Consider the following 69,826-nt stretch of genomic DNA (forward strand, 5'->3'; position numbering starts at 1 on the left):
TTAAGATACATAACCTTTAAACAAGAAAAAGGGAAAAAAGAAACTTATAAACAGTAAAAGAGATGTGACAAGAGTACGGCGAACATTTCTAAGTTACACAAACTTGAGACGTTGTACTAATTAATATTAAGTCTATTAGGGAGGTCGGGGGACCTCTGGGTACCCCAGCCCGAACTAGAGTCACCGTGCGGGTACATCATTGCACGTAACACGGGTATAGACATCGGATAGGGGGCGCGGGTTGTGGTCACTGAAGAAAGGAGAGGAGATGAAGAGTTATGTTTGTCTATGGAGAGGAGAGAGGGAGGGGTAGGTTCAGGGGTATTGCAGTGTCGTTTGAAACGATTAACGACGGGTTCAGGTATTGTTGAGGAGTTGTAGGGTGGTGATTGGATGGTAAGCGGTTTTCGGTGGTTTACACCCCAGCCTTCCTTAATTAGTTTATCCGCCCTCTCCCTACTCTCGTCTTGCGTATAGTGGCCCCTCATGTGACCAGCATAACTTTGAGACGTTTCAAACACCTTTCTACATCTAACACAAGGTCCGTACTCACGTTTTTTAGGCTCTGCTCTACTGGGCCAGCAAAACCTTGGGTATGATTTGGTTGTACTCGGGCTGGAGTTGGTGGCCCTTCGGTCAAAGGAAGTCCCCTTATCCTTTTTGAGTCACGCCCCAAAGTCATGTAACCCCAAACCGGTGTTAGATCAACAGGTACATGAGGGGTTTCAGTCCTTCCTCGTACCTCATTGACACTAGTACAAGGTTGACCTAGTTGAAGTTCCAGGTTGACCTCTGGGGCCACTGTGGTCAAGGTTTTTGGCCCAATTAAAAAGTTCGACGTAACAATTTCAGGCATTTGGGGGACAAAGATTTCTGAAGAGATAGATCGTTCATCTGTCGATGGGCTTATAGAACTATGTGTAGCATTTTTATTGCTAATCATAGCCTTGTTATGACTCAGCCTGTTGGAGAATGTAAATATGGCTGAAAAGACAATAGAAAATTTTTACAAGAGAGTATCGGGGTGATTTGTATTGATGTCTTGAGTTGTTGAGTTTGGTTGTTTTTATACTACTATTGCGTGGTGGAGCATTTAATTAGTTTGGTGAATAATTAATCACATTTTTTAATAACAATATTATGTGTAATGGTTAGTTAATAAAAAGTGATGTCACATAGACAATGAAATATTAAAAGCATTCACATTCTTTCCCTTATCCTTATTTTTATAATTATTGTTTGGGTGAGATTTTAAAATTGCTTATTTGCTTCTTAAAAAGAAAAAGCAACTTTTAAAAAGCTCTAATTTAAAGATTTTGGGAGAGCTTTACCAAACATCTTTTGCTTTTTAACAAACAAATATGAAATAAACAAGTTTTAGAAGCTCACCCAAACACTCAACATCTTTACTTTTTTTTTCCTTAATTAAATAATATTTTTATAGCTTTATTATTGCAATTTATGTTTTCTTCACTCACAAATGTTTTCAACAAATATTAAAAAGTTAATGGGGGTGAACAATGTCTCTTAAATATACAGATAAACAGTAAAATTTTATCTCTCCTTTAATCACAACTACTCACAACCACACCCTATAACATGTAGAACTCACTCACAAATATATAAGGGATTGGATGTTAATGCACTAATTAACCAACCCAAAAAACAAGTGTCATAGATGTGGGTTGCTTAGCAAAGTCTTTAATCTTACTAATCAGTGTTTTTATATACTTTAGTTTTTTTTTTATTATTTCAACCCTAGGTTAATAAAATAAACTAACTATAATAAAAACAAAAATACTTAAATAAAAAAACTTACAACTAACTTATGTTTTTTTCCTTTGGACATGTATGCCCTAATTTCATCACCTTCTTTAAATTACTTTCCGATTTCAATTCGAATTCAAATTCATCTCAAATTCTATTGAACAAAGTCGTTGAAAATGCAGTGAAACTAAGTCGAATTCAAATTCATTGCAAATTCTATTGAACAAAGTCGTTTAATTAGAGTTTATAGATTACAGAATATAGATTATAAATTCTAGTATGTTAAACTACAAAATAAAATCCCCTCATACGTTGCAGTGTCGTAATAGGTCGTTCGCAATCATTGGTTTCGGTCGTAAACACTTTTGGCATTAATATGCCGTGCGACAAATTTTTTTGCGAAAATTAATTTGTGTCCATTTTTAGTACGAACTTTACAATCGAAACGTACGAATAGATTCGTGACGAAATATATGCGACGAATTTTGAGATAGAACTTTGTCCATTGATTTTGTGACAAAACAAACAAGGAATCTATATATTCTCCATATTATGCAAATGATCTAAATATAACATTGGGTCAATATACATGTTAGTAAGTAACACTTAACCCATTAAAACCTATCATAATCTTAAAAGAAAGATAACATACACGACTACAATATAAGAAATAAAAATGAAACATTGATTCCAATGTATAATTGGAGAACAGACACGATGAACCGCTAGCTACAACTCTTTAAGAAAGCGCATAACTACAAAGGGTCTGTTTGGTATGACGTAATGGAATAGATGAAGGAATGGAATGAACGTCGGAATAAAATGAACAAAGGAATGAAATGGATCATTACCATTTCATTATCATGTTTGGTTACCATGTAGGAATGGAATGATCATCTCTTTATTATTATTATTGTTAGTAATAATAGTAATTATTATTATTATTATTATTAATTATTAATTATAAATATTCATATTAACTCATTTTTATGATCCGTGCGTTTCAAAAAGATTATTGAACCAGATAAAAACAATCGTAAATATGTTAGATAATGCATGCGTGTTGTAAGCGTTGACTCGTCAAATAATAGTAATAATACTGATAATACAGTAATAAATGTAATATAATAGTAGTTATATTTTCTTATACAAAAAATACGATAATATAGTAATAGTATATTATTATATTCTGTTGTTATTATGAATAATAATAGTAATATTAATAGTAATAATAAAATAAATTTATTATGAATTGTTTATTCCATTCCATGAAGGAACGAAAGAAAACACCTATTACTAAAAGGGGTAAAGTTAAAATACAAATGACAACAAAATTAGAAGTGTGAGAAGGAATTCAGTTCATTGGTCTTAAAATTGAATGGCTGAAATTAATTTAATAAATAAAAATTAATGAAAATGGCATGAAGGTAATAACCCAACTTTGTTGACTTTCTCTCTTCACATGCAAGGCACATGTCAATTCCTCAATCATTTCAAAATATATATCCATAACTTTTTCGTATGACATTATTTTAAAAAAAATCACCATAATAATAAGCGTTTTTTTATCTTTAATATGAGTATCATATTGTTATATAAAAATAAAACAAAATTAATGGGTTTTTTTAATTGTGTTTTTTTGTTGTTCATTGTGTCTTTTAGTTGAGTTTTCATATATAATTAGATTTTGATCATTATATTTTTCAACTGGTACTCATATTAAAGACAAAAATTAAAACAAATATTACGTCATTGTGTCGTTTTGTTCGTCATTACCTTTTAGTCATTGTGAAATACGTATGGGCGGATCTAGTTAACTGGGTGTGGGTTCACGGGGACCCACTGAGTTTCGGATTTTATATAGAATGCCTATATAAAATATGACAGTGAACCCACATATAAATTGTGAGTGAACACATAAGCAAAGTTGAACCATGGTCTAATGGTAAAAATCTTGCTTTATTACCGTGAGAACCCGGGTTCAATTCCCACTTGCAGGAGATTCTTAAAATTTTTTTATAACTGGTTACTTAATGTGTGTATCTTACTATCTTTTGCTTGGCCCAACAACTTAGCTAGCATGCAAATCTGATTGCTATGTAGAGATAGGCTTAGCCTTTCTAAAAGAATGTTTTGGTCATTATTTTGAGGAAACAAATATGATCTTTAGTAAAATCTCATTCTTGGTACACTGAATTGACCCGAAACCGTCCATTTGAACCGAACCATCGAAGCGATCTGAACAGTCGGAACGACCCGAACCGTAAGACCGACCGAACAGTGAACCCATTGAAAAATTTTCCTAGATCCGCCACTGGAAATACGTTCATTGTCTTTTATTCGAATTAACATATGACAAATTCATTTAATTTGAGAAAAATAGTATTGCGTTCATTGTATATTACGTTCATGTCATTGTGTAATATGTTGTTTCCATTGTGTTTTACGTTTCAAGTTATTGTGTTATATATATTCACCATTGTGTCTTACGTTTTAGGTCATTGTGTTATACGTATTCACCATTGTGTCTTATGTTTTAGGTCATTGTGTTATACGTATTTACCATTGTGCTTTACGTTTCAAGTTATTGTGTAACATGTATTAATCATTGTGTTTTATGTATTAGATAATTTTTTGTTATTTTATTATTATTTTTACATATTATTATTATACAACAGTGTTATTAGTATTTAATAAAACATAATGATGAGTTGAAAGACACAATGACGAAAAAAAACACAATGATAAGCGAAAAGACACAATAGTGTGCGGAAAGACACAATGACGAAAAAAGACACAATGATAAGCGAAAAGACACAATGGTGTGCGAAAAGACACAATGACGAAAAAAGACACAATGATAGCGAAAAGACACAATGGTGTGCGAAAATACACAATGACGTGATTTTTGTTTTAAATTTTATATAATAAAAATCATACTCGTAATAAAGATAAAAAACGCTTGTTATTATGATGAATATTTTTTTAAAATATCATACGAAAAAGTTATAAACGTTTAAAATGATGGGGTATTAACATGTGCTTTGCATATGGAGAGAGAAAATATATACAATTACCTCTATACCCTTTCTCTTTTGGTCCCCACTTGACACATATCAATTATTTATAGCTTTTCACACTTCTTATTTTTGTTACCCTTTGTAGAATAATTTTGCCCTACTAAAAGAATGAAAATTCTATATTTGAAAGGAATTTCATTCATTGTGGAATGGTTCTTTCCAATACCACATGACAACCAAACACGATTTCTTTCATTCCCTTGAAATGACTTATTTCATTCCATCTCTCATTTTATACCAAACACTACCTAAGTTGTTATAAGTTACAACTGAAAAAAAGAAAGTATTTGTTTGTGAGAACCATGAATGGAAACTTCAATAAACAACTCCATCAATGGAGTTACCATAATAATGGTAAGTTACCATTGTCTAGTTGCCATGGATGCCAATGTATCACTGAATGTCATTTTACCACTTTTGGACTAATTGCTAGTATTTCATATATAGTTATCATTTGTTCAGTCACTTTAAACGTGTTTCACAGTTTTAGACAAGATTTTGTCATCCATAAGACCCCACCAGAGCGCATTTCCCCTTAGACCCCACAGAGACAACCTTATCCCCCACCAAGGCGTTGCGCCAGACCTTGTTAAGGGTTGGAACCTCCTTGGTGTAGCTTCGTCGTTTACAACTTTAGAGGTTTTTTAGTCTAAATTCCTCAACAACATATTCGCCTTTTGTTGGCAGATGTAGATTGTTTTCGCTTGGTCCATTTTGTAATCTAGGTTGTGATGATTTGTGGCTTTATTCTGTGGCAACGTATGTTTAAGCCAAACGAGACTTATGAAGTCAAAGGTTTCTTGTCAATGATCGAATTAGACCGTGGAAGCAATGTATGTAATGTTTTTTTTTAATTATTTCATTAAGATTATCAAAATTTAATGTCACATTATTTTTTGCGTCATTAACGAGTCATTTGAATAGCATAAAAGTAAAGGACCGAAGGTGCCACTAATGTAAGAGTTAATTGCTACAATTTCTATTTATACACGAACAACGTTTGTATATAAATAACATCATATGGATTTGTTTTTGTATTCAAGGAAGTAGACGAAGAAAAGATGATGGCAAGGAGGGTGAGTTTCGGCGACTCCCCGCAGTAACGCACAAAGTCAAATTTCTCATTGAGATTTACGTTTTTTCTCTCGTATGTTTTTTATTAGCAGTAGCACTGTAACATCCTGATTTCATAAAAATATAATTTGAGAAATTATTAGTATGTTTAAGGAAGGTTATTATTTATTTTAGAAATAATAAATAATGTTAATGGGTTTGGACTTCAAATTAATGGGCTTGAAGAATGGACATGGGCTTAAGAGTATATAAGCCCTTAAACCATATCCTTAAAACCTAGCCCCCATTTCCATTTCACCTATATCTCAAAACACACACTTCTTCATAATATCCAATACAAGTTCAAGAACAATATCCAACCATTGAATATTCGGTTGAATCAAAGTAACGAGGGGGATCTAGACTTAGTAATACACAATATCCAAGTTGTGAGTCAAGCTCAAAAAGGTATGTTTTATGCATAAAAGCTTAATTCGTTATGTTCGGTTCGTTAAGAATTTTAAGATCTAGCTAAGTCGAGTTGTGCAAAGTGATATAGGTTCGAACTTTATTCTAAACGAGCTAGCTAGATCTTAGATGATAATAATAATAATAATAATAATAATAATAGAAAGAAAGAAAGAAAGAAATAATAATAATAATAATAATAACGATAACCAAAACAAAGAAGAGAAGGAAAAGAGAAAGAAAAGTGTGGCGGGAAGAATATAAATATAAAGGAAACCAAATCTAAACATAAGCTTGTTGTAGCGCAGCTGGTTGAGTCACGAGGGAAGCGAGCGGGAGGTCGGGGGATCGATTCCTGTTCGCAGTTCGATCTTATATTTATATACGGAACAGTGAACAGACGGACCTAGCGAAACCCGAACCCGAACACCAAACCACGAAACCGGAACCTGAACAGTTAATTGGGCTTGGGCCTGAGAATTAAATCAGATCAGCAATGGAAATGGTTCAGTTTGGGCCCCTTTTAGTTTAAAGAATGTGTTTAGACCCAAACCACATTAAGATAAATCGAACTAACCAACCTCGCCAATGCCGTTAAGTACCGGTAAGCTAAACCCCCGTTAAAGTTTATAAAAATAATAATAAATAAATAATATATATAAATAAAATTAAATATAAGGAACAAGATGTTTTTTCAAGGTAATGATATATCAAGGTGAGTTTTCTAATTTAACTTATCTAACCTTGTTAGTCTGGTTACATTAATTTATCAATATTCGTTAACTAAGTGTCTAGTTTATTATGTAAGCTTAGTTAACCACGTTAACTTGTTAACCTAGAATGCAATTAGTTAGTTTTGTCAGTCGCTTAAATGATTAATTAACGCATGCATATGTTGAACAGTCAGTCGGGCTAAGTTAAAGGAATTACTATAATTTCATAATGTAAGAGGAGCCAGGTGAGTTCTAGCCTCCTTTTTCCTTTAAACATTTTTTGGGCTGTATGCATACTTGTATGTTAAAGAAGTGATATACGTAATTTTAATTAATTATATATATCTTGTAAGAATATTTATTAATATACATATATACTTGAATGTTAGTCGATAGAACATAAAGAGTCAGGGAGCAAGCCCTACTAATACTTATGTAGAATGTCTATATGAATGTAAATGTGTATGAACGTTATGTATAGAAGAATGGGTACGCGTTCATGTGTAGAGCCTTCGGGCCTCATGCATGCACAATAAGTTAGGATGGCAAATTCCACTAACTTTAATTGGCCCGGTTATGTGCAAGGAAAAGATGGCTCTGCTATGAGCAAGAATAGACGGCTCAGATATTAGCAAGAATATGAGGCTCGATTATGAGCAAGAATATGAGGCTCGGTTATGAGAAAGAGCACAATGACACTATTAAAGTGACAATATTTACTCAAGGCAGCGGAACATGCCGGGATACAACGGATTGCTCAAGAACACAATGACACTATTAAAGTGACAATATGTACTCAATTTATACATTTCATTCAATAACTCGAATACAACTTGTTCAAAGATTAATTACAAACAATTACAACAATATCTAATTCATTAAAGTACCCTAAACGTATAATCTAAGTGATGAGTCTTCAATCTTCATAAGCATCTTAAAATTAAACCTTTAGCATGCATAAAAATAGATTTGATCAACACGAATGTTTGTGAGCAATATACTAGTTTTGAGTATATATAATATAATGAGGCAAAATCACAATTCATATGTGTAAATAGAATATAGCAACAACCATTGTAAACCTTTAGCATGCATAAAAATAGATTTGATCAACACGAATGTTTGTGAGCAATATACTAGTTTTGAGTATATATAATATAATGAGGCAAAATCACAATTCATATGTGTAAATAGAATATAGCAACAACCATTGTTAATGTAGATAACTTAGGATCCTTTCTATTTGGAAACAACCAAAATACTCGGATAATGAGGCCCTATTCTACTAGCACAAGGCAAAAGTAGTTAGGGGTGCGCATGATCATACTTATTGAGGCTCAACAACAGCATTAAAATAAACACTCGTGCACATAATCAACTTGAGCATAAACAAAAGATCGAGAAAATATTCGTATAAACACATAATGTCGAATTATGGATTTAGTACTGAGGTCTTAAAATTATGTAAGTTTGAATATGGTACGCATGCCACCCCCAAAAGTATAAAAACATAAAAAAGGGGGAGTGCGATTACTCACTTGGAAACTAAGCGAGTTATGAAATAGACGGCCGGTCCTTATGCGGGCGAACCGGAATGTTCGGTTTTTGATAAGCAAGTCCGAGAAGTAAAATGAGCTTCGGATTGGGGATGTGTCAAGAAGTAAATATTAAGTAAAAGTAAAATAAACTAAACTTGAATTCAAATTGGGGTTTCATTTGTAAAATCTTGAGTTTAAGCGAAAGTTCGGTTTTGGTTCGGTCCGTGGCTCGGTATGAGACCGAGGTTGGTTGTCACATATCCAAAACATGAGAACTAACAACAAACTAAAATAAAACAGAAACTTGAAAGAAAATACAAGAATCGGTCGCTTGAAACACAACTTTTGTTTTTAAGCGAGTGATTCGTTTTAAGGCGGGTTGCTTGGTTTATATAATCCGTGGCTTGGTTTGAGACCAAGTCGGGTACCAATATCCCTTTAAAATGAAAAATAACTACAAAAAATTAGCCATTAATGATCAAGAAAAAAATATAACACATCTAAGGTGTGAAACCAACCAAAAGAAATTTAATCAGTTTTGGACAGAATATGTCCTTGATTTGAATAATACTTAAAAATATAAATCAATCTCTAAAAATTATAAAAATCTCCGGTCTACTGAATTAGGGTGTTATGAACATCTTCTATTTAACAATTTTCCCAAATTATGACTCGAGATAGTCTGAAACGGCCGGTTTTCTCAATTGGTACAGATCTACGTACTAAAACAAAAACAATGATTATGAAGCCATACAAATGAAAATAACCGTTGAACCACAACTTAATGAAGTTCATCATAGGCTTTGGCCTTGCACCATTCCAATTCTTTATGACTAAATTATGGCCCAATCTTTGGAAACCAAACTTTGTCCAGAACTGAAACGCTATTAGAACCTAAGTTCTTGGTGTTTTGGAATGGTTTTTTATAAAGAATAATTTTGGCACTCATTGTGTGATGTTAGTACATGTTTACCATCTTATTACACAAATCCTCATGGTCAAATAACCAACAACAAATTCAAATAAAAAACAGAAACTTTAAACGAGTAAAAATCTCAAATCGGGCCAAACTAGCCTTAAATAAGCAAAGGCGTGCCAGGATGACATAAGCACCTTAATCAACCAAGGTTGAAGAAGAGAAACAATGAAACATATATATAAGACTAATAAAAACTGAAAAAATCCCAAAACATTACTCAAATCGGATTGAAAACCAAGCAATTGTTCGGTTTGACTTTTAAAGTCTACTTAGGCAGTACCACTTTAATTTGCTTCCACAAATTCGAAAATTAGAGAGAAATGAAAAGATGAGCATTTGGAAATGTTGAGAAGTGTTGGTACTTATAGGCAAGGAGGAGGGGACAAGTTTGCATGGATGGTTGAACATTAAATCTTCTTACAACCACTTTTGCATTCAATTAATGTGGTTGGTTGGTTTTTAGAATAAACTAGCAAAAGTGCCCACGCGTTGCTGCGGGTTCGCCTCGTATTGGTGTAGTGTGTAATGAGCTATCAGTGCGAGCGAGTTGCCGTATGTGATTATGGTTTGTTGGTTATCTTCTTCTTTTTTTTTGGGGGGGGGGGGTTTCACACAAAAATATTAGTGTATGCGCATATATATATATAGTGTTTTGTGATATATTTGTTAGTAAAGTAGGTTTATGTGTTTTGTAAATCTTAATTAACATGAATGATTGAATGTGTGTTAATAAGTGAGTAGTTAGGGGTGAAATTTAATAAGGAGATGAAAGAAATGGTCAAATTAAAGCCAATAAGTCAACGAATTGTAAAAATGGTAACGGGGGTGGGCATACATGACTTGATTTTGCATAATAGTGGCGTATTCATATATATTGGATCGATGGTGTTATAAAGTAACTGGTACTTAATTTGCGGAAACAAAAGTTTTTATTTGGGGGCATTACAACTGACAAGTAGGATTGCGATGGGAAATAAGAAAAAGACACGATATTGACAGACTTAAATAGCAGGAGAGGCATTATTGATGACAAAATACTTAATGTGTGTTTAATTCCGTAATAATAATCTTACACGATATATGCGTTACGTGTGGTGCACATTGATTTATACTGAATTTCTAATGCAAAAGTTGTATTGATTTCGATTGTTTATTTTCTTTATACATGAAGCATTAGATTCATGTGTCAGTGGGAAGGAGGAACCCTTTTTTAGCAATTTATCATGTGATAATTATATTTTGTTGATTTTCATGTAGGTCATATATAATTAAAGATCTGAATGCCTTGGAATCGTAGAAATAATGGTATTTGACGGATTAGGTATATTTATTAGTTCAGATCAACTATAACCTAATCTTCATTAAATCAAGTAAAACATATAAAACAAAAAACAAATGAAAAAAAGGATAATTTGAGAACACGAAATTCTAAATTTGCATGATTAAAATAAAGTGGATGATAAAGCTAGAAAGTCAAATTTTGTATGAAAATAAAATCTTTATTATGGGTTTTCTGGAGTCTCGATATAAATACGGCTTGTTGTCCTTGATAATGGATAGTACGATTCATCGTCATTCTTAGTTGTGTCTATCTCATTAGTAAATCTATCATTTGATACGGCCATAACTTGTTGATTGTGCAAATGTATGTTACGGTCAACCCTAATTGTATAGGCCTTATTGGGGGAATACCCGTACTTTTGTCCATGTGAGTCCTGTCATCTGCCATACATGTACGGTCCAGTAAGGGAAACCGTGAGTAACAAATATGTAAAGGTCGCTGTGAATGACAACCAAATGTCCATCCGAGGGTTTTGTTGGAAGTTTTAGGAAGGTTATGTTAATTTTCACCATGTGAGTATCAAAATTCAACAACAGAGCACGCCGCCTTAGATATGTGGATTTCACAACAAAGTGCATAACTCCGTTATTGAATATTCTGCTTTTCCATTGATGGTTCTTTGTTCCCGTTTGATATTCGTTTAGGGTTACAACTATTTTCCAGACCCTTGTTTTTGGTGATTACTTGTATAATATTGTTTTCTAATGGTCACGCTTTACATGTATGAGGGTATATTCATTTGAATGTTGTATGTACAATCCAACAGTTTCAGATCGTGTGTTGAAAATGCCTCGAGTGTTTGTGATATGTAGAGTTGTATATGCGTTTATTAGGGGTTCAGGTGACAAGTTTCAGTATTGCGGCAATATAAAAATATGAGGCCATTAAGAGTTGTAAGAATGTTGACTTCACGAGGATTTGCCTCGCATGGTAGTATAACGACAATATTTGGCATAGATTCTCGGTATGCTGAAGTAAGTGAAAGACTATGGTTTGCCAAGCACTATGATTTGTTGGTTGTAAATTCTTTCAAAGTAGCGACAATGCATTGTGGTAAAAAAAAATTGTTGAAAGTAATGAGAGCCATTTTTTTGCATACAATTTTACATCAGCCTAAACACTTGCATTGGATCCTAACTAAGATGTCGGACAAAAGTATATTCATATGGACATTTTGAATCGAAATCGTACGAGGTCCGTGTGTGGCTTTGGTACATGTTTTGGCACTTTTAGGCATGCCTTCCATGGATATTTGTATCTACATCACAAGGTGTTATACATGAGTCATTTAGACGTAGAATAGTTTTTAAAAAACAATGAAACACTGTTTAATCGATATGTGTATGTTATGGTTATATTATGAGTCGCATGTTACTTGTAAAGTATGATAGGAAGTGGCAAGTGTTTAGAAGGGTATTGGGGCGATGCACAAGAACAATAGACTTTAGGCTTAAGTCGCGTTAAGGAAAAAAAAAGGAGATAAGAAAATTAGTTTTTAATTTTTCAGCTAGCTAATTTTTCATGAATGAAGCATTCAACCAAATATATTAATAAAAAATATGGTTTTGTTTTGTGTAGATTACAACTCCAATTTGCATTCCTTAGAGCGATTATATAGATATCGAGCATATCTCTTCCATTGAGAATAACCACAAGCCAGCTGAGTTTGTGAAGAAAATTCAAAGGATGGCTATTAAGGTACGAAGCTTCACCTAAAACCACGTAGCCCAAACATGATCCCTTTAATTAATTTATTTAAATGTGATAACAACGTTGACGAGTTGACAGATAATAACCATGTTATAAACATGTGAATCTAGTTGGTAAGTTGTAAACAAACGGGTTAAATGGGTCATAAAGCAGGTTAGCGGGTCGTTGTGTTTGGGCCAAGCAGGTCGAAATGAACACGTCGACTTATGCGGGTTAAATGGGTCATAAGAAGGTTTATGTCGTGTTGTTTTAGCCATGCTCCATTTCTTGTAAATAATAATACCAAGTATCTTGACATAAACAATATTTTACAAAAATAACTCTTATGTTTTCTAAATATGTCTATGTATTAAGTTTCTTATCATTCTTTAAATAATCTACATTTATATATATGTTACCTTACTAACAATTTTTTTCAACATGTAATATAGGTGCAACGTAATTTGAAGTTACAAGTTCGAGCGTTGGAGTCTAATAACATGTTGCTGCTGTTTAGAAGAAAAATGAAAGCGTAGGTAATTTAAACTTTATGTCGGCTGAAGTCGGGTGAAGCGACAAAAAAAAGAAAAGAAAAAAAGAAATAAATAGAGAGAGAGAAAAAAAAGAAAATTAAATTTTAATTTTGAGCTATCAAACATAGTAATATACCAAGAATCATTCATTTAAACAAATATTTGAATCATCAGCTGATAAGTTTAATTTAAAAAGAGGTTGTAGGGGTGAAACACTAAAAACGATTCCTTTAAGTAACCACATACATTAAACATGAGAAGCAAGTAACGTCATATAGCGAGTGCAACAACCGTTTCCAAGTGCATAGGGAACGCATTGATAATTTGGTCGCTACCATAATGAAACAGTAAATACCAATTCTTCTTGAAAAGCTTGTATTTTAGGTTGAAAGAAACACCAAAAACTCCAATATCAATACTGCCAAGTCAACATATCCAAAAAATAAACCCAACTCACACCATTGAAAGGTTATGAACTCCATAACCCACAACATAATCATTTGAAACATGATTTTGTTGGTCCGGTCACAAGAATAGCTTGCTGGCTTTTTGGAGTTATAACATAACCCATAACCACACACTTTTAATATATTGAAATGTAGCATCACCTAAACAAAATTATAAGCTAAAGTGTTTCACTTGTATAAAAATAAAGTCTACAAATTAACATACATAAATACATATATACGTGAGTTATAAATTCCGGATTATGTATTTATTGCATGCTACAAATACATTAGTTTTCACATATAATGTCTAAAATATAAAAAACTAACAATGCTTTAAAGCTTTTAAAAATAAACGACTCGAGCCAATGAGCTAAGAGCTGCCTTGAGCTTTTCGATGAACCAGTCCAGCTCGTTAAGATAACAAGATGGTTTGGCTCGTTTGTAAAGAATCCGAGCACGAGCCCACCCTTGATCAGTACGTTTACAATCCAAGTTAGCTCAATGTACACGTGAAAAATATAAAAAATCTGCAAAATTATTTTTGTTAAAAAAAATAGAGCTTCTGACGAGTCGAGCTCGAGCTCAACATTTCAGTTCATTAAGATAAATGAACCAAATCAGAGAGACTCATTTACCGTCTTAGTTGGTGTCACACCCTCAAAATCCACTAACGGAGTTTTACCGTCAGAGGGTGTGAACTAACAGGATCGGAATCATCAGTTATAATCAAACCATAAAACAAAGTTTCAAAACCATGAAAAACGACGAGTAATTTAATGCGGAAGCGTAAAACCATAGAAAACAGTGTTACGTCACGCAGGACGATTTAAAACCAATGATAACAGTTAAAAGTAAGTTTGCATAGTTAAAAGTTTTTCAAGCAATGCATGTTCCTAAACCGCGCGCCCGCCTCGGCTACCTGAGAATAACATACTAAAAGTGTCAACACAAGGTTGGTGAGTTCACAAGTTATATAAAAATAAATGTTTAGCGTTTGCGTTCAGCGTTTTGCGTTACAGCGTTTTGCGTTACAGCGTTTTGCGTTACAGCGTTTTGCGTTACCAGATAGTGTTATGTCAATTATATATCTATAGGTAGCTAGCCTATAAAGCAAGTATTACTAAGTGTTCGACACCGAAGCTGACTGTTTATCAAGTGCCTGGTCACCAGGTCATCCAGACCATGGTACGTGTTAGCCAAAATTACACCCGCTCGACTTCCAGTCGAGTTTAGCGTTGGGTGGGGTTTGTCAAACCCAGTAGTACTACTCGACAGTGACTCGCTATTCCAAATATTAACCGGTTCGATGTGTAGGACTTCAAATGTTTCGTTTGCCACTTAGCCTTTACAAGTGATATATAATTTACTAACAAAATCTTAAATGCGTTTTTCGGAGTATGTTATCTCCCCCAAGTGAAAAGCGTTTAAAACAGTTTAAAGGGGTAAGTGAAACTCACTGTTTGCGAAGAATTTCCCAAATTAAATCACCAAGATGCGCGTCACAGAAAAACTCTCTCTAGCGTTCTAAAACAACAAAGAGATTTTTCTAAGTGTCGGAATATTATCGAGTCTCTAGACCCGGCACATAATACCTATGCACATAACATGTTTCGTGTTTCGTTTGTGAATCGTGTGTGACTTTAACAGGTGTATTTGTGACACATTACATGTGTAAGCAATCATATACGTGTCATGTATTCATAAAGTACATCACTAGCAATTATTCCCCGTAAGGGCATTTTGGTCAAATCATGACAATTAACTAGCCATTATTCCCCATAAGGGCAATTTGGTCAAATTATGACAATCAATTAGCAGTTATTCCCCGCAAGGGCATTTTAGTCAAAACACGACAATTATCTTGCAACCATTTCCCTCAAGGGCAATTTGGTCAAAACACGATAATAAATTAGCAAGTATCATATTTCATGCATTTTCACAAAACTCAGCAGCTAGTTTCACCGAGACAGATATTCTACTTAAAAGATTGTACTATTCCACCAATCATAGCATCTTAATTAATTTACCAAAAATCATCACATAAGCATATATGTCTTAGGTTTCCAGAACATATTTTATTATATTTTTATTCCACATAGTTTTCTCACAATCATCAAATCATTACAGCAAACTCATAACAGTCAAATTCATGCGCAACAGAATGTTATTTGCAATTCCCGTTAAACGAAAAATCCAATAAATGCAAGACAACTTGGGTTAGGTTCCTAACTCAATAAGTCAACTTCTAGAAGTGGAACCAACCCAATTGGTCTCGTAGATCATGAAATATAACATTTACAAAACAACCTAACAGCAGGTCTAACAGCTCAGCTTTGCACAACGTTTTTGTAAAATCATAAAAGTTAACTTCTACTTATCCAAAAATTACAAGTTTATATTCTTTAGAAACTAGACTCAACCTAGTTTACTGTAGTATCAATAATCTCAACCAATTTTTACATTTACACTTCGTTACAGTCACTTAAACATCAAATACACATTCTGTCCAGAAACTGTTTGCATCCAAACTCAACATATTAACAATCTATGAACTATCATGCATTCATATAACACTCTAGACTTCATAAACACCATCCATGCACATCAATTACCCATTACATACATGATTAGGGTTTTTGTTTGAACTCAAATCATAGACACAACAATCAACATGTAACAACATCCAATCTAGTTATCAAATCATCAATTAATCAACAACAATCATAATAACTACATATACATATAGAATCGGCAGCTAGGGTTTACAATTAACCCAACAAACATCAAAATCAAGTAATAATAATGTATAGGATAATCAATTATACCTTCCTAGCACCTAATTCTTTAATCAAGGACTTGATTTGATGGTTGTATGTGTGTGTATAGGTGACGGCAGCCAAGGGTTCACAAGGAAGGAAGCTCCGATCGGGATTGTGTGTGTGGGGAGAGAATAAGTTAGGGTTTGTTGTTAATGATATATTTATAGAATACTATGTTACACTCTGGCCCCTCCACTTCTAAGTATTACTTTTCCTAGCTTAACTAACTTAGTTCTTGTTTCTTGTCTAACATTACACACCATATAATCAAGTAACACATATGTTAACACATAATTATCACATAATTATTATGTTGACGTTTTTCGTTTATTCACCAATCGTTTGCGTCAACTCGTTTGCGTTTCGGTGCAATTCCCGAAAGACTACACATGTAGTAAGTGTTAAGCGTCATTTAAACCCTAGTTTAAATGTAATGAAGTGTGCGTTATAGATTCAATGATCTTTAAGTTTGAATTGACTGAGTTGAGTTAACGGAGTTAACCTGAAATTGACGATTGTCACATCATTCCCATGTTAAAGAATTTTCGTCCCGAAAATTTGAGTCAAGTCGTGATGAGTGTCTGAAAGAGTAAGAAAAAAAATTTCAGTTTGTCATATCATCCCCTAGTAGAAAGAAATTTCGTCCCGAAATTTAATTCATACCTCCGGTGATGTCTGACGGTTTGCCGGGTTTCGCGGTTTTCTGTGTTTGGTTAGCCCTTCAAAAAGGTGAGGATACTTTTTCATCATTTGACCCTCGCGTTCCCACGTGAACTCCGGTCCACGTCTCGAGTTCCAACGAACCTTAACGATTGGAATTTTGCTGTGCTTGAGCGTTTTGGTTTCCCAATCCAAAACCTCGACTGGTACCTCAATGAAACGTAACTGTTCATCGACTTGCAGTTCCTCCAAAGGGACTACATGGGTTTCATCAGATAGGCATTTCTTCAAATTGGACACGTGGAATACATTGTGTACACCACCGAGTTCCGTTGGTAGGTCCAGTCGGTATGCCACCGGACCAATGCGCTCAGTTATCCGGTAAGGACCAACATATCGTGGGTTGAGTTTGTTTCGCTTACCAAAGCGAACCACACCTTTCCAAGGTGAGACTTTGAGTAACACTCGATCGTTCACTTGAAATTCGAGAGGTTTTCGGCGCTTGTCGGCGTAACTCTTTTGGCGATCTCGTGCTGCTGCCATGCGATTTCGGATTTGAACAATCTTTTCCGAAGTTTCGAGTACCAGTTCTGGACCAGTGATTTGGCTGTCACCCACCTCTGCCCAGCAGAGTGGTGATCGACACTTCCGTCCGTACAGCGCTTCAAACGGCGCTGCCTTAATACTTGCGTGGTAGCTGTTATTATACGAAAACTCTACCAAAGGTAAGTGAGATTCCCAAATTTTTCCGAAATCCAATACGCATGCGCGCAACATATCTTCCAGGGTCTGAATAGTTCGTTCACTTTGCCCATCCGTCTGAGGATGGTATGCTGTGCTCATATCAAGACGGGTGCCTAGTGCGCTTTGCAGCGACTTCCAAAAGTGCGAAGTGAAACGAGAATCTCGATCGGAAATGATCGAGACAGGCACTCCGTGTCTAGACACCACTTCTTTCATGTAAACACGAGTTAGTCTTTCCATTTTGTCCGATTCCTTAATCGCTAAGAAGTGTGCAGACTTAGTCAACCGGTCAACGATCACCCAGATGGTATCGCATCCCGTCGGTGTCTTAGGTAAACCTGTGATAAAATCCATTGAGATGTGTTCCCATTTCCACATTGGGAGTTCCGGTTGTTGCAGTAGGCCAGATGGTTTCTGGTATTCTATCTTGACTCTGGCACAAGTCAAACATTTGCTCACGTAGGTGGCAATGTCGGCTTTCATGTTCGGCCACCAGTAAAGTGCCTTTAAATCATGATACATTTTATCTGAGCCAGGGTGGATAGAATATCGGGACTTGTGAGCTTCGTCCATCACTAGAGTTCTCAACTCTCCGTACCGTGGAACCCAAATCCGGTTCTCAAAATATCGGACCCCGTCCGATCTGGTTTCAAGTTTCTTGTTCATGCCCCGCATGAGTTCCGATGGAAGATTATCATCTTTCAAAGCTTCGTGTTGCGCATCGCGAATCTGATCGGGTAAGTTGGCATGAATCGTGAGTTGCAATGCTCGCACTAGTCTGGGTTTATCTGTTTCTTTTCTGCTGAGGGCGTCGGCCACTACATTGGCTTTGCCAGGGTGGTACTTGATGGCACAATCGTAATCTTTGAGCAGCTCGACACAACGGCGCTGTCGCATGTTCAGCTCCTTCTGATCGTAGATATGTTGGAGACTCTTGTGGTCGGTGTAAATGGTAAACCTGGTACCGTACAAGTAATGCCTCCATATCTTAAGGGCGAACACCACAGCTCCGAGTTCTAAATCATGGGTCGTGTAGTTCTTCTCGTGAACCCGTAGTTGTCGAGAGGCGTAGGCTATAACCTTCTCGAGTTGCATCAGCACACAACCGAGACCTTGTATAGATGCGTCACAGTGTACCTCAAAATTTTCCGTTCCCTCGGGGAGGGCTAGAATAGGGGCGCTGCAGAGTTTGGTTTTCAACAGTTGAAAAGCGGATTCTTGCGCGTCACCCCAATTGTACTTAGTGCCTTTGTGAGTCAAATCGGTGAGGGGTTGAGCAATCTTTGAAAATCCCTCGATGAAACGTCGGTAGTAGCCGGCCAGTCCTAGAAATTGCCGCACCTCAGTCGGAGTCTTAGGTGCTTCCCAGTTTTTGATGGCCTCTACCTTACCGGGATCGACATGGATACCATTCTCGTTGATCACATGCCCTAAAAAGTGAACCTCGCGAAGCCAAAATTCACATTTCGAGAGTTTAGCATACAGTTGTTCCTTCTTCAACAATTCCAGAATTACCCTTAAGTGTTCTTCATGGTCAGCTTCGTTCTTGGAGTAGACGAGAATATCATCGATGAAAACAATCACAAACTTGTCGAGGTACGCCTTGCATACTCGATTCATGAGATCCATAAATACGGCTGGTGCGTTGGTTAGGCCAAAAGGCATAACCGAAAACTCGTAGTGACCATACCGTGTTCTGAAAGCCGTCTTTGAAATATCCTCTTCGCGCACTCTTAGCTGATGGTAACCGGATCGCAGATCGATCTTCGAGTAGTAACTCGATCCTTGAAGCTGGTCAAACAGATCATCAATTCGGGGTAAGGGATAACGGTTCTTGACCGTCACCTTGTTCAACTCCCGGTAGTCGATACACATGCGGAAAGTCCCGTTTTTCTTTCGGACAAACAAGACAGGGGCTCCCCATGGCGATGAGCTAGGTCGGATAAAACCCTTATCCAACAAATCTTGCAACTGAGTGGACAGTTCCTGAAGCTCCGCCGGTGCGAGCCGATACGGGGCTCGTGCTATGGGTGCTGCACCGGGTGTCAACTCGATTTGGAATTCGACTTGACGAATAGGAAAGAGTCCAGGCAAATCCTCCGGGAAAACTTCCGGAAAATCTCGCACAACCGGTATATCTTCAATTCGTTTCTCCTCCGCGGGTTTCTCAGCAATATGCGCCAAAATTGCCGGATGACCCTTTCGCAGGTACTTCTGCGCCTTCATAAGGGTAATGACGCTGGTGGTCATGCCGCTTCTCTCACCTCGGACCGAAATGATCTCGCCGGAAGGGGTTGAAATGTGAACTATCTTGTCGTGACATATAATCTCCGCTCGGTTCTCGGATAACCAGTCCATGCCGACCACGACATCGAAACTACTAAGCGTAAGAGGAATAAGGTCGATATCAAAGACATGACCTGACAGTTTTTACTTACATCCCGCAAGTACATGAGTCGTTACTATAGTCTTATCGTCAGCTAATTCAACAGGAAACTTAGCATCTAACGGAGTTGGAGTTAAGTCTAAGAGTTGGCTAAAGGCTTTCGACACAAAACTCCTATCAGCTCCAGTGTCAAACAATACAGAAGCAACACAATCGTTCACAGGGAACTTACCAATCACCACGTGCGGATCATTGCGGGCTTGACCCGACCCAATCACAAAAGCCCTTCCTTTGCCATTGCTTCCACCATTACTGCCACTTCCATTACCTTCATTGTTGTCGTTCTGTTTCAGCTTGGGACAATCTTTCCTGAAATGACCTTCCTGCCCACATTCGTAACATCCCTTCGTCGTCATAGGTGGTTAGGAGCACCCGTTGCCGCAAGGTCTCCTCTACACTCCTTCGCCTGGTGACCAATCTTTCCGCATCTCTGACACTTGACACGGTTACACGGGCCAACATGATGATAGTTGCACCTATTGCACTTCGGATTTTTCCCAGAATATCCGCTCGAACCCTGCCCGCTACCGTTGTTATTGTTGTTGTGACTTTGATTGTTAAAGCTCCGAGTGAATTCGGGCTTACGGTAGTGTTGTTGCGGTGGGAGGTTCGAGGACGAGGATCTGGTGTTGTCAAACTTCCTCTTTCCGCTGCTCGGGTTGCTGTTGCTATTGTTGTCATTACTCAGGTTGTCACGGGCCTTAGTGGTTGAACCCCTAGGTGGTAACGCACCTTGGGTCACAGCCTGATCCGTCAGTTTGTGAGCTAAACGGATCGCTTGTTGTATCGTGGCTGGTCTGGAAGACGTCACCATGCCCTGAATCTGCGGTGCTAACCCATCGATATACATCTCAATCCTCTTACTCGGCGGATCCACCATCCGCGGACACATCACAGCCAACTCGTGAGAACGGGTGGTGTAGGCTTCAATTTCGGAGCCCACCATCTTCAGTGACCAAAATTCTGACTCTAACTTTGAAATCTCTTCCCTCGGACAGTACTCCTCTCGCATCATGTTCTTGAACTCCTCCCAGTTCATAGCGTTAGCCAGTTCCAATCCAAGGATCTGCACGTTCGAATTCCACCAAGTGAGGGCAGAATCCTCAAGTGTTCCAGCAGCGAATTTGACCCTACTGGCAGGGGGACAATTGCACATCTCAAATGCCGACTCGGCCTTCTCAGCCCAACGCAGGAAGCCTATAGCTCCCTCAATGCCCTTAAACGTACTGGGCTTGCAGTCAAGGTAGTTCTTGAAGGTACACGTTCCGCTTGGACCTCCAGCTTGATTCTGAACGTGTGCGGCTAAAGCAGCCGCTGCATGGTCGTTCAGCAGAGTTTGGAGTTCAGCTGCAGTCAAGTTGATGCTACCACGTCCACGTCCAGCGTTTCTTCCAGCCATTTCCTAGAATCACAGTATAAAATGTTAAACATGAATTTTTCTTTCATATACAACACACCATACATGTAATAAAAAGATAGGTAAGAAAAACATAAGAAACAACATCACATCACAACCATATATTAATCTAAATAAAAATTCATGATTAAAACCATTGTATTCGCTACAAAGTATTTCCAATCAATCCTTAAAATCATAGAAAATAATAGTTCGGATGGAGACAACCCCTCCATCTAAGTGTCATCATCACTAGATGTTATCATCTGAGGACACCTCTGAGTGTGCCTCCTCCTCAGCCGGTTCTTCCTCCGGTTCTTCTTCGGGTTCCTCCTCGGGATCTTCCTCGGGATCTTCTTCAGGTTCGGCCGGCTCCGCCTCAGGCTCGGCCTCAGGCTCGGCTGCGTTCTGAGCAAGTTGCATCTGTAAGACATCGCAACGCTCTAAAGCTATCTCGGTTCGGGTCCTTGCTACTTGGAGTTGCTCTTGCAAGTCTATCATCTCGGCTTGCATCTTTCTCATGATCTTCATCTGTTGATCACTAGCCTCTTGCATTTCCTTCATTGCCGCTGCCATGCGGGCAATCTCCTCCTTAGTCTCGGTTCCGTCTTTTAACAGTCCGGAAACGTTCGCTCTCGTATAGCGCATGTAACCCACGTCACGCTCCAAGCATGAAACAACAGCTGCGAGAACTCGCTCTACAGGTTCGGTTATGGGTGGTAGGGTGTTGGGATAAGCAGGATGGTTCGGGTGAGGTAACGGGGGAACTTGTTCGCGATAGACCATACGTCTGATCACGTTAGGGTACCAATCCCAGCTAACGTCGTTTTCGTATATGCCTCCGGATAGGCGGTACCTCTTCGGTGCGGGAGCTTCGAGTTCCGGGACTACACGGGGTGGCGATGCGGTGGGTAACTGCGATTCCTTCCCGTGAGCATGCGTCATCGAATCGGATGATGATGAGGGTGGCGTCGACATTCCTACAGGTAAGCCGTGTATGCGCGCGCGCATGAGTGAAAGAGGTAAAGAGATAGGATAACAAAGACTACACAAATCTATGCAGTGCGTATCATTATAACTAATGGGTCGTCGCGGTTATAGTCTAGTATGCATGCAGCTTCTAGTTCGCTATAACCAATGGCTCTGATACCAATCTGTCACACCCTCAAAATCCACTAACGGAGTTTTACCGTCAGAGGGTGTGAACTAACAGGATCGGAATCATCAGTTATAATCAAACCATAAAACAAAGTTTCAAAACCATGAAAAACGTTTACGAGTAATTTAATGCGGAAGCGTAAAACCATAGAAAACAATGTTACGTCACGCAGGACGATTTAAAACCAATGATAACAGTTAAAAGTAAGTTTGCATAGTTAAAAGTTTTTCAAGCAATGCATGTTCCTAAACCGCGCGCCCGCCTCGGCTACCTGAGAATAACATACTAAAAGTGTCAACACAAGGTTGGTGAGTTCACAAGTTATATAAAAATAAATGTTTAGCGTTTGCGTTCAGCGTTTTGCGTTACAGCGTTTTGCGTTACCAGATAGTGTTATGTCAATTATATATCTATAGGTAGCTAGCCTATAAAGCAAGTATTACTAAGTGTTCGACACCGAAGCTGACTGTTTATCAAGTGCCTGGTCACCAGGTCATCCAGACCATGGTACGTGTTAGCCAAAATTACACCCGCTCGACTTCCAGTCGAGTTTAGCGTTGGGTGGGGTTTGTCAAACCCAGTAGTACTACTCGACAGTGACTCGCTATTCCAAATATTAACCGGTTCGATGTGTAGGACTTCAAATGTTTCGTTTGCCACTTAGCCTTTACAAGTGATATATAATTTACTAACAAAATCTTAAATGCGTTTTTCGGAGTATGTTATCTCCCCCAAGTGATTAGCGTTTAAAACAGTTTAAAGGGGTAAGTGAAACTCACTGTCTGCGAAGAATTTCCCAAATTAAATCACCTAGATGCGCGTCACAGAAAAACTCTCTCTAGCGTTCTAAAACAACAAAGAGATTTTTCTAAGTGTCGGAATATTATCGAGTCTCTAGACCCGGCACATAATACCTATGCACATAACATGTTTCGTGTTTCGTTTGTGAATCGTGTGTGACTTTAACAGGTGTATTTGTGACACATTACATGTGTAAGCAATCATATACGTGTCATGTATTCATAAAGTACATCACTAGCAATTATTCCCCGTAAGGGCATTTTGGTCAAATCATGACAATTAACTAGCCATTATTCCCCATAAAGGCAATTTGGTCAAATTATGACAATCAATTAGCAGTTATTCCCCGCAAGGGCGTTTTAGTCAAAACACGACAATTATCTTGCAATCATTCCCCTCAAGGGCAATTTGGTCAAAACACGATAATAAATTAGAAAGTATCATATTTCATGCATTTTCACAAAACTCAGCAGCTAGTTTCACCGAGACAGAAATTCTACTTAAAAGATTGTACTATTCCACCGATCATAGCATCTCAATTAATTTACCAAAAATCATCACAGAAGCATATATGTCTTAGGTTTCCAGAACATATTTTATTATATTTTTATTCCACATAGTTTTCTCACAATCATCAAATCATTACAGCAAACTCATAACAGTCAAATTCATGCGCAACAGAATGTTATTTGCAATTCCCGTTAAACGAAAAATCCAATAAATGCAAGACCACTTGGGTTAGGTTCCTAACTCAATAAGTCAACTTCCAGAACTGGAACCAACCCAATTGGTCTCGTAGATCATGAAATATAACATTTACAAAACAACCTAACAGCAGGTCTAACAGCTCAGCTTTGCACAACGTTTTTGTAAAATCATAAAAGTTAACTTCTACTTATCCAAAAATTACAAGTTTATATTCTTTAGAAACTAGACTCAACCTAGTTTACTGTAGTATCAATAATATCAACCAATTTTCAGATTTACACTTCGTTACAGTCACTTAAACATCAAATACACATTCTGTCCAGAAACTGTTTGCATCCAAACTCAACATATTAACAATCTATGAACTATCATGCATTCATATAACACTCTAGACTTCATAAACACCATCCATGCACATCAATTACCCATTACATACATGATTAGGGTTTTTGTTTGAACTCAAATCATAGACACAACAATCAACATGTAACAACATCCAATCTAGTTATCAAATCATCAATTAATCAACAACAATCATAATAACTACATATACATATAGAATCGGCAGCTAGGGTTTACAATTAACCCAACAAACATCAAAATCAAGTAATAAGGATGTATAGGATAATCAATTATACCTCCTAGCACCTAATTCTTCAATCAAGGACTTGATTTGATGGTTGTATGTGTGTGTATAGGTGACGGCAGCCAAGGGTTCACAAGGAAGGAAGCTCCGATCGGGATTGTGTGTGTGGGGAGAGAATAAGTTAGGGTTTGTTGTTAATGATATATTTATAGAATACTATGTTACACTCTGGCCCCTCCACTTCTAAGTATTACTTTTCCTAGCTTAACTAACTTAGTTCTTGTTTCTTGTCTAACATTACACACCATATAATCAAGTAACACATATGTTAACACATAATTATCACATAATTATTATGTTGACGTTTTTCGTTTATTCACCAATCGTTTGCGTCAACTCGTTTGCGTTTCGGTGCAATTCCCGAAAGACTACACATGTAGTAAGTGTTAAGCGTCATTTAAACCCTAGTTTAAATGTAATAAAGTGTGCGTTATAGATTCAATGATCTTTAAGTTTGAATTGACGGAGTTGAGTTAACGGAGTTAACCTGAAATTGACGATTGTCACAGTTGGGCCAAAGAACATCCAAGTACTTTAATTTGGTACGCATTTGAAACGCCAAAATATGACGCAAATTAGTAACCATTTCCACAGGTCATGCGACATTAAATTTGTTTATTGAAAGTTTTGCTCTTTGATAGCAACTTCATAGCACGGGCATACGCCATTGTTTTGGCAATAGTCTCACGTTGTCAACCAAGCCAATTATGTGGTCAAAAGGTTGACTTTTTAAGTCAAACAAAAATATTAAAGAACTCACATTGCTGCTAGTTTCATCTAACCTAGCTATATAAGTTTTATGAAGTTGAATTGACCCATAGAGCCTAGTTGACCAAACGGATCAGGACTCATAGTTAAGTCACCCATTATGGTTTGATTGAATTGATCCCATAACCATTGATCATCAATTCTGCAATCAACCAGTCAATCAATTGAACCATTGAATCGTTGCAATCAACTGAAGGAGGTAGTGAATTAAAACATATTGTGAACCATTCATGCCATTAATTGTTACAGACGTTTACCCATCAATTGAACCATTTAATCAACTGATTGAGAAGACCCGGTTCAGTAGTTAATCGCACTACTGTAAGGGCCCGTTACCGGTAGCCCTACTTTCGTGTTGGATTTACTCATAAACGCAGTTCTAAATATCAGAGTTAATTAAAACATTCGCGGAACATTAAAAACATTCAAACTATTACATTCCATAACCATAATTCTTGTCTTATCGAGCATTCATAGTCATTTAAAAACAAAACATAGTCTTTTAAAATAAAACATCATAGCAAAATCTTCAGATGCCAGCTTCGTCCAACTCTGCCATGTGTCCTCCTCAAGCTACCTGCGTCATTCTACTCACCTACGTGCATACTAAAAGTCAGCTACGCTGAGTGAGTTCTAGTTAATCAGATAATCATACAATACCTTCTTGCATTTCATACTTAACCTCTTAACTTTCTTTCATACACACATAAGTGCATATACTTTCATTCTTACCTTCATACCTTCTTTACATACATAGTCATACGTTTTAAAGAGCCTTTCGCCCTATAACCTCAAAGATATTTTAAGGGTCTGGTCCCTGACATCACAGATATTATAAGGGTCTGGTCCCTAACATCACAGATATTATAAGGGTCTGGTCCCTAACATCACAGATATTATTAGGGTCTGGTCCCTTTGTTTCGTGTAACTGTACCATACCTGTTCATACATACTTTCCTTCACAATACGTGCAATCTCCGAAGAGTGTTCACGTACCATCATCATAACATACATACATTATGCATACATCATATATTCATACATACATCCTATCCTTCATCATACTTAGCAATCATATCTTAACTACCACCTGACGGTACATGCAATATCCGAAGATCGTTCACGCACCGTCAAACAATCATCATACATAAATCACACAAGGCATACACTTACCACTTAAGATAAGTGTATTAACTATCACATCGAGTATGCACACAGCCCCGAAAACATAACAAGGAAGTGGGGCTAGAAACCCACCTCAAGGCGGTTGCGTTCACCGTTTACGGTTATCCCCTTCTTTAGCTGTGCGGGACTAACTGCATAATAATTATACGTATCAATAGCTATCACTACACATATCGTCTTTCTAGTTTAATTATTACCCTCAATGAACGGGGGTCCGGGGGCAGCGCCCCTGGCAGCGGGGTTCTAGGGGCGGCAGCCCCTAGCGGGGTCCAAGGGGCAGAGCCCCTGGCTGGGGTTAAGCTTGGAAAAATTTTATTTTCATTAACTGTCTTAACACATTTTCCATTAGCATTTCGAATCATTAAATAATATGCTACTTAAAAATTCAAGGGCTTATTTGTAATTAAATCATTCTTTTCTAAGTCCAGGGACCATTCTGTCATTCTGTTAAACTTCTAATTCGTCCCAGTCCTTTAGCGAATGGGGTTCATAACGAATGAACCCATTCGTTACCTTATAACGAATCAGGCCTTATTCGTTTGGTCTGTTTAGCGAATCGTACCCTAGGACGAATTAAACTCTTAGCGAATCAGTCCACATAACGAATTAGTCCATATAACGAATCAGACCTTCTAATTCGTTATTTCTTTTAACGAACTAATCATAACGAATCAAGGGTAATTCATTATCCTTTTCCCTTAACGAATCAGAGGCGAATCATAGGCGAACTAGAGCTAGTTCGCTGTGCCTCCTTATGCGAATCAACTAGCGAATCACCCTCAGTTCGTTAAATCCCCATAGCGAACTAGGGTTAGGTCAGGAAATGTCAGAACATTCCCTGACATTCCTTATTCTCGTACTACTATAAAGGCGGCGCCGCCTTTGCCGGAAAGCCGCCGGAAAACCGCGAACACATCGGAAAAACGAGTTTTAGCTCGTTTTTCACCGTTTTTCGTCCCGTTCGATCCAAATCTGAGCTAGGGTGATCCTTAAGCTCATCATAGGTTCGGTTTATACCCGATTCCACCCGGATCTCGTGACTTAAACGGTTTAGCGGTGTCGGCTCGTCGTTTCGTGACCATAACTAACGGATTTAAGCTCACACAACAAAATACTATCATACCTTGGGTCGGGATCCGTTTCTCCTTCTATATTTCGGCTAGAGTGAGAAAGAAACTAGAGAGAGAATCTTAAGTGTGTGTTTTGGATGGTGTAAGGGATATGTGTAAAATGAATTAAATGGAGGATTAATGGTATATATATTTTTGATCATGGGCTTAAGCCCATGGTCTTTCCTTCATTCCCCCATAACCCAAGTCCATAACCCATATCCATTTACCCAACACAAGTCCATCTCGTATTCTATTCAACTAAACCGATAACGACCCGCTATAAAATAAACGAACTTTATTTTATTAATATAACCGAAAGTAGGATGTTACAACTACAATAAAATTTAGCAGAGTTTTATTATTTATTGATTTTTTATATATTTTTCTCTCCACACACACCTTGCATTTTAGATATAATAATACTCTATAAATAATATAGATTAATTGGGCAATTAATTAACTTATCAATATTAATTAATTAACTTAAGGTCTAAACCTTTTGCATCCCCAAAAGATAAAATAGTAATTTTAGAAAACATGAAGCTTCGTCAACTTGTACCAAATGCTTTAAAAACGAATAAATGTATTGGCAAATTACTTTTCATGCCCAATTATGAAATGTCCATGTTGTCCTTATCATGCAATTGTGAAATTACCTTCATTGTGCATCACTCTTCCTTTATATATAATATAGATTAAATAAATTATGCAATAAAATAAAATAACTAGTTAAATAAAATCTGATTTAAAGGTTGGGGAAAAGTTTGGTTTTTGGCAAAAATGGTCCTTGTACTTTGGTTTGGGTTAGTTTCGAGCAAAAAATAAGTGAATTAAACACCGATAAAGATATTAAAACAACACGACAAGTATGAGACATGATTATAACATGAAGGACATTCTTTTAAAGGGTCCAAAGTATAACAAAGTTTAAAACGGGTCGGGTTTATCGTACAAATACAAATATGAATAAAACCGAAAATGACGAATGTCACAAAAAGACGGCTCGATTATGAGAAAGAATAGACGGCTCGGCTATGAGCAAGAATAGATGGCTCGGTTATGAGCAAGAATATGAGGCTCGATTATGAGCAAGCATGTATGAACAAAGTTATGGAATGATTGATAGACATACATAGAGATGTGAATAATGAATTAGAAAGGATATGTTATGTATGAATGTTTAAAAGATGCGATTTATTTATAAACACAATTTTATAGAAAGAAAGAAATGTTAGAACTCACTCAGCGTGTAGCTGACTTTTAGTATGAATGCACGTATTGTTGATGACGTGGGGGGCTTGAGGTGCGTACATGACTATCCATATTGAAGATTAGTTAGGAAAAGAAGATAAATGCGAACAAGTTTTAGTTTCCACTCTAAATTGTATATGCTCTCACTGTAACAAACTAAGTTTATGAGTAAATCCAACGTTAAAGTAAGGATACCGGGTCCGGGGCTTTACAAGCACAAGGTGTTCGTAGCATAATGTGTGCCGTTACTTCTTCTTTTGTTTCGATTGGCTTGACTTTGTGAGAGGTTTGTTTTTTCGTTACATTTATATCGAACTTCCTTTCCACGGTTTTATATCCCCACCACAAGAGGTGGGGAGGTTTCTAAATACGAGTTCCAACTAATATGTATAACATCAGGGGCGGATTCAGTGTTCGGTCAGGGGGAGCGTTTGCACCCACTGAAGTCCATAGTTTCCTTTATAAATTTGTAATATATTAAGTCTAAACACCAAAGTGACCCATCCAAAAAAAAATTAGCAACCCATCCAAAAAAAAGTTTGTGACCCATTCATAATATTTTTAGTGTCCCAAACTTAACTTTTTAAATTATATGTATTAGATATGAATGTAGTAATCTTTCTTCTCAAAATCCAGCATTCAACATGTTAGCCTATTTTAAACTCATTTGAATTTGTTTTTTATTTTCAATTAATGTTACACATTTTAGGGCTCACAAATGTATTATCACAAGCTCTACAAAGAAGAGAACAAGATATTTTGGAAGTTGTTCATTGGTGGAAACGACTAAAGGACAGTTGCAAGAATATAGAGAAAGATAATATGATAAGCTTTTAGAGAAAGTATGGTATTCAAATTTGAACATGGTAGAAAACTATGTCGATGACACTGATTATACACCAAAGGTACACAATCACCAATCAACATTATTATAATTTTTATTGTTTCAACAGTGTCGTCGATATGGAAATTCAAGAATATGGTGATCGTTTTAATGAGATTAACACAGATTTACTTCAAAACATGTTGGTTTTCAATTCGTATGATTCATTTTCAAGTTTGATGTATCAAAGTTAATGAGACTGTGTGAGCTTTATGCACATGATTTTGGTAATGGGGACAAATTTGTTCATGCTTCTCAACTTGGCTTGTACATTGATAGTGTGCGCAAAGATGAAAGATTTGCTAATCTGAAAGGTATTGCAGATCTTGCTAGAGTTATGGTGGAAACAAGGAAACATATCTCTTTTCATTTGGCTTATCGATTATTAAAGCTAACATTAATTTTGCATATTGCAACCGCAACAGTTGATAGATGTTTTCGGCAATGAAGATCATAAAGACAAATTTAGGTAATTGAATTGGTGAAGATTTTTTTAATGCTTGTGTAATTTGTAGTGTTGAAAAAGAAGCACTTTTAAATATTACGAATGAAACTTTAATTGACCGTTTTTAAAAGATGAAATCACGTAGAGGTCAATTGTAATATGTATTTTGTTTATCTTTAATGAAATTTATTGTTTACATTTATATACGCAGTTTGTTTAAAGTAAATTTTTTACTCGACCCGTTACGATTTGACCCGACCCATTTTGGTTTGACTTGTTTTAGTTTGAATTGACGAGTTCTTGGTTGAACTTTTTTTCTTGCACCAACTGGCTAAATTTTCTGGATCCGTCACTGTTAATAACATGAATATGTTCTTTTATTTTTTTTAAACAACAACTCATATGTTACCTAATTCTACACCACCAAGAATCCATTTTAAAACTTCGGAGTTTAACCTCACTAGTTCATTGAGAGGAAGTCACCAATTTCATTGAATTGACGGCTTATGGCATTTAAGTTGAATATGTGGTTTACCGTCTACAGGGGCATGGTACAGTGGCCAATTTCATTGAATTCTGAAAAACACTTACGAAGCTAGTTATTTTTTTACAAATGTCCATTGGGTAAAAATAGTCGAAAATCCTAATCCCCGAAAATTTCAAAAGTACCGGTGTCTCGTGCAAAATTCAAAAAATAAAAACTCAAATCTTGATACCGAAACTATAAATAATAATAATTAGAGGTTCTCTCAAAAGCTTTTAACAGAAATGATGCTCCGAGCTTTAAAGACGACGTTGTCTTTCACCGGCCGTCGGCGGCTAACCACCACCGTCGTATTGGGTTTCGGCGACGGCAGCCACGGTGCTCTTGGGTTACCCACATCCGCCGGAATCGGTTCCGACGCGTACGAACCGACTCCGATCACAACGCTACCGCCCAACGTATCCACCGTGGCCGCCGGCCACTACCACTCTCTAGGCGTTACTTCCGACGGACACTTATGGACGTGGGGCCGGAATGTTGAGTGTCAACTTGGCCGTGATATTAATTCCCCTAGGTTGGTTTTTTTGTTTTTAATTAGGAATGAGATCGGGAAGGTGAATGCGAGTCAAGCCTCAAATAAAGCTCGTTTAGTTTTCGAGCCTGAGCTCGAACCCTGTATGGGAAGCTGGTTTAGGCTCGTAGAGCGTTTAACTCGATTTTTAAGTTTTATGCTAAAACTTAAAAATACACTATGCTCTACGAGCCTAAATGAGTTTCCCATACATGGTTCAAGCTCAGGCTCGAAAACTGAGAGCATTCTCACCCAAGGCCTTATATCATGTGAGGAGTGTTTTTATAATTTAGAAAGTGTTGTGAGTTAGGAGTTTTTATATTTTAAAAAACGTAGTGATTTTTCTGTATATATGAAAAGTTACCGTTCACCCCCTATAATTTTTTAATATATTTTGAAAGTGGTTGCGAGTGAAGGAGAGAGAAATGGTAATGATAAATGTATAAAAATGTATTATTTAATTGAAAAGGATTGAGAAAATGTAGTGTGTTTTAGTGTAATTTTGATTTAGGGATAGTGAGTTGGATGAGAATGCTCTAAACGAGCTTTATTTAAGGCTTGGCTCGCATGTGCAGTTACGGAGCCCGAGATCAATCCTCTATATTTTTAAGTTTTATTGTAAAACTTAAAAATGCGCAATGATGGATGACCTTTAAGCGAGTTTCCCATACAAGATCGGTTCGATAAAGCCAGGCTAAGCTTGTTTAGTTACTGACCCTTAGCTCAAGCCTTGTAAGGGAAGCTCGTTTAAGGTCTTCGAGCACTGCGTATTTTTAAGTTTTATGGTAAAACTTAACATACACAGGCTTCGGCTCGACTCGACTCGACTTTGTAGTGAAACTAATGCATAGAATGCCAAAGTAGGTTAAAGTAAGGAGGGAACCTTTGGCATTCTATGCATTGGTTTCACATTGCACAGTCGAGGTTGAGCCTAGGGATGAGATCGGTACCGGTAGGGGTGCAAACGAGCTGAGTGTCGGTCTAATAAAACCGGGATTTTTTGAGCTCGAGTTGAGCGGGAGCTTCAAATCTTTCTTTCCTTTGAATCAAAATTAAAACATTCAGTTCAATTATTTTGAGCAAACAAGTAATTAGTTTATCGGAATCCAAGTAAAAATTAGACGAATGGGGTAGTTATTGAGCCCGAGATCAAGCCTGTGTATTTTTAAGTTCTACTGTTAAACTTAAATTACGCAATGGTAGACGACCAGTTTCCCATACAAGATTCCCCTAGGTTTGATTTTTTGTTTTTAATAATCGTAAACTGTAACAGTAGAGATCGGTAGCGGTATGGTTATGAAGCGGTACCTAGTGATGCAAACGAGCTGAGTATGGGTTCAATAAAATCGGGCTTTTTTAAGCTCAAGCTGAACTCGAGCTTCAAATAACTCGTTTAGTTACCCCGAGATCAATCCTGTGTATTTTTAAAACCTGGCTTTTTTGAGCTTCAGTTGAGCCCAAGCCTTAAATAAAGCTTGTTCAGTTGCCAGCCCGAGCTCAAGCCTTGTACGGGAAGCTTGTTTAGGGTCGAGCATTTTGTATTTTTAAGTTTTACGGTAAAACTTTAAAATACAGAGGCTTGGGCTTGGCTTGACTGTGCAGTGAAACTAATGCAGTAATGGATAGAATGCCAAAGTAGATAAAAGTAAGGAGGTAATACTTTTACTTTCTTTGGCATATCGTGTATTGGTTTCACAGTGCATGGTCGAGCTCTCGAGCCGAGGGTACTTCACAAGCTCGAGCCGAGCTTTCGCTCGTTTAGGATTTTTTTAAGATATTTTAAAATAGTTATAAACATATAAAATTTAATCAATTAATAATCAACGAACCGAGTTTGAACATGAAAAAACGACTCACGAAGCCAAGCTCAAGCCAAGGGTACTTCACAAGTTCGAGCTGAGCTTTTGCTCGTTTAAGGTTTTTTTCAAAATAGTTAGAAAAAAATATTAAATTTAATCAAAAATAATAAACGAACTGAGTCAAAGCTAGAAAAAACGACCCGCGAAGCCGAGCTTGAAACTTACACCCTTACCAATACCGAAAATAACGAAAACAACTTCTGATAAAACTGGGTGCCTAATCTATCGGTACGGTACGGGTACACGTTACAAAATGCTCATCTCTATATGTTATCAGTGCCAATACCGAAAATACTGATACCGAGTTATTAATTGATTCGATTCGTTTTTTTTTGTGACAGGGAAAAGTGGGTTGAACCGGGAAGGGTAAACGGGTTGAATGGTGTCCGCTCTGCATCTGCGTCTGGTGTTGTGTCTGCAGCTATTGGAGTTGACGGGTCGTTATGGATTTGGGGGAAATCGAAGCGTGGGCAATTAGGACTTGGAACTGGGATCACAGAGTCTGTTGTTCCTTCAAGGGTTAAAGTTCTTGATAAAGAAGAGATAATTAAGGTGGTCTAATTACCATTCTTAAGGTAGAAATAATGGTTCTTGATATTATAAATAATCTTATACTAGAAAGCTTATAAATAACTGATAACTACTAACCAGTATCATATAATCACTATGCAGTCGATATCGCCGATATGTCAGTGATATATCGGTTATCGGTCCTTTGGCGAAATATCGGTCAGAATATCGATACCGATAATATCAGTGTTATTGACCGATATAGAACTGATATATCACCGATATTCCCGATATCAGTGTTTTAATCCTTAGTTATCAACTTTTAGTGTTCAATGTTAGTGTTTTAAGTCTTAATCAATTCTTACTTGCTACGATTGTTAGTGTTTTGCAATTTGTAAAAGGTTAATTTGTTAATGGTAGGAAACTATACTGAATTATTAGTGTTAAATTTCTATGTATAATGTATATGAATATTACATGATATTAAAATTACCGATATCTCACAGTGCGATAAACGATATCTTATATATCGATCCTTGACCGATATCTGATATTTTTCCGCATTAACTGCTTAGGTTCGTGGGTTGAATTGTTCAACCCGAACAAGCCCATTTTGTTTTTGTGTTAAAAACATCAACCCGAACTTGACTTGTTAAAGTTATTTATATATCAAACGGGTTGGCGGGTTGAATTGTTCAACATTTAATCCAAATACTAATCTTTTTTTTTTTTTGGTGTATCAAAGACATCAACCTGAGCATGACCCGTTTAACCCATTTATCTAATCGTGTCAAACGGGTTAGCGGGCTGGTGTGTGGTGAAAACGTGTTAATCGAGTTTGTGGGTAGTAGAAAAAGGGGTTAAATGGGTTAGTGGGTCGACCTGCTTAACTAAACAGATAAATCTAGACACGGCCCGTTTAATAAACCATGTCAACCCAATTATGACTCGTTTTTTAAACAAGATATGCCAACCCAAAACGTGATCATTTTCTTGTCGGGTTGGGGTAATGTCGGAAATTGCGACCCGTAACAAAACGCAGTTTAGAAAACCAATTATTTTTATTTTTAAATCGCGTAAAAACATATACAGATTGTAATAAACAGGTGTCATTTGGATGGGGGCATGCACTTGCACTAACCAAAGATGGAAAGTTATATGGCTGGGGATATTCAGCAGATGGTAGATTAGGAAAGAGGACAATTACGGGTGTTTCACCTCTTGATTCAAATACTAATTCATCGTCAAGTTTAAAGCTTGAAGATGCTGAGAAAGTGGTGTTGGAAGCTATGGACAAGGAGAACAATATGCTGATAATCTGGGAACCTTGTTTAATCGATGAACTTAAAGGCATTGAAGTTGCAGACGTGTCATGTGGGCTTGATCATACCTTAGTTCTTCTACGTAAGTCATGTTAGACCATCTGTGAATTTGGTATATGCATAAAACATAAAATAATGATAGTTTGATTACAAAAAAGTTAGTCTCGCGTAACCTAATAAACTTGTGTTATGTCTAAAAGGATATCGATGTGTGTTTTACATTGGCCGAAAACAATAAAAACATCGGTATAGTTTACGATACTAAAAAAATGCTTCCATATCAGTGTAGTTTACGATACTAAAAAAATGCCTTATTGTGAATGCAACTCTATTGATAATAAAATTTATGTTGGAACGTTAAGAAGAAAAATGGATTCATCACAACCGTGTATTTATTTATTTTATTTAAAAGTTAACGAACTAAAGTTAAATTAAGCGGGCTAAAGACGTATGCGTAAATAGTTTTAAGAAAATAATAAATAAATAAAATAATCCAAAACAAATAAAGAATGTGAGTAGACATTGTTCATAATTTGTTTTTTTTAAGTTATAGTAATTTGTGAAATCGTGGGTTCTTCTTGTTTCAGGTGATGGAACTTTATTAAGTGGTGGAAGTAATGCATATGGTCAACTCGGTCGGTCAACGCAAGGTATGGAGTTTCTACCAGTTGACATAAGTGTCTACCCTGTCTCCATCGCTTCCGGGCTAGGCCACTCATTAACAATATGCAGAATCCCGTCAGCAGAAGGCGGTGGGGGTATGTCAGGCATTTATTCATGGGGTTGGGGTCGGGATTCTCAGCTCGGGAGAGAGGGTCCCACCAACATCCCATTGCCCGTGGACGGGCTTTTAGGTGAAAACCTGGTGTCAGTATCAGGCGGACGTGTGCATACCATTGCTGTCACGGCTAGTGGTGAGGCGTTTTCGTGGGGGTGTGGTAGGAATGGGCGGCTCGGGCTGGGTAGTTCTGCGAATGAGCCCGAGCCCATGTTGGTTGAGTTTTCGGAAGGGGTTAATGTTTTGCAAGCGGTTGCAGGGTTTGATCATACTCTAGTTCTAACCGGCAACTAAATGGTTATTATATTATATACTATATTAATTCATAAGTTAATGAATATCATTTTAACTATTTAAATGTAACCGTTATGAAACTTGATTATTATTTAGTGAATGTGTTTTGTTTACTTTTGACTTATACTTGCTACATTTGGAATGACAATGTGACATTGAATAATCAGAAATAGAATTTGTATTAAAAACAAGTTGTTTTATAATATTAAAATTTGTAATAGATATAATTATTATATATTGTTTGTGATTAAAATGAAGAACAATACAACCCCACAAAGTGTCATTTATTACTGCTTCAAGAGTTGCAGCAGATCTGACCAAAACCTGTGGATTTTGTTGAGTCACTCGGTGACCGTTAATCGGCTTTGAGAACACGAACGCATATAGTTGTTGTGGCAGGACAAGAAGCACCATCTATCACGAGAACACGAAGAAGTGATGCTATAAGTTAGTGATTTAATTAGATACAATTATAGAAATAATGCTACTTCTGCGGTTTGACTTTGGAAGTCAAACCTATTGATCTTTCATATTCTATGGAGTTCATAACAATTGCATCAGTTGTATGAATATTATAGAACTAGATGTTGAATTCATGTAAATACTATAGTTGAAAGTGAACCCATTTGACCTCAAAATTAAAAGTATTTGAAAATAGGTAGGTTTGACTTTGAAGTCAAACCTTGAATATTTGTAATACCAAAAACGCAGCTGGAGCTCAGCTCGTTTAAAGTTTTATTTCTAAAGCTTGATCTCGGCTCATGAGTAGTTTGTCAAGCTCGACCTTGGCTCGTTTATTATTAATTCATTATTTAATAATAATATTTATATATTCATACATATTTACATATACACATTTATTATTTTTATTTTTATTTGTCACATGTTTATGTATAAATGTATAATAATAGTTATTATATAAATATATTAAATAAAAATTATATAAATAAAAAGCTTGTTTTTTAGGCTCACGAGTCGGCTCAAGCTCAATGTCTGAATCTCGAACTCGAGCTCGTTTTAAGCGTGGCTCGATTTGAGCTTTTAACGAGCAGATCTCAAGTAGCTCACGAGTAGACTTAGGCCCGCTAGTTATTGTTTAAACATAATATTCAACTTGACATATGAAACATCTATTCTATGAATGCTTACAATGAATCTTGATTCAGAAACATTAAAAGTTTTCAGGACTGTCATCCAACTGCTTCTCATCTTCAATATCCACTTCTAATATCTCCTGCAATACAACATTTTCGCCATTGATGATCAAGGCTGCTAACCGTTATGAGAATTAGATAACAAATGCGCAGTCGAATGAGCTTACAGGGATCCTTTCCTTTAAATAGTTTCCGAGCCTAGCTAATACCAGTGATCGTTCGTGCCAGAATCGGCCTTTGAGTCTGATCTTCACAAACGGTCCATCAACTTCTGCTAATTCTGCAACTCCTGTTTCATAATCCGTAGTTTCATATAGGGGTGTGGATGGGTCTGTTCGGCTTTTGGCTAAAACTGAACCAAAAACTGAAATTTCGGTTTTGGTGTTTTTGAAAGCCGTTTGGTTTCGGTTTTCTTGGTTTTTTGTTTGGGTTCGATTTTGCTATTAGTGCTTGAAAATTTTGCACGAAAAAAAAGTTGGCCAAACATAATGAATATGGGCCTAAATATTTTTGGTAGTATTTAACTTATTATTATACATTTGGGCTGAAGTATTTAGGTCACACTATGCATATTAAACCATTATAAATCACTTAAAATTTAAATAAAAAATTATAAGTTTGGTTGGATTTATTTACACGCAAAACCGGAACCGAACCGACTTGAAAGTCCGGTCTTTAAACATAAAACCAAACTGTCGGTTTTTGTTAGGGGTGTGCATGAAACCCAAAATACCAAACATAAACAAAAAGCGACGGTTTGGTTTTATTTTTTCGTAAAAACCAAACTTTATGTTCATTTTCGGCTTTGCGTGTAACTAAAATCGAAAAAAACGAACTGAACGACCGAAATTGACTTGGGATGAGAGGATTAGGCATGATTTGATAGACCTAAACCTCTCCGAGGACATGGTTGAGGATAGGAATTTGTGGAGAAGTAGAATTAAAGTTAAGGATTTTTAGAGAGAATTGAATACCTTAGGGCTTAGACTTAACTTATTTAGGTCACATACCATAATAGTATTTCCCTTACATATATTATTATTATTATTATAATTATTATTAGCTTTTATATAGCTGTTAAACTGTGATCTTATTATTAATATTATTATAATTAGTCGTAGTTTTTATATAACTGTTAAACTTTGATTTCCTTTATTTTGCTTCATACACATGTACTTAGAGCCGAGGGTCTCTCTGGAAGCCACCTCTTTATTCCTTTGGATAGAGGTACGGTGTGCCTACATCTCACCCTCCCCAGACCCTACTTATAGCTTTGCTGTCGGTGGGATTTTACTGGGCATGATTGATTGATTGATTTATAACAGTTTAATATATAGTTTAACCCAGATAGTTTAGCCCAAATGTATAATAAATTATTAACCACCAAAAAATTTAGCCCCAAATTCATTACTTTTTTACCAACCCCACTTTTTCTTCAGCCCAAATGGTAAAACCGAAACCAAAAATTTTTAAAAACTCAAAAACCAACATTTTCATTTTTTGGTTCGGTTTTAGCTCAAAACCGAACCAAATCGCCATTGCGTTTGGTTATTTTGGTTCGGTTTTTTCGGGTTTCGGTAGGTTACCTGTCATTCCAACTTCCGTATCAAATATGTGTGAAAACTGCATAAAACAAAACCAAAATTATGGTCTTAAAGCTAACTGATACAAAATTATTAACAAAATAATAATATGTGAATCACAAACAAACTTGCCTTTGATCTAGCATCGTTTAAAACGAGTTTAACATTTTCTTCAGTTAAATCCAAAGATGCCGAAATTTTATTAATATTAAACTTATTAACAGCTCGTGTTTTCTGAACCCGAATTCGCTTTGGCAGTAGCGGAGTAATTGAATGTTTTCTACAAGAAGGTGGTGCTACCATGTTGTTGTTGACATGCTGCATGGAGGTTGGTTTATGGCGGGAAGTGCAACATTGCTGACGTGGCATCTGGTGGTGGTGGTGGTTGACACCGTGTACAAGGTTTGTAGCCATTATTCTATCACTATACCAGAACACTGGTCTGGTGGTTAGTTGTGGTGGTGTAATTTGTGTGTGTTTTTGGTCCACTAGTTTATAGTAATGTGGGCCAGGTTTATCCGGATTGAGTTTGTTGGGTTAATTTGAAGTCAGTGTTGTGTATTCAGTATTATTTTTTTTGTGGGTTTAGAAATTTTTTTAGCCTCGCGGTTTGGGTCGAGTCATATAATAAAAATAAGAGAAAATTACCTAAATAGTCATTTTGAAGAGAGAGAAACATAAAATAGCCCGTGAGATTTCGTTTTTCAAAAATAGCCCTCGAAATCCAACTTCCACGTGACATTGGGATTTTCCCCGTGAGTTTTCGTGGACCAATCAAAATCTGCCATGTGTCAAGCATTCTCACCTATCACGCAAGTTTTAATCCCAAATCCGTCTTAAACGTTACTTTTCACATCAAATCTAATCTGATGAAAACCAACTTTAACGTGATGTTTCAAGCTGTTTCCGTCTCCGACTTGAGTTTTCAAAAAAGTTGATTTTTGTACGTTTTGAAATTCATCTCCAAAAATGAATTTCATTTGAATTTCGTTAATTAGAAAAAACAATCATCTTCTTCATCTTCATCACCCCATCATTATTATTCCGGTCACCGTCTTCATCACCTCCAAAGATGAACATGCACCTTCATCGTTACGTTTATTACATAGAGAGAGTAAAGGAGAGAAATGGAGTTGTTGCCCCATTGTTTCCGGCGGCTTTTCGGCCGTTATGGCGGTGACGGACGACGATTGTAACCATAGGCAGATGGCTTCTCAAAAACCCACTGTTCAACTTTGTAAAGCTTTATTTAGCTGCATGTTCTACTCTTTCTCTGTTGTTTGAGAGATTAGTCAGATTACACGCTATGATGTGTGAGCCTATCTGAACATGTTTGTGATATGATTTCCTAACAGCCTTTGATTCTTGGTTTTACTGATGTATAAGCTAGATCCATGATTTGGGGAAAAACTGTTGGCGGTTGTTATGATAAAGTATGGTAGTGGTGGTGGCAAAACCAATAAAAATGGGTGTATACACTATGTGAGAGAGAATGCTGACCGGAATAATAATGATGAAGGTGATGAAGATGGAGAAGATGATTGTTTTTTTAAGGCGAAATTCAAATGAAATTCATCTTTGGAGATGAATTTCAAAAAACACAAAAATCAATTTTTTTGAAAACTCACGTCGGAGACGGAAACAGCTTGAAATATCACGTTAAAGTTTGTTATCATCATATTAGATTTGATGTGAAAAGTAACGTTTAAGACGGATTTGGGATTAAAACTTGCGTGGTAGGTGAGAATGCTTGACACATGGCAGATTTTGATTGGTCCACGAAAACTCACGGGGAAAATCCCAATGTCACGTGAAAGTTGGATTTCGAGGGCTATTTTTGGAAAACGAAATCTCACGGGCTATTTTGTGTTTCTCTCTCTTCAAAATGACTATTTAGGTAATTTTCTCTAAAAATAACAAAAGTAACATTAAAATGCAAAAAGTTAATAGAAATACATCAATCGATGTTTATAGAATAAATGTTATGGACTTAGCAAGTTATTACTTTTATTTGAAATGTGGGTTAACGTTCTTTGTCATGGTTTTTAAGGGTTCGCCGGTTCAGTATAAAGGTTTATGCGGATTCGATGTCGAAATTTCTACAAATGCAATGTAAAAATACACAAATATATGACACTAAAAAAATTGTACGGGTTCCGCAGCCGACCCCGTTCCCCAAAAGCTGCCTACGCCCTTGGGTTAAGGTAATGATCGCTAGGGGTGCAAACGAAGTGAACGGCTCACGAGCTACTTGAGATGAAATCGATAAAAAAAACTCAAAACGGGTCGGGTGATGTGTATTGTGGAGCATGAGCTGAAGCCGAACCTCAAATAAAGTTCGTTTAGTTATTGAGTCTTAACATGTCTGGTGTATTTTTAAGTTTTAACTCTATTGATTTTTGAACTTTTATGTATTAATTGCATACTATAATGCCAAACTTGAGCTCGAGCCAAGCTTAGACTCGTTAAGGTACTTTTTTTCGAAATGTACATAAATTATATAATAAATAATAAAGGTGCATAGCTCGAGCTTGAAAAATGACTCACGCGTCAAGATCAAGGTTTAGAAAAAGAGCTCGATACTTAGACGTATATTATGGATGCAATTTGATGGGTTAGGGTTAGATCTTGTAGTAGTCAGCACTCAGTACCGATGTTCAATGAGACTCCACTCGGTTCATCACTCTATCAATACATGGTATATCTTACAATACCAGAATGTCAAGAAAACAACCATGTGTATTCAGTTTTATATTAAAGTTAATAAATGAAAGTTATCAAAAAAAAAATCAAATTGAGAGAAAGTTAAATGAGTTAAAACATGTATAGTATTATTGTGTTGAGCAGTGAAATTAAAACCTTAAAAAAATAATTACACCAGAAGAGATTTCTAGAATTTTTTTTCAAACACAAATTTACAAATGTATATATTTGGATATCGCAATTAAATTATAAATATTAAATAAGATATATGGGCCCAACAAAATGGAGCAGGATGTGAACTATACAGATTTAGAAGGGCCCACAGGATCTTGATAAGATCACTGAATACCTCTAGTCCATGAACTTTCAAGCCCATTAATGGAAGTGAAATAAAAATAGCCCATCACTATTTGTGGTTCCTGGAACCTGGTTCGGTTCCTATTGAGCACACCTGGTTTCTGAAAATACCCGGTTTTGATTGCATCCAATTTTACCGTATCCGGTCCGGTTCCTAAATTTAAAAATACCCGATTTATGCACCTCTAGTGATGCTCGTTTAATATATGTATATAGTAATTTACATACATCAGTATCACTCATGAACCAATTGTTAATGTAGGGTTTTGCCGAGCAATACTAAAGTATTAGATAAGGCTTTTTTTTTCATGTGGTGAGAATTCAGTAGTTGACAACAAATGTGTAATTTAAAACTAGAGTTAAAAAGTACCGTCGTTTCTAAAAACGAATAATTAAACAAGTGTTCACCTAATTTTATCATGCATCAAGTGTTAATAGTCCTTTTATACAACTTGTCCTTGAACTATAATAAATAGCAATACTACGGACCATTGGATGTTTACCCAATTTCGTGCATTCATTTTTTATCAATAGGTGTCATCTCAACACAATATCACAACTCACATCTTTCATCTAATTTTATCCCTTTCTTTATTTTCTTAATAAAAAAAGGTTTAATAATAATTTATTATTATTATTCTTAAATAAAAATTTTGTAAAATATATAAATAATTATATAATACTTTTTTGTTTTAATTTTTAAGCAAAAGGATCTCATAATCAACTTGATTTTATGTAAAATGACCAAAAAACATGTGTTTAGTATACATGTTATACTTTTATTCATGGTTGTATAAAAGGTTAGTTATGTATATAGTTATGAGATATATAAACATTTGACAGTAAATTTTCTTCCATTTTCATATAATGTTTCAATGCTTTATAAATTAATGCGTTGCGTACTCTTTTCACTGCCAACTATTCACTCGCCTATCATCAACAAACGCTTGCTTACATAGCAAAATTCATACATACACGGAATGGACTCATGTAGTATCCGTTTAGGCGGGAATGATAATACGATATATACTTGGGTTTGTTATTTAAGGCATGAAATTTAGACAATGAGTATTATTATGCATCTCTGGTATTTTTATTAATGAAATGGCCTATACGTGCGGGAAACACTTCAAATCATAAGATTTGAAGTTTTCCGTGGTCCGGCTGTAACATTAATAATCTGAGTGGTGTTGTGAAACGTTCTCAAATTATCAGAATGTGAAAGCATGACTAGTTTGGTGTTCGTTTTAAACGAGTTGATTGTATTATCTTCATATTATAGTGTTCATGACTTAAAAACTATTAAGGTGTTGAAAGATGCTTTACTTTTTAAGTGTAAGTGTCAGTTTGTATGATATATATATATATATATATATATATATATATAGATAGATAGATAGATAGATAGATAGATAAAGGATCCAATACAATAATCCCTAATCGTACATTACGTACGCGACTCGCATCCCCGTCGATTTCAAATAACACGCGGTGGCAATATTGTAATATTCATCAAATCGTCGCTCCCATCGGTTTCATCCACCTTCAACATGACCGTTCAGCAATCCGTCACCATCAAACGATCCTGTCCACCGTCCATCATCTGATGATTCCGTCCACCGTACACCATCTTCCTCCGTCACGACCTGTTGATAAAAATGACCAATTGAAATTGAAATTGTTGAACTAATTGACCAATTAAACTTTGAAATTGGTCCAATTAATCATCAATTTGAAGTTTCAATTAATCAATTTTGAGTTTTGAGTGATGGGTTTTAACTGAACGTTTAAAGTTTTAAGCGCCATTTGCAGAAACCCGGTTGCAGACGTTCCATATTTTGTTCATATGATTGAACAATGATCAAATTAACGGTCGATTGACGATTATTTGATGATTATGAGATTATATGAAGTGATTTCAGTGTTGAATTTCATGTTTACAGGTGTTTAATTTTTTTTCTGTTAGTTTTGGAAGTTCTAAACACCCATAACTTCTTAGAACTTCTAAACTTTATCAGAACTTCTAAACTTTTTTTAACACCCAGAACTTCTTAGAACTTCTAAACTTTATCAGAACTTATAAACTTTTTTTAACAACCTGAACTTCTTAGAACGTATTAGAAAGTTTCAAAGATGTTCATTGTTTTTTGAACATCCAGAACTTCATTGAACGTTTTAGAACGTTTAAATATGCTCTTTTTTGGTCAGAACGTTTAAAGGTCTTCAGTTTTGTTTCAGAACGTTTAAACATAATATTTTGAATCCTAATCAGAGCTCGATTGAGTGCGTTATTTCTGCAAATCCATAATCGATTGATGATTGTAAAAACTCTTACACATCAATTCGATTGATTAAATCATCAATTTTGGTGTTTATTTTGGTCAGAGCGTTTAAACTTTGAGCATAACGTTTAAACATGAACCCTAATCATAGCTCAATTAAGTGTGTTAATTTGTATTTTCATAATCGATTGATGATTCTAAAGCCACTTACACATCAATTCGATTGATTAAATCATCAATTTTTGATCAATTTGAAGATTTTTAATGTTCAGGGACGTTCTATTTCAATTTTGGTTTTTGACTTTAGAGATTTCATACTTTAAGCTGTGATTAGAGTTTAGAAATTGGATTAGATTGAGCGACAAGTTCCGAATTTGGATCAGAGTTGATTTGTAATCGACGAATTTCGATCGCGAACTACTGTTGGGTTATTTACGAAATTGCCACCGCGCGTTTTTTAATCAAACGCTCTGGAATATCGCGTACCTAATGTTTGATAAGCCATTATTGTACGTTAACTCACCCCTATATATATAATAAGTTTATAGTAATGTCTATGATATCTACTGTTTAAAAAATATACATTTAAAATAAAACTTTTTAACAAAATAATATTAAAAGTTGAAGTAGTATTAAGCTGATGTCATTCATCATTACTATTTCGTGGATTACTAAACAAAAACCAAAATAAAATAAACATCAATATAGATTATAGTATATGTCTTAGCTTTTGGATATCATTGTTTAATTAGCCATCATTGATCAATCTTAAGTAACACGTTAAAATATAGTTTTTGAGACTTCCACTGCGTACTAGTAAGTAATTAAGAATTGATTTAACCGATTATGCCATTATTTTGTCTCAACTCAAGTAAACTTATCAATATGTGACCACTTATTAAATGCACGTGTCGCGCTCACTACTTGATGGGTTAAACGTTAAAACCATAGAAAATGTGACATGAACTAGAAAATCGTGTTAGACATGTAACCCAATCACGACTTGTTTTCACGGTTTTACACGAACATGCCCGTTTAATCAGAATTTTTATTTTGTATAATATTTTGCATGGTAACTTTACTTTTATGAATTTACTACATAATATAAATATATATAAAATAATTCCTTTTTAGACTATATAACCTTATGCTCATTTATCTATGATCTTCCAAGTTTTAGCATTAATAACCCAAAATTATGGCATATAATTTTCTTCTTTCTTAAAAGAGTGAGATGCAGTTTTCGTCTATGTGATTTGTCCAAATATGTGTTTTTAGTCCAATAGTTTTAAATTTGTGATTTGCGTCCATGTGGTTTCATTTTACTTGCAATAAAACCTGAATTCACTAATCTCGTTAAGTCTCATCGTTAAACCCATCAACGTGTCTTTCTCGTGAGGGACAATTTTGTCCCTTTTATTTCATTTCCCCCCAAAACACCCCAACCCCTTACGTGAGGGGGCTTGCGAATTAGGACTAGGGTTTATTTTAGAATAAAAAGGACAAAATTGCCCCTCACGTGAGGGGCACACAAATGGGTTTAACGACCTGACTTAACGGAGTTAATGAATTCGGGTTTAATTGCAAGTCAGATGAAACCACAATGACGAAAATCGCAAATTTGAAACTATTAAACTAAAACCGCATATTTGGACAAAAACCGCAGTTTACTCTTCTGTAAATTTACAGAAGTAAACAGATTAAACGGGTCTACCAGTGAATGTGAATCCAACGATCGAGCCACTCTAAACACAACCTGTTTAGCTAATCGTGTTTGTTCATACTCTACAATAACACCATCAACTTTTTTTTCTTACTACTTTCACATCATGCAACTTCACTAACTGAATATATGTATCATCAACATACATATACACTAGTGTTTTTCTACCTCTACTAAAACAAATGGAGGATAGAGACTTCGAGTGTCATCCACACGACCATATGATTGATATCATCATATAAATAATATGATCTACATGGGGAACACCACCCTACTCATTTTAATGAAAACATTTAATGTAAAATCACCTACCTTCACTAATACTATTTACTCCCACAAATTTATTACGTATAAAATGGTCCAAATCCTAGCCACATATCACATAATATCACTATCACAATAATCTCTCTTTGTCTCCTACACAAAATATTGCATACAAAAAATAAGCTACAATATTATTCTTTGTGGTTAATTAATTAACAATGGCCAACAAGAATCAAAAGACCATTGATAATTTGGTTAGTGGAACTAGACCATGTCATGATGAAAATGGAGGCTCAGGAATCCGCATGGCGGAGATGCTGCTTAGGCTGTTTCCGGTGGGGTTGTGTGTCGCAGCGTTAGTTGTTATGATTAAGGATTCTGAGACTAATGATTATGGCTCTTTGTCATACTCCAACATCACTGCTTTCAGGTACTTGATAGTTGATTTAAAAATGTTCTTTCATAACCTCTAGAGATTTAAATTTCTGACATGACATGATGCGAAAGTAAATACGTTTTAGGTTTTAATTTATAGCATGTTTTGTAAATGGGTTGTGCTCTAGCTGACCTCTTAAACTATTTATTACAATCCACGAACTTGTTTAACGCGCTTGTAACTTGATTACAACTCATTTGACTCGTTCTGATAAATCAGATAAATGTTACATGATTTTATTAGTATCCAGGTTAAATTTGGTGTATTTGATACGAATAAATTTCAGTCGTGTTTAATTTCAGCCAAATACTTACTTTTTAAAGATGATAATTGAAAGGTAAAACTATAAATAAAAAAAAAACAAAAATAAAATCAACTATGCATACTTTGAGTTATCAATCTTCACAAATTTTTAATTAAATTTTGAAATTTATTTATGATCAAACATGATTAAAGTTATATAATTTAGATAATTATTCAATTCTTTTGGTATCAACTTATAGTTAGTAAACATTTGATATTATTTTTTGGTAATGTGTCTTTTTCGTTTTAAATGATGCTAAATTTTGATTGTGTAACTTAATATATTTTCTTGAACTTAAATAACTTGAAATAATGGGTTGTGATGAAATTATACAGGTTCTTGGTGCATGCCAATGGCATATTGGCTGGTTATTCGCTACTGACAGCTGCTTTCACCGTGGTACCTCGCCCTATGACCATGCCGAGAGCTTGGACCTTTTTTCTCCTTGACCAGGTTTTCATGTCTCGAGTTTTATTTTAAAATTTCGTGATTTTGCGACTTTTAGAAATTATGTATCACTATATTTTCACGTGTTAGGACCTAAGATAAAAAAATTATAAAAAATACAGCAATTTTGAATTTTGGTTTATGCTCCTAAAAAGGTTGAGCTTTCTATGTTTTTTTAAATAATAATTAACAGCCATATCTTATCGTACCTTAAACATAACCACTTCAAAATGTTTAAGATATGTGAACATGATACACCATATGATGCATGTATCTATGGGTATGAACTTTTGACATGGTACCAAATCGCAAAACGAACCTAGCAAGAAATTCATGGGTTCGAATTTGGTTGAACCAGGTTTGGGTCGATTTTGGGTCAAACCCGTGAACACATTTAGCTAAATGGGCCGTGTTCGCATCGACTTGTCAAATGATGGTTCATAGGTTGACCAGTTTTATTTTATAGTTTGTGTAATTATTTTGTATAGATTTGTATTTTTTTTGTTATTAATTTGTAATACTAAAGTACAAATAATATGTGAAAAAAAATGAAAAAAAACAAATTAGGTTATATGGATTATGTTTGGCTTATAGTGCGTTTGCTATGTAGGTTTCAACATACTTGATATTGGTTGCGAGTGCAGTAGCGACAGAGGTTGTGTTTCTGACATACAAAGGTGATGTGGCAGTGACGTGGAGTGAAGCTTGTGGGTCCTACAACCACTTTTGTAAACAAGCAACAGCGTCAATCACCATCACTTTTCTAGTTGTAATTTGCTACGTTTTACTATCGTTAATCTCAGCGTATAGGCTCTTAAGCAAGTATGACGCACCCGTCGGGTACCTTAGCAAGGGAATCGAGATCATTGACTTCAGGAGTTAAGAGAGTTGACTCGTGAAAACTTGCGTGTTTGTTTGGTTCCATGAAGAACAAGAATAAGGCTAGTGTGAAGATAGATAATGTCTATTTATGAATGTATTTTATGCTTTGTTTGATTGTTACATATTATTGAACTTAGAAAATAACTTGTATTTAGGGATATGAAGCTTAACCGGTTTGGCCGGTTTGTCTTTTAAAAAATGGCCGGCCGGTTAAATGTATTCAAACTATTTATGTATGTATGGTTTGATTTGTGGATTTATGGTTTAAATTGTTTGAAGTGTGTTTAATACAAAACAGATTTTAAGTAGAACATGTTAGAACTAAATAATCCACTTGTATTTAATTATTGGTAGATATAGTGTGTGTTAGAAAGATAGTGAGATAAACGGTTGTTTAATTACATTAAATATCATAATTATTATTGGAAAACTACATGTACTTATAAGAACGGACCACACAAATAGGGGTGATCTTATGGAAGCTATTTCTAACCAGTTAAGTAGTACATTGTATCTTATCTTATCAGCCTAGCACGGATGAGTTGTGGTTAGGGGGTGAAATGTCACTCAAACCCATAGATAGCTACTCAAGCAAAGACGTATCAAAAGCTTTCTGTTCTTATGACTAGAGGGAAGACTAGAACGCAACATCGAGGGACAACCCGCCCATAGCACTGGCAACGTCTACGACATAAATGTATAGAGGATGCATATTGCATAGCAGGGAAATTTGCACGCTTGGTTCTGGCAATCATGCGTGCAGGTCGCTATTTATGCAACAAGGCAATCATATGAACGCTCAAGCTCAGCTTGCCGCTAAAATCTAGTGGATCTGATTCCATATTCGTGGAAGCTTACTTATCCATTTCAAGATAGTTGCTACCTATATGTTATATTCATCGTTACTAAATTCTTAGTTCCTTATTTAAAGAAGAATTTAGTTTCACCAAGTTTATGTGACGGTATTTGAAAGATTAAATAATGAGTATAGATAGTTCTCTCTCGCCATTACTTATTTAAAAAGCGCCTATAATAAGCTAAACGGCGCATTATACCAAATTACATTGCATCATCCTAATAGCATCACTACTATTACACTAAACGATTAAATAAACAAATATAAAGAATTTTCTCTTACCGTTATACTTATTTCAAAATATGCCTATAATAGACGGGTCCACCACTCTATTATCACTTTATGTTCCTACCATTCTGTTATAGTTTGTTACAGTGGGCCCCAATGTAGACGATGACCGTCATGACGCTTAGTTTTTGTCGAATCATTGCATTGAAGCTATTACCAAACTGAGGCTATGCATCAATCGAGGCTCCGCTTGATCCGAAGCTCTGCCAATCCAGAGAACTCTCATTTCGTGTGTTACCCCTTCAAACACATTTTATCCAATACCTGTTTATAACAAAAATAGCTTGTTGCACTTCACCAAATGTTTTATGTCTAACATCATATTAGCTTTGATGTATTCATTCCCAAGACACTCAAACATCAAATCCATCGCAAACCAAGCCGGTTTTGCTTGGTTCGACCGTTTTGATCTGGAACATTTATTCAGTCTGTTAAGTTTGATGAAATATCAAATTGAGGTTATCGGTATTGCCAAGACTTTAGGCTCGGTTTGGTTAACCAAACATTCATGCCCTTACTTTTGATATTGTTAAAAGCTGAAAAGTTATCAAAGGAAAAGACCATCAAATTTGTCAGAAGCCGAATAACTGGTTTAATTACACTTCGAACGTCCATACAAAACGTGCACACCAAGTTACCAATTGCTAATGTCGAATCTTAAGGTATGCAATTTAGATCAAAGAAGCCTCAAAATACACTAAACAAGTCATTCAATGAATCAATTCAATTCTATTCTTGAAAAAAAAAATAATCACCCAGAAACAAGTCCACTTTATATTTCTATAAATTCTATAAATCACAAAAATCTCTTCAACATAGATTCAAACAAATCATCAAAAAGAGTAAAACAAAGATGAAATTTTCAAATAGCAATATTAGACAATTAAACATACTTCGTTCATAATTCTGAGTGTTCTGATAAATACTAGACCTAAAATGGTTAACGCTGTCAAACGCGCCTTGAAAAGAGTTGTTAAGTTCTCCTTGCAGCTACCTCTGCACGAGACTGCAAACAATATAATTTAATTTATTTTTTTTTAAATAAAGTTATGTTAAAATATAATTATATAATCATATTTGACACTGTAATTATCTATATAGAAAGAAAAACATCGAATGGATTAGGTATCCTTATAAAGAAACTTGACAAAAATATTAACGGTTAACTCAGCCCGTTTTGACCCGTACTAGAAATTACCTTGTATCAAATTGTAAAGAGAGTTAATGAAAATTTACCACTGGATAATTATTTTCAATTTTGACCCCGACTTCGGTTGAATGAATGGCGTGCCATAAGTTTTTTACCAGAGGCTTTATGCTCATCCTGCAAACGTGTTTTATCAATCAATTTACATGCATAAAACTTCATGAAAATCATTAACTTTCGAGAGATGAAGGGTTGAGATTACCTTGTAGAGAGATGCAGCTGACTCAGATTCAACGGTTTGATTTTGTTCAGCGCCTTGAAAGCCGTCTAGAGCATCTAAAGTTAACTGCCAGCCACAAAGGGCTAATGCACTAGAACTGGAACTTGAACCCGCACCATTATTATGATCAGTAACCCCGGCTGCAGCAACGTTACCATTAACCCAAGGGCAGAAGAAGTTATGATGCTTGATTGGATCAAACTCAACAGCTTCTTCATATTTGCTTTCTCCATTTGGCGGCCCTATATAAAATTTGAAGAAACAGACATAATTCAGCAGTATTGAACATGATAGAATCTGGCTAAAAGAACATTATTAACGACGAAAATGCCCAACTTCATTATTTTGGGACATCTTTTTCGGTCCACAAATTTCAAGCCCAAATGACAACCCCCCCCCCCCCACCCCAAATGACCCAAATATTTTTCGGTTTTCTTATGTTGACTTAATAATTAGGACATTTTTTGCATACCTAATTCAGTTGCAGGTGGGTAACTCGGGTAACCACATTCTTCATTAGGAGACGACTTACGGGCCTGCATAACTTCATCTTTCGACACTTCAAGGCCCGAATACACAACCGCATTGCACGAAAGAGACGGGTGTGAGTTTTGCTCATGAGGCAAAAGATTCAAATCACTTGTCTTTTCACCACTCTCAACCGATTCACCTTTAACCGACCCAACAACCTTTGATCCACTATCTCCCCTTCCAGAATATTCTTGTTGCATTTCTTCCGGAACAAACTCACCTGTTTGACCCTGATTCTCAGTCACACCAGTAACCGGTTCCATGTCACCAACAACACTTTCAGTTCTATGAATCAAACCATGAATCTCAGCTTCATGACTCGCAACCATTCCAACACTCCCGCCACTAATCGCCAGGCTGGGTCCGTCCCGCCTGGCGGCTTCGGTATTCACAACTTCTTCATAGTTAGTGCTGCTTACACCTATTTCACTGTTGACCCAAACCGCAGGTGGGCACGTGCTTTGTTGACCCTGGGTGCTATGGTTCATGTCGGAAGTTTCATTCGGGTCAGGGTTGACTGCTGACGTGGACGGGTAGTTGACCTCATCGTTAAAACCCGGATGGTTTTCCACACTCTCCATCGAATGATTATCTTCACTATGGCAAATCGTATCCATTGCGATGACCGAAGACGGGCGTGCTGCGTGTTCGTAACCTTGACTCGACGGGCCCGGTTGACCAATGTCAAAATACAAAGTCTGACTCGGACCTGCACCGGATGATGACTCGCAGGCCCGTTTGGATGGGCCCGTGGACGTTTTACTGTCATTGATTTCATCACCGTCACGGTCAATGACAACGCCCTCGACACTGTCCGCCTGGCGAATGAGCTCGTGTGGTCTGTCTACAGTGGACCCACCTTCGTCAACGTTCCGTTTAAAAGTGGGTCCACGGGATTCATACGATGCTGCACGGTCACCGACCTCACTGCCAGCTGGTTGCCCGATGACTAGATCCCGACCTAAATTCCCGTCTTGATATAACTCAGATATCGGTCGTTTTGTCCCGTGTCCTGTAGAGAGACCACTTCCCATGGTGAGATTTAAATCCATCCGAACGTTTGAAACCGCCGCCTCGCCAACGTCTTCTGTCTGTTCGTCTTCTGCCCCGTCAGCCGCCACCCAGCCGCTAATGGCACTAGCGGCACTTGCTCCACGAGTAACCGCCATCTTTTTACTCGTGTCAGGAACATCGATGTTGTTAGGAGCAAGACGAGCAGGAAGGTTGACCCGAACAAAGTCCAAGATTCTCACTGTTGCGCCACATAAACTGCAATCCAAGAGAAGCGATCCAGAGTCAAACTTTGACTTGACCCGAGAACCTTTTTTGGTTGAGTTAGTGACACGTTTCTTGTTCGGTCCTTGAAATGGGTCTTGATCTTTAATAGGACTGAATGAACCACCGTTTCTAGCTGATTGAGCCGAATGCTCTTCACAATCTTGAACATTTGGAAGCCACCTAGGCTCCCATCCACATAAGCTTATCAACTTCTGGGCCTAAATATAGAAAAAAAAATTGATAAAAAAAAAAATTCACCAAACAAAAATAAAAAATTAAAAAATAGTGAGGCAAAATTATCTTACACGTAGATATATGCTTATTTCTGAATCAGACATAACATCTCCCGGATAAACAGTTGACTGGACTAAAAACCGGTCAATTTCTAGACTTCTAGAAAGCTTCATCTGATCAATAGCCGAGTTAGCCACTACGTGTAAATAAGGAAACTGAATTAGCCCATCACAACGGTCCTTGTAACCGCCAATCAGAGCAGACGGTGGGGTCGGAGGGAACTGAACCAGACTTTCAGCGCAGCTGTTTCCTCTCCAAGGACACGTGGCATTATGTCCTTCATCCAGCAAGTTAGCAAACTCTTCATCATTTTCACCTGTTTAAACAGAGTACAAAAGCCTAAATATATGCCAGCCTGAAAAATGCAGTTGATTATAAGTAGTTATATACTTATATCAAAATTCACCTTCTGTACGAGCCCATGAATCTTGTCCATTATATTTCAGATTCTCCCCACACGACTCGCATTGAATCTTATCAACATCTACACTCACCCAACCTCTTCTAGCACAGGAAAGTGAACTAGCAGCCTGCATGAACAACGGTTATAAAGAAAATTAACATAACATAGTAATTTATACATTAAACAAAATGATTTCCCAAGTTCCAGACCTTTGGTTTTCCAAACCAGTTTGCAGGGCTGAAAGTGGATAACCGTCTTAGAAGATCACCCCTTTCCCATGGTCTGCATGAAGGTTTGGATGAACCGAGAGCTGAACCACCAGCACTTGTACTCAGTGAGATCCACACGGGCTGTGAACTGATTCTAGACAGTGAACCAGCTTTGGACCCCTGACCGTGCCCCAACCAATCTGCACTGCCAGCATTGGTGGCTACAGCTGGTGATGATGCTCCAGCAGAGCTGAAAATATTGTAGCTAACTGAGATCTGATCAATAAAAAACTCGAAACAAGCCAACTTTTTTCGAGCCCAAGCCTCAAATAAAACTCCTTAGTTATCGGGTCTCGAGCTGTATGGTAAGCTAGTTTAGGCTCATCGAGCCTTGTGAAGCCTTCTGTATATTTTTAAGTTTTACCACTTTTGTACTTCTATGTATAAATTTTAAACCACACAACTGAGCCTAAACTAGCTTGTTTAGGCTCAGTGTTTAGACTCGTATAAGGTTTTTCTCAAAATATATATAATAACTAAATACATATTAGAGTTAATTAAAAAATGACAAACAAGCCGACCCCAGGCTTAAAAAAACGATTCACGAGCCAAACTTGAGCTCTCGTGTGTCAAAACTCAAAAGAACTCGATTGGCTCGTTTACACCCCTAAATTATTTATAACACATCCACATGCTCAATGTTGTTCATAGGCTGGAAAACACGAGCTAGATTCTAGATTATGCGTCAGATACTCAAATTCAAACATTTAAACAACAAACATGTCTGTTACTCAACAAACCGTTGACTCGACTTCAAGCCATACAAACGTTTAATAACACTAAAACACAATCTACTTCAACCGTTAAGTTAGGTATAAATGTAATCACAACATCAATTAAACACCTCCAGATCCATAAACCGTAATCAACAATTTCCCTAATTAACCTACATACCTCCTAAATCAACCACCGCAATAATTCAGTTACACACTGTATGTAACGAAACGTGTACATTAATTTCAAAATTGAGCTATGAATGTACGCAATTGAAACAATTGGGGGTAAAATTAAATTAACCTACATACCTAATTCAAACAAATCCTAAATTAAACACCACAATAACTCAATTGCACACTGTATCTGACGGAACGTGTACATTAATTTCAAAATTGAGCTGTGAATGTATGCAATTGATTCAATTGGAAATGAAATTAAATTAACCTAATTCAAACAAATCCTAAATTAAACACCACAATAACTCAATTACGCATTGTAGGTAACGAAATTGAGCTGTGAATGTGTTGAATTGAAACAATTGGGAGTGAAATTAAATTAACCTAAATACCAAATTCAAACAAATCCTAAATTAAACACCATAATAACTCAATTGCACACTGTACGTAACGAAACGTGTACATTAATTTCAAAATTAAGCTACGAATGTATGCAATTGAAACAATTGGGGGTAAAAATTAAATTAAACTACATACCTAATTCCCCCAAATCCTAAATTAAACACCATAATAACTCAATTGCACACTGTATGTAACAAAACGTGTACATTAATTACGAAATTGAGGTGTGAATGTGTTGAATTGGATCAATTAGAGGTGAAATTGAAATTAGGGTTAGGGTTTACCTTGCAGCGGCAGTTGGAGGAGGTGAATTGGGGAAAAGTAACGGGTCACCAGATGAACTGATACCTTCTTCTCTCATTGATTGATTAATTGATGAGCACTTACACACAGTTGGTTTGTTTGATACTGTTTGATCACTGAAATTGATGCTAGTGGTGTTATTTTGGGTTTTATATATAGATCGTAGGTGACTACAGGAGTATACTGCCACGTGAGTCGTGCGTGATCATGTAGACTTGTATAATATTATTATTTTAATTTTAAATTTTAATATTTTATATCATGCAATTGGTTATGTCTTAACTGAATTGGGCATTAGGGGTGTGTGTGGTACGGTTTGGTGTGTATTTTGGTTAAAACCAAAACTTTGTTTTTTTGACGTTTTGGAGTTTTTGAAATCGTTCGGTTTTTTCGGTTTTGGTATTTCGATTTTTGTTTTGATTTTTGCTCGGTTTCGGTTTTTTCGATTTTTGTCATTTGAGCTTAAAATTTTATGCCAAAAAAAAGATGACAAAAAATAATGAATTAGGTTATAAATAATTTTGTTAATTGTAAAATAATAGACTATTATACATTTGATAAAATATATTGGAGTTACGTATTTATTAAATTCTTATAAATTACTTAATATAAAATATAAAAAAAACAAAAAATCTAGGAATTCGGTTCGGTTAGGTTTTCTCGGTTTTTTTACATGCAAAATCAAAACCGAACCGTTAGTGCGGTTTTTACAAAAACATAAAACCAAACGGTCGGTTTTTGTTTCGGTTCGGTGTTTTTCGGTTTGAATTTTTTGGTTTTCTTGGTTTTTTTGGTCTTTTTGGTTTCGAATCGGTTTTTTCAGTTTTTTACACACCAGCACCCATAAAGGTTAAAAAGAATACCAAAAATGATGACAAGTATTTATATGTTTAACAATGTTTTATCTTGAGTCTAGTCAAGACGGGATTTCAACTGTCCTCAGTTATTTGATACTTCAAAAATGACTCGAAAACCACACGTAAGCGAAACCCCAACAACCGGGTAACCCTCTGGACGCAAATGTCAAGGCTAGAACCGAAGACCTTTCTCAAAAAATAACTACTACTAAGCAAAAAGACATGTGGTTGGTGACAAGTATCAGGGCCATCTCCGAGAACCCTTTAAATTTTTTGGGCTTGGAACGATTTAAAAATGGGCCCTTAAAATCGTGTTCTCAATTATGTAATAGTTTATTTAACAATTTTACCAACAAAGGATGTTATTCAAAAGACCAAGACAAACAAATAATAATAAACATGTTACTAAAATGACTCATATAGACACAGAATAATTTTTTTATATAAAAAAGAACACTAATTTTGGGAATTAAACGTAACTTGTGTTTCCAAAATCTAGAAAACTTTTAATTTAATAAAAAAGTCATTTTGTAGGCTTTTGTGTTAATAAATATTGTATATAAAATATTAAATAGTTTTTAACAACTATGGACCTCTTGAGAGAGTGGGCCTGGGTTCGTCGCACTCCTCGCCCTTCCCTTAGACCGGGCTTAACAAGTATTATGTTTAATGAAACATTAATGAAAAATTGAAAGCTTGTCGATGGCTAAAATGTTAAATGTGTTTTAAATTTTATGAGTAATAAGATGGTAATAACCAACTAGAGTGGTGCTCAACTTAGAACAAAAAATACGTTAAGAACCGCGAGAGCTACATAATACATTTGTACGGCTTGCTTTAAGTGTGACACCGATGGAGGTTACATAACCACTCAGCTCACTACCTCAAGTAGTTATCAATGCAAGCTCACAAGTTCTTAACATAAAACAAGTTTTGAAAATAATGCGTCGTAGGCAACACATTAGTCATTTAGTTACAGTCAAACACATCGTATGAGACGTATGATTTGGCCCTCATAAAGCTCTTATGGCCTTTTAGCCTTATAAGTTAAAATATGGCTCGTGTGACTCTCAAAACAATTTGTTAAACCACTTATCGCCCTACGACATTACTTCATATTGGTTGTATGACACAACAAAAATATCTCAATAATGTATCGGAAGTTTTTGTATATCCGCAACCTTATAAATAAATACATATTATCTAGAAAAGAAAGTTTAAACTAACATATGAATAGTACTCAACTCTTAATACATCATTTGGTCTTCTTGGTCTTTTATCTTGAAGTGCAACAAACTTTAGGTGTACTCTATCACCATTGTAACATGCCGATATATTGTCCCCCACTTAACAACTCTCACTTCACTCTTGAAGAGGTAGGTCCCAGCAGAGACCAGTTGGTCCCGCAAGACTCACCTTGAACAGGGACGTCTGCGCAAAGGCCATCTGCTCCCGCAGGACCCACCATGCTCATAGAATCTTACGCGCAGTACGCAAGCTGTACACGCAGGGAAAGCCTCCCAATGGTGAAGTACCCCGCCTGTTCCCGCGGTTGCGGATACAAGCCATCAGGGAAGGCTACCCGCAGACAGCAGGGCTGCACGCACAAGGCAATAGCTACTTCAGTAGTCACATGAAGGAATGAGCAAGGCGGGAACAATCCCGCCAAAATGAGCCAGTCCGTATGATTCTGAAAGATCTTTTGTACCATACCTACCAAGGTATGGGTAGGACAGACGATCTGACCAGAACAACCCATGAGCCAATCACAGGGTGACAGCTCACCGACAACAGTACGAGGAGGAGCACCCTCTAGTACTGTTTGTCACTATTAGCCGCTGCCTACTCACCAACTCTTACTGAGGAGCGTGCGTAGCCTACAGTTGGTAGAATAGTGTTACTGTTGGCCGTAACCTACTCACCAACCAGCATGTCCTGCGTATAATCCACAGTAGGTGGGACGTGCATAATCTACAGTTGGTGGAATAGTGCAGCCGACTTTGTTACTGTTGGCCGTAACCTATCCACCAACTAGTATGGCTTGTGCATAATCCACTGTTGGTAGAACAGGAATACTATTCAGCTGGCTGTACCTTCTAGGAAACCTACCTTCGGCTATAAATACTCCAACATCTTGGAATGGTAAGATCATCTGATATCCTGTTATCTAGCAATCTCTTAATATACACTTATATTCAGAGCAATCTAGTCTGATTCTCACGCCGGAGGGTGGTCACAAGGAGGAACCCCTTCCTTCTCAGTGACGAGCTTACGGTGTTTGTTTTGCAGGTCCCCTGAAGAACAACTGTCTCTGTTGGACCTCATTCTCGTGGGAAACATTACTTAACCCCCAGATTATCTATAATCTGTTCCGGGTCACTTAGTGTTTCTTCATTGGCGCCATCTGTGGGACCATGCGCGTGGAAGGAAGCTGAGGTGCGCTTCCCGCGAGTGCCAGGAGGCCCCAGCAAAGAAGGCCCCATCGTCATCAGAAGCCAGCTGGGGCATTACATCACTTCCCGCACTCTTGCTGACAACGGCGCTTCGTCGACAGTGATGTACAGGCAGTTCTTTGATAAGCTGGATGATGAAGACAAAGAACGCTTGGAAACGGTCTACGCTCTAATGGAAGGGTTTGACGGCAGTACAGAAACCCCCCTGGGTATCCTATCTTTCCCCGTTACTCTTACTGATGGGAATCATTCACGCACAGAAGACGTGGATTTTGTCGTGATGAAAAAGCCACACCACACGTACGACATCCTATTCGGAAGAGACGGGATGGCAAGATTCAACGCCGTGGTATCTTCAGTCCACGGCATGATGGGATGGCCAACAGCTGAGGGTGTAGCGATGATCTCTGGCATTCCCCAGGTATGCATTGCATCTGTCTCATCTAAACCCAAACCGAAAAAGGCTAAACCAACCATCACTGAACCGGAAAAATGGGCCTTCAATGGCAAATACCCCGACCAGGCCGTTACCATTGGACCAACAATCGTTGATCCCACCCGCACCCTACTCAAACGCTTACTGCAGAAAAACGCTGACATCTTTGCGTGGACACCAGCTGACATGACTGGTGTACCCCGAAGTAAGGCGGAGCATAAGCTCAAGTGCGATCCGGCTGTTACGCCAGTCGTACAAAAGCGCAGAGTAATGGGGCCTGAACAAACTAACGCGTGTAGAACCCAAGTCAAGGAACTCCTTGACGCAGGCATCGTACGCGTTAGCAGATATCAAACATGGGTTGCAAATCCCGTAATGGTACCGAAGAATGACAAACAATGGCGCATGTGCATAGATTTCAAAGATTTGAACAAAGCATGCCCCAAAGATTGTTATCCGTTACCAGAAATTGATCTTAAGGTGGATTCGTTGGTACCATTTCGCCTTAAATGCTTCTTGGATGCGTATAAGGGGTACCATCAAATCCACATGGCCGTAGATGATCAGGACAAAACCGCATTTCGGACGCCCGATGGTACATTTTGTTATAAAATGATGCCATTCGGACTTAAGAATGCAGGGTCCACGTACCAACGACTGATGGACAAAGAGTTTCATGCCCAAATCGGGAGAAACTTGGAAGTCTATATGGATGATTTGGTCATCAAAAGCCCTGAGCCAGAAGCGATGTTGAAAGACATTGAAGAAACTTTCAACACGCTCAGAAAGATAAACATGAAGCTCAACCCGAGCAAGTGTTCATTTGGGATGGAAGAAGGGAAGTTCTTGGGAGTCATTGTTACTAAAGATGGCTTCAGAGCGAACCCTGAAAAGGTCGAAGCCATTGTTAAAATGGAATCACCTACCACCATCAAACAGGCTCAGACACTGAATGGACGACTAGTCGCACTTAATCGCTTTCTGGCAAACCATGCGGATAAGTCGTTTCCTTTTATGTGTCAACATTGAGAAACTGCTTAAAGAAAACGCACTTCCGCTGGACACCAGAAGCGGAAGCAGCTTTTCAGGAGATTCGGTCACGCCTGATCGAACTCCCAACACTTACAGCACCACAAGCGGGAGAGGAGTTAATCATATACCTTTCCGCGACAGATAGAGCAACCGGGGCAGTCCTGCTAATAGAACGAAAAGGCATCCATATGCCAATCTATTATGTTAGCCGTGTACTAACAGACGTAGAAACCCGGTACTCTACCCTCGAAAAATTAGTCTTAGCACTTATACACGCTTCACGCAGGTTAAGACGATATTTCCAGGGCCACCCAATCACCATTCTCACCAACTTCAAAATCTCAAACGTTCTAGGCAAACCCGAATTATCGGGACGTCTAGCCAAATGGGCAATTGAATTGGGAGAATATGCAATTAAGTACAAGCCAAGACCAGCCATAAAAGGCCAGGTCCTGGCCGATTTTATTGCAGAAGTCCCCGCTTCGCGGGAGAAAGAGTGCCAGGAGGAGGCTCAACCCTCCCCAGCACAGGACATCAATGATGTCTGGCGACTCTACACTGATGGAGCAGCCAGTAACGAGGGTTCAGGCGCAGGGTTAAAATTAACCAACCCAGCAGGCCAAGAATATACTTACGCTATTCGGTTGGATTTTCCAAGTACGAATAACGAAGCCGAATACGAAGCATTCTTAGCCGGTTTGAGAATTGCGCGTAAGATGGGAGTGAAAAACTTGGAAGCCCACGTGGATTCCATGCTGGTGGCCAACCAAATAAATGGGACGTACACGGCTGTGAACGACACAATGGCCCTGTACCTCGCCCAGGCAAAAACCCTCATGCGTGATTTTAATGATTGTAAAGTCATACACGTCAAGCGCAGCGAAAACAAATCTGCGGATGCGTTAAGCAAGCTGGCGTCACTAGCCTTCACCCATTTGGGAAAGGACGTCCGCATTGAACTCCTCGAAGCACCATCAGTCCCGCACAAGGAAATTTGTGTCATCCAAACCGGTACAGAAACGTGGATGACACCAATAATAAATTACCTTGCAGCAGGAACACTACCAGAGTCAAAAACACAGGCAAGAAAACTGCGCTGTAAAGCACTGAATTATCAACTTGTCAATGACATCCTTTACAGACGTAACTTTCTTGGCCCACTCTTAAGATGCGTGGACAACCAAGATGCTGACTACCTCCTAAGGGAAGTACACGAAGGCATCTGTGGGGTACACGCAGGTCCCCGCGCTGTTGTAGCCAAGCTAAACAACGCGGGATACTTTTGGCCGGGGATGCATACGGATGCACTGGCATACATCAGAAAATGCAGGTCTTGCCAGCTTTACGCACCCAACACGCACCGCCCGAAGAATGAACTTGTTCCAGTCACTTCTTCATGGCCATTTCAGAAATGGGCCATCGATGTGACAGGCCCATTTCCTACAGCAGCAGGAAATGTTCAGTTCCTAGTGGTAGCCATCGACTACTTCACCAAGTGGATAGAAGCAAAACCTTTAGCCCAAACAACCGCGAAGCATATCAAAAAATTTATTTGGGAATTTATTATTTGTCGTTTTGGACTTCCACAGAATTTGGTGAGCGATAACGGCACCAACTTTGCTGACAAGAAGCTACAACAGTGGCTAAAAGAACTTCAAATCACCCACACCTTTACCTCAGTGGCACACCCGCAAGGTAATGGTGAGGTGGAAAGAGCAAACAAGAGCATCGTCGATGGCATAAAGAAAAGACTCTTGGAACACAGATCCGGCTGGGTGGACGAGCTTCCGCACGTCCTTTGGGCAAACAGAACGCTGAAGAAGGCCAGTACGGGAGAAACCCCATTCAGCCTCACCTATGGCACTGAAGCCATGGTCCCGGTCGAAATTGGTCTACCCTCGCCAAGGGTCTTGATTCAGCCAGAAGACAATGATGCGGAAAGACGGTTGGATCTTATGCTAACCGAGGAACGCAGAGACTTAGCCGCAGTGCGTGAAGAGAACTACAAACGACAAATGGAAAAGTACTACAACACGCGGGTAAAACTCTGCAACTTCAAGATAGGAGACTACATACTGCGTAACAACGAGGCTTCAAACCAAGAGCGCCCGGGAAAGCTGGCCCCGGTTTGGGAAGGGCCATACATTATCAAAGAAGTCCTGGGAAAGGGCGCATACCGGCTCGAAAGGCTCGATGGCACTCCCATCCCAAGAACATGGAATGGAGCTCAATTACGCAAATGTTATATGTAGATCAATTCCAAAACTTGTAAAGAAAAGGCCTAGAGCCACTTCTAATGGAAATGATTCTCCTTTCATAATGTGTTTACCTTTATCCTTATGAACTTCCCACTGGTGCCGGTATTTACCGCATAAACGGGGAGAAGTAAGTCGTTACGTGTGTAAGGCGGCAAAACCCGCATAAACACAACGTTAAAAATAAGGGAAACCTACACGCAGGTATGATGTAAGTAAAGTTTAGCCATCCTTGTAAGTGCAAGTGACGGTCTTACCCGCACAATCACAAACAAGGAAGCAAAACTTCAACCTATCATCTACCACGTTCAAAGGTTATCCTAAAAAAAAAAAAAAAAAAAAGATAAGGAAAACCTACACGCAGGTCAGATATGGGTAAAGTTTAGCCATCCTACTAAGTGCAAGTGACGGTCATACCCGCACAATCACGAAGGAGGAAGCAAAACTTCACACCGATTACCTACCACGTTCAAAGGTTAACTTATCCTCAAAGATGAGGAAAACCTACACGCAGGTCAGATATGGGTAAAGTTTAGCCATCCTACCAAGTGCAAGTGACGGTCATACCCGCACAATCACGAAGGAGGAAGCAAAACTTCACACCTATCTACCACGTTCAAAGGTTAACTTATCCTAAACACTTGGAAAATTGCTAATTTAAACTAAAGAATGCAAGTCATATAAAGTTTATAAAGCAAGGAATCCAATGAATCAAGCGGTCTTAGCCGCACAAAGATTTACATTTCATAAATATTAGTTACAATGGCTGGATGACTACCCGCCTACAAGAAAGTAAATCTATACAAACTAAATCTATCCTAGCAGCGGGAAGGGATCTTCAGGATCAGGCTTCAGGGCCACTTCCACTTGGACCAGCGTCGTCAGTAGAGCGTGGCTGTTCAAGGTAAGCCTTAAGGATAGGTAGCCCGTCATCAGCAGCAGCAATTTCATTCACCTTCTCCACCACCGGATGCGGGAAGGCGGCGTATTGATTTACTGCTTGGTCATATATGGCTTCGGTATCTACATTGTACAAAGGGAAGTTGGATGGCGGGACGCCTTTCTCAACAAACCCTAGACCAAGCAGGAAGCCGACCCGTTCCCCATCCTCGTGAGAAGCGTTGAGGGCTGCGCTCATTGCATCGTCGTAGGATGTCTCTGAAAAGACCCGATGCACAACCTACATAAGAAAATATACAAGTGTCAGCACCCTATCTACAAAGAAAAGCGTGAAGACATGAAGATAGACTTACCTGAGACAACGCTTCTCGAAGAAGCCATTCCTTGGCAACCAGAGCTTCTTTAAGGGCGGCTTGAGCTTGGGTGCAGGCGCGTTCGGCTTCGCTTTTGTTAAGGTTGGCAAGTAGCACTTCCTTTGCGGCAGCCTCTTTGACGCCCTTAAGCTTCCGCTCGGTATGGTCAAGCACGCCCCTCTGGTCCAAGATCTCCTGGAGCTTCTTGGCATCTTCCATCACCAAAGCATCATGAGCGCGTTGGAGAGCCTCTAATTTGGCCTTGAGCTCCTCGTTCTCCACGCGTAAAGGCTCAGCAACGGCTTCAGCCTTGGTGGCCCTCTCGGTCGCGTTCCTCGCAGTCTCCTTAGCTAGCCGAAGCTGTTCGTTAACAGCTTGGGCAGCCTTGGAGCGGGCCTCGAGTCGCGCTTGAACCTCAACCTCGAGGGCCTTGAAGGCCTTCTCCTTCTCCGCAGCAGCTGCGGACAGCTTTTGGTTCTCCTCCCGAAGAGCCCGCGCTTGGGATACTTCCTTGGCGCGAGCTGCTTTCAACTTGTCATTTTCACGACAAAGCAGCTCGACGCGCGGCTGCATCCGGGCTTGGAGAACTCGAAGCTCGTTGGTTAGCCTACCCTCCTGGTAGCTAGCCATGGCTTCCCCCAACGCACCATGGGGAGCAGCGTGGCGAGCCCATTCCACGCACTCCACAGGGGTACGAAGGGTTGTTCCTCGGCGTATGTTCCATCGCGGAACATACACTTCATTGGAATCCGAAACTGCAGAAAACAAAAACAGTTAGGAAAAGATGATAAAATATATAAGTGAAAAAGGGCCAAAGGAACCCTACGCACCTGTAGGGTCAATTACAGGCCGATAGCCGCCGAACCCATCACCTGAACCCAATGGAAATCCATCCAAGAGGTCAGGCAGATGGGAAGGTGGCGGAAAGATGCGAGAAGCCCCACGCGTACCTGAGGGTCCGGCCGTCGTTGCCGGGGGCATGGTAGCAGCCGCCGTGGTCGCCGCCGCGGTCGCTGCCGCAGAATCCGCAGCAAAAGTAACCGCCGGCTCTGTGAAGGATGCTGTAAAAATTGCACTCACAGCCGGCGGTGACGTCATCTCGGCTGGAACAGTCGGCTCAGAATGAGCAACTGAACCAGCGGAAGCAGGCGCAGGCGCCTGGGTCGACGCCTCAGGTAGGCTGACCAAGCCTACCGTCATTGGCGGAGAGGTAGTACTCGGCCCCTCACCCTGGAATGCGCCAACATCCACACCTGCGTAAAGAAGAAAAGTGTTAAAAAGACTTGAAGATTAAACTGCGAAGATAAAAGCTAAGAGTTGTACTTACGGGTTTTCTTGAGCTTGAACGTACGGACGGGCGGGGACGAACCCGATGGAGCCGGTCTCTTGATGCCGGTCACCGTCGTCGTCATTGGTTCTCCGGAGGTAACAGTCGTAGCCTCCGGAACAGTGGTCTTCTCACCACCGGGGTTCCCCGCCACCTCTTCACTATCTGACTCAGTGTCAGATAGAAGCACTGGATCGGCTGTGAAGGCCACCTTCTCCTTCCCCTTTCCGCCGGCACCTTTCCTCTTCCGCACCAGCGAAGGACCATCTGCGGATTCCTCAGAAGAAGAGATGTCATGAATTCTGGCAGCGGGTACAGCATTGAGGGATTGAGGGTAGAATATCGCCTTACCTGGCCGTTGGTGGCTCAGGATCTCGTGGCCCAGCGGATAGACCTCCACAAACCGATCCGCCGTTTGTTCCAGGATGGGCAACTCGCCCTCGTCTAGAGCACGAGTACCCATCCGAGCGGGACCGTCAGCTTCCCGCGGGTACAGGAGCGACTCCAAATTATTCCCCTCTGAAAGAAAAGAAACAGTTAGAAGACAAACTCATATCAGTAAAAAAGACAAGACATACCATAAGGAATAGAGTTCAAACCGTATTCGAGAAGGATGGGAACCTGAGACGCCTCCTTCCACACCCGGCTCATCCCCAACATCACCATCCCGGACTCCGCAAACCGGTAAACCGGAGATTGGACCAGCGATATCTTCGAGAACCATTCCGCCTCCTGGTAGTTGGGGGCGTGAAGGCTCGGAATTGCTTGGCCATTTTTAAACTTCATGGCAAGGGGGACGGCGCGGGCGGATATGTAGAAGAACTCCTGCTTCCACGATCGGAGACTGCGCTCGTTCGCGCAAATCTTTAAACCCTTAATACGGGTTGTCAGGGTGTACCACCCCTGGATGCACCTCCAAGTATAGAAGGTCATCAGGCGGTCCACATGGGGCTCGATGCCCAAAATCCGGCACACCCACTCGAAGTGGCGAATCTTGGCGACCGCCATAGGGTGCAGCTCGGTCAAATGAACACCGTGCCTCTCAAGGACACGGTAAACAAACTTTGTCAATGGGAACCTAAGATTCCCATAGACAAAGAATGCTGCATAAACCCCGATCTTGCCTCTGGGGGCATCGTACACGGTCTGATGGGGTTCAGGAAACTCAGGCTCGAGAGGATCGAGCATGAACTTCCTAACAACATACCGGTACTGATCGCCGGGCAGAGCACACTGGCACTCGCCAGCAGTACTCCTGTCATCGGTGGTAGACTCGAGATCATGTGAAGACATCTTGCAGAAAGAGCGATTTCGGGAAAATGCTTGCCTGAAAAGGGGAGTATTTGCCGGAAATCGCTAAGAAGAAGAAGAGAAGGGTGAAGGGGTGAATTACAAAGGACCCTCTCCCCCTTTATATACTAATCGCAATTAATGCGGTGAAATTAATGCGGAGGAGAGAGAAATCGAGGGTGCAATGAAACTATGACGCGTGGCAAAAAGCAACCTGGCAACAGCTGTCAAAAGGACGCGTGCCAGTAATTTCGCGGCCACGCGCCCGAAAAATCGCGCCCACGCGCCTGAAAAAGCGTCTGGAATGACCATGTACTGTCACGTCACCATAACTTCCTGCACTTCCTGACACAGTCAGAAGAAACCGTCGCACGACGTTTCAGATGTTTGGACTGTCCTTATCCTTACCAACCTTTCGAATTTCAAAATTCAAATTTCAAAAAGATTCAAAAGTAAGCGGGAAAATACCCCTTACCTTGGCAACCAAGTAACCATAAGACGGATGCGGGTACAGTGTTAAGGCAAAACCCTTCACATACCTAGCACCCGCAGGGAATTAAAGCCAAGAATACCCCGGCAACAAAGTAACTATAAGACGGGTGCGGGTACAGTGTTAAGGCAAAACCCTTCACATACCTAGCACCCGCAGGGAATTGACGCCAGGGGTACCTTGAAAGTAAAGTAACCGTAAGACGAGCGCGGGTACAGTGTTAAGGCAAAACCCTTCACATACCTAGCGCTCCGCAGGGAATTGAAACCAAGAAGGATCTTCTGGGCAATGCTTGCGGAAACGGAAATAACATCCCCGCATAGCGGGAACGTCGAGAACTACATTGTTTGAGGCTCCAGGATGGAATTGGTGGTTTAAACATAATTGATCACTATGTTCAAAACCACTAAAACCTCAAGGAGAATCCACACAAGTGAGACTCAACGCTCCTGACTTGCGAGAAGGTTACATACCTACCCGCATCATACCCAAAGATCAAGCAAAAAATCGGGAATTTTTGCAAGTGACATTAGGAAACCCGCGGGAAGAATCCCCACGGAGAACCTTAAAACTAAAAACCCTTTTCAAAACCCCTTGCTTAAAGTCCAAAAGTTCACCTCACTTCATTAAACATTCATGAGAAGAACATTGGACTGGGGGGACTTGAAGAGGTAGGTCCCAGCAGAGACCAGTTGGTCCCGCAAGACTCACCTTGAACAGGGACGTCTGCGCAAAGGCCATCTGCTCCCGCAGGACCCACCATGCTCATAGAATCTTACGCGCAGTACGCAAGCTGTACACGCAGGGAAAGCCTCCCAATGGTGAAGTACCCCTCCTGTTCCCGCGGTTGCGGATACAAGCCATCAGGGAAGGCTACCCGCAGACAGCAGGGCTACACGCACAAGGCAATAGCTACTTCAGTAGTCACATGAAGGAATGAGCAAGGCGGGAACAATCCCGCCAAAATGAGCCAGTCCGTATGATTCTGAAAGATCTTTTGTACTATACCTACCAAGGTATGGGTAGGACAGACGATCTGACCAGAACAACCCATGAGCCAATCACAGGGTGACAGCTCACCGACAACAGTACGAGGAGGAGCACCCTCTAGTACTGTTTGTCACTATTAACCGCTGCCTACTCACCAACTCTTACTGAGGAGCGTGCGTAGCCTACAGTTGGTAGAATAGTGTTACTGTTGGCCGTAACCTACTCACCAACCAGCATGGCCTGCGTATAATCCACAGTAGGTGGGACGTGCATAATCTACAGTTGGTGGAATAGTGCAGCCGACTTTGTTACTGTTGGCCGTAACCTATCCACCAACTAGTATGGCTTGTGCATAATCCACTGTTGGTAGAACAGGAATACTATTCAGCTGGCTGTACCTTCTAGGAAACCTACCTTCGGCTATAAATACTCCAACATCTTGGAATGGTAAGATCATCTGATATCCTGTTATCTAGCAATCTCTTAATATACACTTATATTCAGAGCAATCTAGTCTGATTCTCACGCCGGAGGGTGGTCACAAGGAGGAACCCCCCCTTCTCAGTGACGAGCTTACGGTGTTTGTTTTGCAGGTCCCCTGAAGAACAACTGTCTCTGTTGGACCTCATTCTCGTGGGAAACATTACTTAACCCCCAGATTATCTATAATCTGTTCCGGGTCACTTAGTGTTTCTTCAACTCTGATGTAGAACTAGAAAAATATTTTTTTATATCAAATGTATTCTTAGCCATACAACAAACAAATAAACTATTAAAATAGAAAATAACCTACTTAATACTTATGTAATGTCTAGGAAGACCTACTATTTTTAGTACACTTGTAGTCATGTTTATAATTGAATAAAAGTTAACTTTTTAATTTAACATGCATGTGGGTATGTGACATAATAAACAAAGGATTTGATTTTAGAAAATGGTAATTAACGTCTAGAAGAAGCCTGGAAATCTTGAAATATTTTCTCCTAAAAATCAGAAATATAATAAAATGAATGATTTAGATGAAAATCGGATATAACATTCAATGCTTAGAATACTAAATTAGACCCCCTTTTATATAGTGATCTAAATTGACTACGGAAGTTGATTAAATTATAGCTAAAGTATTTAAATATATAATAGATTATTAGTTAAACTTGTTAAAATGGGAGAAAGCCAACAATACCAAAATTAGTGTTTGAGATGATGAAATCTGAGTCTAACAGTTAAGACAAGCTGCTTATGGCAATTTACATCCGGGTCAACATTGTTTTCTAACTTCAGACATAGCATGAGTTTATGGTCTTGTAACTTTAGATTGTTTGCCTCTTGGTATAGTGGTAAATGAGTTAGATAAGTTTTTTAAGTTTTTAAGGGGGTGAGAGTTCGAGTTCCATGATTTAGGATAAGATTTAGAGAGTGTGTAAGTTATCATTCTAAAACAATACTGCTTCTTTAAAGTAAACTATAATTTTTTATTCTATCATTATATTATATTCATATAATTTCTCAATATGACTTTAGTCCGTTCGTTGCGGGTATATCACGTGTGACATTCGTCAAATTTGAGTCTCGAGTTATACTCGTATCTTAAACTTTATTTTGTAAATCGTTCAAACATTTTTTAGAACTTTATTTAAATTATTATATAATATTATTTTATACCTCAATCTTAAATAAATCGATGTTTTGTCATACTATGGTGTCGCTAAGAAAAACATAAGGGACTCAAACTAATTTTCGTTGAGTTGTTATAAGCTTTTGGAAACTTTTAAACTCACATTAAACATTGTTTAGAACTCGAGGGGCCAAAAATGTAACATCTATACACCCTCCATATAAATAGAATAAACCCTAAACCTAACCGCCACCTCCTTCCTCTCTCGAAATTCCGGCGACCGGAATAGCTCCAGCG

The 69,826-nt window shown here is 38.1% G+C and overlaps 4 protein-coding genes across 5 annotated transcripts; 2 read left to right on the forward strand and 2 right to left on the reverse strand.

Moving 5' to 3' along the window:
- Positions 1-31,397: 31,397 nt before the first annotated feature.
- LOC143610268 (ultraviolet-B receptor UVR8-like) lies at positions 31,398-36,511 on the forward strand. The gene is made up of 4 exons (XM_077084795.1): positions 31,398-31,692; positions 33,890-34,100; positions 35,165-35,462; positions 35,968-36,511. Exons 1-4 carry the CDS (start codon positions 31,403-31,405, stop codon positions 36,450-36,452), a joined length of 1,284 nt encoding a protein of 427 aa, XP_076940910.1. The 5' UTR covers positions 31,398-31,402; the 3' UTR covers positions 36,453-36,511.
- Positions 36,512-36,699: 188 nt separating this feature from the next.
- On the reverse strand, positions 36,700-39,722 carry LOC143610277 (uncharacterized). The gene is made up of 5 exons (XM_077084800.1): positions 39,322-39,722; positions 39,193-39,229; positions 37,774-37,895; positions 37,602-37,686; positions 36,700-36,866 (listed from the first exon to the last, which is right to left on the reverse strand). The coding sequence occupies exons 1-4, from the start codon at positions 39,601-39,603 to the stop codon at positions 37,624-37,626; spliced, it is 504 nt and encodes a 167-aa protein (XP_076940915.1). The 5' UTR covers positions 39,604-39,722; the 3' UTR covers positions 36,700-36,866; positions 37,602-37,623.
- Positions 39,723-46,503: 6,781 nt separating this feature from the next.
- On the forward strand, positions 46,504-48,859 carry LOC143610272 (CASP-like protein 2A1). The gene is made up of 3 exons (XM_077084797.1): positions 46,504-46,948; positions 47,594-47,711; positions 48,316-48,859. Exons 1-3 carry the CDS (start codon positions 46,737-46,739, stop codon positions 48,586-48,588), a joined length of 603 nt encoding a protein of 200 aa, XP_076940912.1. The 5' UTR covers positions 46,504-46,736; the 3' UTR covers positions 48,589-48,859.
- A 1,676-nt stretch (positions 48,860-50,535) lies between these two features.
- Positions 50,536-55,678, reverse strand: LOC143610279 (uncharacterized). Of its 2 annotated transcripts, none has more exons than XM_077084803.1 (8): positions 55,513-55,678; positions 53,874-54,123; positions 53,668-53,791; positions 53,273-53,577; positions 51,631-53,185; positions 51,141-51,400; positions 50,968-51,055; positions 50,536-50,727 (listed from the first exon to the last, which is right to left on the reverse strand). In XM_077084803.1, the coding sequence occupies exons 1-7, from the start codon at positions 55,587-55,589 to the stop codon at positions 50,984-50,986; spliced, it is 2,643 nt and encodes an 880-aa protein (XP_076940918.1). In that variant the 5' UTR covers positions 55,590-55,678; the 3' UTR covers positions 50,536-50,727; positions 50,968-50,983. The 2 variants fall into 2 exon arrangements, with proteins under 2 accessions (XP_076940918.1, XP_076940917.1); XM_077084802.1 differs by having other exon boundaries at positions 50,536-50,737.
- Between the last annotated feature and the right edge of the window lie 14,148 nt (positions 55,679-69,826).

The sequence above is a fragment of the Bidens hawaiensis genome, unplaced genomic scaffold (assembly GCF_021521415.1).
Source record: "Bidens hawaiensis isolate Kalapana, Puna unplaced genomic scaffold, B.hawaiensis_p1.1 tig00025567_1, whole genome shotgun sequence".
Taxonomy (NCBI): Eukaryota; Viridiplantae; Streptophyta; class Magnoliopsida; order Asterales; family Asteraceae; genus Bidens; species Bidens hawaiensis.

What these genes read in the sequence shown, in the direction of transcription:
- LOC143610277 (XM_077084800.1), bottom strand. Translation starts at nt 39,603, where the DNA reads ATGGCTACAAACCTTGTACACGGTGTCAACCACCACCACCACCAGATG. An exon ending in TAAACGATGCTAGATCAAAG is followed by an intron (nt 39,230 to 39,321) that starts GCAAGTTTGTTT and finishes TGTTTTATGCAG; the next exon opens with TTTTCACACATATTTGATAC. An exon ending in ATTTAAAGGAAAGGATCCCT is followed by an intron (nt 37,687 to 37,773) that starts GTAAGCTCATTC and finishes GTTGTATTGCAG; the next exon opens with GAGATATTAGAAGTGGATAT.
- LOC143610268 (XM_077084795.1), top strand. Translation starts at nt 31,403, where the DNA reads ATGATGCTCCGAGCTTTAAAGACGACGTTGTCTTTCACCGGCCGTCGG. An exon ending in CGTGATATTAATTCCCCTAG is followed by an intron (nt 31,693 to 33,889) that starts GTTGGTTTTTTT and finishes TTTTTGTGACAG; the next exon opens with GGAAAAGTGGGTTGAACCGG. An exon ending in ATAAAGAAGAGATAATTAAG is followed by an intron (nt 34,101 to 35,164) that starts GTGGTCTAATTA and finishes TGTAATAAACAG; the next exon opens with GTGTCATTTGGATGGGGGCA.
- LOC143610279 (XM_077084803.1), bottom strand. Translation starts at nt 55,589, where the DNA reads ATGAGAGAAGAAGGTATCAGTTCATCTGGTGACCCGTTACTTTTCCCC. An exon ending in AAATAAGCATATATCTACGT is followed by an intron (nt 53,186 to 53,272) that starts GTAAGATAATTT and finishes TTCTATATTTAG; the next exon opens with GCCCAGAAGTTGATAAGCTT. An exon ending in CAGCTGCATCTCTCTACAAG is followed by an intron (nt 51,056 to 51,140) that starts GTAATCTCAACC and finishes ACACGTTTGCAG; the next exon opens with GATGAGCATAAAGCCTCTGG.
- LOC143610272 (XM_077084797.1), top strand. Translation starts at nt 46,737, where the DNA reads ATGGCCAACAAGAATCAAAAGACCATTGATAATTTGGTTAGTGGAACT. An exon ending in TCCAACATCACTGCTTTCAG is followed by an intron (nt 46,949 to 47,593) that starts GTACTTGATAGT and finishes GAAATTATACAG; the next exon opens with GTTCTTGGTGCATGCCAATG. An exon ending in CCTTTTTTCTCCTTGACCAG is followed by an intron (nt 47,712 to 48,315) that starts GTTTTCATGTCT and finishes TTTGCTATGTAG; the next exon opens with GTTTCAACATACTTGATATT.